General features: G+C 42.7%; 2 protein-coding genes across 3 annotated transcripts in view; both read left to right on the top strand.

Annotated features, from left to right (window-relative positions):
* Nucleotides 1-8,099, top strand: part of itgb3a (integrin beta 3a) — a 29,478-nt gene extending 21,379 nt beyond the window's left edge. Inside the window, exons 12-15 of the mRNA XM_084328242.1 lie at nt 578-681; nt 1,744-1,866; nt 3,595-3,761; nt 5,433-8,099. Of these exons, the coding sequence (XP_084184368.1) occupies nt 578-681; nt 1,744-1,866; nt 3,595-3,761; nt 5,433-5,498 (460 nt within the window). The 3' untranslated portion in view covers nt 5,499-8,099. The remainder of the gene's footprint in view (nt 1-577; nt 682-1,743; nt 1,867-3,594; nt 3,762-5,432) is intronic.
* A 4,476-nt stretch (nt 8,100-12,575) lies between these two features.
* On the top strand, nt 12,576-65,043 carry tlk2 (tousled-like kinase 2). Of its 2 annotated transcripts, XM_084328549.1 has the most exons (28): nt 12,576-12,732; nt 13,457-13,545; nt 14,276-14,529; nt 19,004-19,053; nt 19,441-19,501; nt 19,611-19,750; nt 19,871-19,977; nt 22,315-22,380; nt 26,804-26,886; nt 34,018-34,089; nt 35,854-35,923; nt 36,005-36,048; nt 36,250-36,348; nt 42,724-42,825; nt 43,056-43,148; nt 43,357-43,467; nt 45,872-46,008; nt 49,165-49,317; nt 49,420-49,486; nt 51,260-51,357; nt 52,386-52,467; nt 52,739-52,830; nt 53,339-53,428; nt 53,610-53,779; nt 55,888-56,026; nt 57,951-58,062; nt 58,604-58,711; nt 63,764-65,043. In XM_084328549.1, the coding sequence occupies exons 1-28, from the start codon at nt 12,581-12,583 to the stop codon at nt 63,935-63,937; spliced, it is 3,015 nt and encodes a 1,004-aa protein (XP_084184675.1). In that variant the 5' UTR covers nt 12,576-12,580; the 3' UTR covers nt 63,938-65,043. The 2 variants fall into 2 exon arrangements, with proteins under 2 accessions (XP_084184675.1, XP_084184674.1); XM_084328548.1 differs by lacking the exons at nt 12,576-12,732; nt 13,457-13,545; nt 14,276-14,529; ... (3 more) ...; nt 19,871-19,977; nt 22,315-22,380 and adding an exon at nt 25,107-25,626.
* The last annotated feature ends 7,046 nt before the right edge of the window (nt 65,044-72,089 follow it).

Below are 72,089 nucleotides of genomic sequence, written 5' to 3'. Positions count from 1 at the left end.
TGATGGTACACACGGTCAAAACTGTATAGTAACACACTGCACTGGAGTCCATGCAGTGTTTATTATTAACAGTGATGCGTTGCTCATGGGTGCAACCAAAGTTGTGTGAGCAGAAGCGCGTGCACACACATGCACGCGTGTGCACACAGGAATGCGCTGCACTCGACTGATGCGCCAACTCGCAGCACCCACCTGGCTACTTTGCATATCAATAGCGCCAGTCGTCAGGTATTACATTCCATTCATAGAGGCAATTAGGCACTGTCTTTAGTCTGTCCTTATGCGAGGGAACATTTATGCGCACGCAACCGGGAGCGTGCGCACGCGTGGCGTCATTAGCGTGCGTGCAACCAGTGTTGATATGAGGAACGCAACACTGATTATTAAGAGTCAGATAGTCCTAACTGTGTATAGTATGGACATCTGCATTGATGTGTTTGCTTGCTCTGATATGGGCAGCTGGATCTCCCCTGCGTCGTGTCATGTGTCATGGGGAATCGAGTAGCGCCATGGAAGAGTATCTCATGTACTGTGCAGTGGGTGTAAAGATACCGTTGTGTGTGCTTGTTGTTTGCAGGGACTGTGTGGAGTGTGGCCACTACAAGAGAGGAGTGCTCTCTGAAGATCCTGACTCTTGTGCCAGAATCTGCAGAGATGAGATTGAGCTGGTGGACGATCTGGGTCAGAGCTTTTCTGTTGTTGTTGTTGTTGTTGTTGTTGTTGTTGTTGTTGTTGTTGTTGTTGTTGTTGTTGTTGTTGTTGTTGTTGTTGTTGTAGTTTACATGCTGATACATGCTTTACATACATGCTGATAAGGGTGGGTGATATACCATACTGGCTGAAATGATACACACAATTTATGTTAACCCTTTCACTACCACACTACAGAAGGTTAACCCTTTACTATCACACTACATAGGGTTAACCCTTTGTCGTGTGGCAGTGAAAGGGTTAACCTTCTATATTGCCGCAGTGAAAGGGTTAACCATTTGGTAGTGCGGTAGTGAAAGGGTTAAGGTGTAAATTAGCCCATATACTTTCTAATTGGATGAGAACACAGAGAACTGTTGCATCAGCTTTGACTACAGACTTACATAACGTTGAGCACGTTTCACTTTGTTGTGAACATTTTGTATATGTGTTGCACAATATGAATATGATATAATTGCTCTGTTAAATGTGCTGTAAGTGGTACAGTCTTTTTCTGTTCGCTAAAATAAGTGGTCTACATTCCTACTAGTTTTAAGCAAATGTGTCCTTGAAACAAGTAAAATAATGCCTGTGCAGTAAGCACATTTGGCTTGGCAAGATTTCTTGAAATAAGTAAAAAGATCTAGGGTTCTCTCTCCTGATTGGATATAGTGGGAACAGGATACCAGAACATGTATTTTCTGTTTACTGCTGAGCAGAGGGACTGACCAAACACTATATCAGTGATGGCTGTTAGGGTTAGGGTTATATAGGGCTATTTAACACTTATTTTAATTTAAGAAAATACCACTTACAGCACCTTTAAGAAAAGGGGCATTTCTAATAGAGCTCTTGTACTCAAATATTGAACAAATACTCTGATATATATTGCTACCTTCCAAATTGCTACATATATCATCACAGGAAATTGAAGTCGTTTCACCCACTCCTACATGTTGTACTGTAGAGCTGTAAATCTAAAACACTTGTCGTCTAAACCATCTTTTTCTGTTTTTTTTGTCCTTAATTCCCTTTTCCTTCTTGTTTATACAGCCTTCCATGATAAGAATGCAGTGAACTGTACATATCAGGACGAGGATGACTGTGTGGTGCGCTTTCAGTACTACGAAGACCACGAAAGTGGCAAATCCATGCTTTACGTCATAAAGGAGCCAGGTGAGTGTGTGTGTGTGTGTGTGTGTGTGTGTGTGTGTGTGTGTGTGTGTGTGTGTGTGTGCGTGTGTGTGTGTGTGTGTGTGTGTGTGTGTGTGTGTGTGTGTGTGTGCGCATGTGTGTGTGTGTGTGCGCATGTGTGTGTGTGTGCGCGCGTGTGCACGCATGCACATCATTTTGTATATATAAGGAATTAACACTTGATCTTTCTTGGATTATATTGCCACAATGCTTCTAATCCCATATTACTTTTACTGTACTAAGTTTATTTATCCCTCTCAGAACAGAGCGATTAAACCACCATTATTTCTTTACTACACTACTTTTTTACAACCTTCAGGTCAGAACTTGTGTTGGGGTCCATTTATATTGAAATGGGGTAAAATGGTCATAATAATAATAAACATAAATAATAAGAAGAACGATAATGGTCATATTATTATTGTTATTATTATTAATAAGAATAAAAAGTATAAGAATAAACTAGAGTGCTAAAACTCAAACTTGAAACAGTCTGAAGCTGCTCCATAGACAATGAATTGGGAAGGATTTTACAGATGACACTGAGAGCACCCAGGAGAATGTTCATAGGTACATTTTCTGTTTCAGAACTGAGAACACTACTATAGAATAAAGCTAATTTGGATATAAAAAATAAAAATACAATTCTGTGGGTCCACAAAATCAGTCTCCCATTCATTGGCAATGGAGCAGCTCCAGAGAGTATCTCATGTTTACAAAATATTGATTGAACTGGAAATAAAAAATATTATTTGAGTGGTGTTCCCCTTGAGTGTTGAGTGGAGGAGCCCACGGTGGGTGGGTGAGATTTCAGGATATGGGTTATTTCCATATTGATATTAATTCCTCTGTATCAATAGAGCAACCAGTCCAGTCCACCACATAATTTGGGTGATCATTAGAGGAAGTAGAAATAGCTTATTTTTAGAAAGACATTGGTTTGTATATTTAATAGAGGGCTTGATCTCTCAGCATGTACAGTAGGGTCCCAGCGCATGACAGTGCATGCTAGCAACTAGCAAGGTATGCAGAATTAGAAAGGCTATCTGTGAGTGGTATTCTTTTGTTAGAATAAGTGGTCTACATAGGGATAGGGAGTGTTTGGGAGTCTTTCCGCTCTGCAATTAACAGAAAATACATGTTCTGCTATCCCGTTCCCACTTCATCCAATCAGGAGAGAGAGAGGGGGGGGGGGGCTACACTCATATTTTATAATCCATAGTCCTTAATGTAATACAGTAGCCCAATGATGATGCACTAAGAGGTTGTGTGACGGCATCTCTATTGTGCCTCACGCAGCATTTTAATACTAACAATTAGAGTGTGATTAACATAATGATCACAATATGCGTAGTAGCCAACAGGTTTCCCTAGTAGTTATCTTTACATTTACATTCAGTCTTTAGCTGATGCTTTTTTAGCTGACGTTTTTATTCAAAGCGACTTAGTTCTGTCAGCAGGAAGGGTACAACTCTGGCAGCTAAGTAACATTGTTCATCAAACAGTGTCGAAGTTTAGTGCTACATTCTTGAGTGCATATTAGCATAGTAGGTAATGATTATAGGCAAGGTAGATTCCTTAGTAGCAGAGTGCATAATAGTAAAAGAAGGTTAGCAGTTTAAAAAGAAAATCTCATTCCTCTCCTACTTTTCTTCTCCCCCCGTCTCTTCCTCTCGTTCTCTCCCCTTCCTCTCTGGTTCTGCTCCCCAGTCTGTCCTGCGGGAGCAGACATCCTGGTGGTTCTCGCGGCTGTGACAGGGGCCATCCTGCTGCTGGGCCTGGCCGCTCTGCTCATCTGGAAGCTCCTGGTCACCATCCACGACCGCGGAGAGTTCAGCAAGTTTGAGGAGGAGAGGGCCAAGGCCAAGTGGGACACGGTGAGACCTGAGAGTTCTAATGGAGGATCTGTCAGAGGTGTGGGGACTCAAGTCACATGACTTGGACTCGAGTCAGACTCGAGTCAAGCATTTGATGACTTCCTGGACTAGACTCGACAAAATCATTAAAAGATTTGCAACTCGACTTTGGTAAATGGACTGCATTTATATTGCGCTTTTATCCAAAGCGCTTTACAACTTCACATTCACTCATTCGCAACCATGCAAGGTGTCAACTTGCTCATCGGGAGCAGTTAGGGGTTAAGTGTCTTACTTAATTGCATTTATATAGTGCTTTTCTAGACACTCAAAGCTCTTTACAATGTAGGGTGGAAATTGCCTCCTTCACCACCACTGGCAGCACTCAACCTTGGGCTATGCAGGCTCAATGGCTACCATACAATGGCACCCGGCACACATCACACTACACAATGGCTGAACGACTCAGAAGACAGGGATTGATATCAGTCAATTAAGGGACACATGCTCAAGGCCACTTTGACACGCTGCCGGGAGGAGCCGGAATCTAACCGGGAACCTTTCGATTACCAGGCGACGGCTCTACCTCCTGAGCCATTGTCAGCCCTATTGACTTTAACACTGATGACTCGTGACTACACTCAGACTTTGGCCTAATGACTTGAAAGACTTGATACTTTCCCCAAGCCAAAATGTTAAAAGATGACATCATACTTTGTACTACTAATCCATCAACTGCCAATCAAGTTGTGCGAGCAGAGAAGGAAGTTGTGTGTCAGTACAGAATCATCTACATTTACTATACTAACTATTACTGTTGAAATGGCATTACATTTGCAGTAGGACTTGTTTAGGACTCAAAAGACCAAGGTTTCATACTTTTGACTCACTTGAGACTTGTTTGTCTTGACTCGGAACTTGAGTGTAAAGACATAAGACTTATTTTATTTTATTATTATTTTTTTTTTTTAATCCTCTTTTTCTCCACCTGATTTTTTTCTATGCTTTTCCTCCCATCCCAATTTAGTCATTATGCCAATTCCCCCCCTCCCCTACCTGGTCGTTGTGCACATGTTCCCCCTACTGGTCGGTACAAGGGAACCCTGAAGTCTACCACATGCTTCCTCCGACACATGCGGAGATAGCCAGCGGCTCTCTTTTCACCTGGCAGCGAGGACTCTCATTGGTGAAGTGTAACGCGTGGGAGGTCACGCTGCCTTCACCACTTCCTGCCTTTCGCTGAGCAGGCGCCCAGACCTGACCTGTAGGTGTCGCTGTCCACAACGCCAGATTACCATCCACGACTTCCCTCCCGCTAACTCAGCCAAACAAGTTAGTATGACGATCGGCCCAAGCCACAGGCAATGCTGACTCCGGGAGTCGAGACCGCAGCCTCTTGCATTGGTGACGAGCACAATCTCCGCTACGCCACCCGACCGCCTTAAAGACTTAAGACTTGGGACTTGGTTCCACTTCTGGTATCTATATATCTATATAATATACAGTATAGTGGACATGCAGTATATAGCGCAGAGAGACAGTGTAACATTTGGTGATAGCACAGAATAGGCTTCCATCTGATGGATCAAATCTAAATTGCACCAATGTTAAAGATGTGTTTCAATGTGACATTGATTTTGAACTTTTTTTCTTTCTTCAAATTAACGTGATTCTTTTGTTTCTTTTCTCCAGGGTAACAATCCTTTGTACAAAGGAGCCACATCCACGTTCACTAACGTGGCATACCGGGGAAACTAAGGAGGCACATTCATATCAAAGGGCAATAAGAAACTCAGGGGTAGATGAGAGAGAGACATGCGGAAAAAAAGAGAGAAGGACCCGCCACACTGTCATGTCATTGCTACTGTAGATGCAATATGATTATTGCTGTCAACAATTCTGAATGTGCTGTACTTGTACATATTGTAAAAACGATGTGTGTTAAAGGGATATTTCACTTTAGCATAACTTTTCAAAGAATTTGCAGTCAAACCTCTTAACACTATGCCGTCCGTCCACGAGTATATACGTGTTTCGGTGCCATGCGTTGTGGGCCAGAGCCACGTATATACTTGTGGCAAGTTGTTATTGTTTTATTCCATATTTATAACGCTATTAACGTCCGCTATCGAGATCCATGACCTACCCACATATTTGATTTTCGAAACATGCACTACCGGCCAGATCCGCTTAGGGGCGCCATCGCTCCACTGCAGTATCATTGAGGGGATTTAAAAAAAGAAATTCTTTTACAGTCCTGTGGGCGGATCATATGAGCCTCGATTCCAAACAAAGACCCTCCATCTTTGATCCAGTTACCGAACGTATTTTTCAGCCTGGAATAATGGGATTTATGATTAGCCAATGGACATATCGATCTACCAGAATCCGATGACTAATGAAGAAATGCTGCTGGCGATCACATGGCCTGACGGTAGGACACTATTCCCCCAAATTACAGCTGGATTGGACATTGTTTTAAAACCTAACGTGATGATCAGTGAACATGGCTGATTGAACGCACACTATATTGCTAATCAATAATACTAATCGGCGTTCCCCGCCGCCCCCATTTCATCCATAGATGCTCTGTAATAGTCCGGATGCTACGCAGTTTGTTTTATTTCATTCGTATATATACAGCAGAAATGGCGTTTGATATAACGGCACCAACGTTTAGCCTATTATCTAGCTTCCTGGAAAAAAGACTAGACGAAAAGCGCGATAAACCTTATATTCACGACGCTATAAAATGACAACCAACCGATGGATTTTTATTTTCTTTAAGCCATTATGAAGGCACGGTTTATGCACTCAAGTGACAATGAGAATGGACAGATAGCAATACTATAAATTATATATATATCTCTTAGAAAGTACAGGTTTGTAAACAAGTGCGGACGCCAAAGTGTTAAGCCCGGAGCCCTATTTTCTGAAAATCCGCCTAAAATACATACCTAAGTAAATGGAATATTGCTCCACTTCTACAAGGTCCATTTGCATATTCTTGGTATCTAGGGACATCTATGGACCTCAGTGAATGTATTCCCAGTGTCATAAATATTGTGTCTATTACTATGCTTGCTTAAATTGTGATGAAACAAAGGAGAATATGAATTATGATTTTTCTTTGCATCTTTGACAGTGAATAACACCATGCTAATAATGACCAGACATGAAGAACTGCCACTGATCTCGTTCAGTACCTTCTTGAGATCATGTGTACAAAAAAATCGAAGGAAATTAATAAAGGGAAGATGATTAAACAGAAGGTTCTGTAGATACAGTACTGAATTCTCCCATCCGGACCAATGCAATTTGAAATATTATTATAGAATATAGAATAGCAGGCTTATAAATGACCTTATTATAGCCAATTCGCACATTTATATATATACATATATTATCTTTCAAATGGCCGAGTTAAATTTGGATTTAGTATCACCAGGCGAAGAACAGATAATGAAATCTACTGTACTTTTTTATTTTGAATAGGGTGCAACCGTTTTGAAACTAATTTCAAATCTAATTGTTGCTGCATGCTAAAAAATAGGGAAGAGAAACGAACTGCGCTTCAATATATGTCAATAACGTTAAGTCTTGTGGTTTATTATCCCGAATAATAAGAGATATTAAAATAATTCATACAGAAGTATGACGCTTGAAACCCCATAGAGCCTTTTGGGAAGTGTCGTTCTGAAAAATTCCAACGCTGATCGACAGCTAGCGATGTCCTTTACAAAATGGCAGCAAAAAATTACAATTCCCATGGTTAAAAATTTCCAAAATGGTCGCCTCGCGAAATAAACCTGACCAAAACGAAAAGTAAAATCTATCTAATAACACTTTGACCTATTGTTAAACTAACGTATTGATGATAATATACATTAAATGTCAAGTTAGACCGCGCTCTCAAGATTCTACACTGGGTGCTGAAATCCCATTAAGTATTATATAAAAAAGAAGCAGTGAAGCTAGACCAGCACTCTCAGGTTCAAATATTTAATGGCAGCCTGAAACAAACATGTTTCGGAATTACATATTCCTTCGTCAGTGTTATAGCTTGTTTCAGGCTGCCATTAAATATTTGAACCTGAGAGTGCTGGTCTAGCTTCACTGATAATATACATTATAAATGCTGTTGTGACATGGTTATGATGTTTATACTTGAATAAGTTTGAAAAGAAAAAGCGATACTTTTGTCAAACAGTCTGGAGAGATTGATTTATGACATGATATCATTTTGGGACCGGTACCGGTCCCGTCGGGCTTAAGAGGAACACGCCAACTTTTTGGGAAATTAGCTTATTTGCCATCTACCTTGGAGTTAGACAAGCAGATACATACCCTTTTCTTCTCTGTGCATGCATTAGGCTTAGGGAACAGCCGCACCGTTAGCCTAGCTTAGCATCATTCACTGGAAGTAGGTGTGCCAGTGTAGCCTAGTTCCCAACAGTCACAAAATACACTCCAAATACAACTCCAAAACGTTCCTGTAAACATGTTGTGACCTGTGTATTTACCATGTGGAGAAATAATTAAAAGAATTAAGACATTTTCGTTTTCTAAGCAGATATATACTTGTAACAATTTTTTTGCTGAACCACTGCTGCCTGGGCGCAGTGATTTCATCACCTCAAAAGCCCTGTTTCTTTTTGAAAAAATGGGGCTTTAGAGGTGATGAAATCACTGCATACACTGCAGGTAAAATAGTTCAGAGTATATTTGCTTAGAAAACTAAAATGTCAAATTATTTTATTTTTTTCTGCACATGGAAAATACACAGGTCACAACGTTTTGGAGTGTATTTTGTGACTGTTGGGAACTAGGCTACACTGGCACACCTACTTCCAGTGAATGACGCTAAGCTAGGCTAACGGTGCGGCTGTTCCCTAAGCCTAATGCATGCACAGAGAAGAAATGGGTATGTATCTGCTTGTCTAACTCCAGGGTAGATGGCAAATAAGATGGCATAAAAAGTTGGCGTGTTCCTTTAAAAGGGTACTTCACAAAATGAAATGCTGACTTATTTTGCACATAATCTCCCACACTTCTAAAAACTCTGTTTTCTACACATTAATTTAGTTTGACAGTTATTGAAAGTATATGTTTGAATATGACCACCGGTCATCTTGGACATTGAATCCTTGTGTTAATTATAGCTCAATGAAATTATGTAGATGAAAAGATATATATACCTTGTCTTTTAGGGACTGCTACCTTATCGTTTCATTGAGCTGTAATTACAGTAACACAACAGTAAGATTCAATGTCCCCAATTTGTTTTTCAAAGGTAATACATCTGTAAATACGCACAAAAACAAACACTTACCTTTGACTCAGAATTGCCTGTTTTATTGAAATCTGCACAGTAGTAGTTTGTTTATACTTCAGAAGTATGATATTCAGACTTCAAAATGTCCTCAAAATTAATGGAAATGAATGAGGAGCCTGACGCCTGGGAGGAACGGTGGTGTTGACAGTGGACGACAGGGACAGCAGTGGCCACTAGCTTACTGGTAGATGCACTCAGATGGAGGTAAGACTGCTGAAACTTGACAAATTATACTAAAGTGAAATATCCCTTTACCATTTTTTATTTGGTAGTTTTTTTTATGTTTTCTTAAGAATTCTAATGTGAGATTGTACACCTGAAAGGCTTAGAGCTACAGGTATGAGGGGCTCCCTCACACAGGCCTACTCTGTCCAGAGCAGTAGAGCTACAGGTATGAGGGCCCCCCTCACACAGGCCTACTCTGTCCAGAGCAGTAGAGCTACAGGTATGAGGGGCCCCCTCACACAGGCCTACTCTGTCCAGAGCAGTAGAGCTACAGGTATGAGGGGGCCCCTCACCCAGGCCTACTCTGTCCAGAGCAGTAGAGCTACAGGTATGAGGGCCCCCCTCACCCAGGCCTAGTATGTCCAGAGAAGTAGAGCTACAGGTATGAGGGGCTCCCTAACACAGGCCTACTCTGTCCAGAGCAGTAGAGCTACAGGTATGAGGGGCTCCCTCACACAGGCCTACTCTGTCCAGAGCAGTAGAGCTACAGGTATGAGGGGCCCCCTCACCCAGGCCTACTCTGTCCAGAGCAGTAGAGCTACATGTATGAGGGGCCCCCCTCACACAGGCCTACTCTGTCCAGAGCAGTAGAGCTACAGGTATGAGGGGCTCCCTCACACAGGCCTACTCTGTCCAGAGCAGTAGAGCTACAGGTATGAGGGGCCCCCTCACCCAGGCCTACTCTGTCCAGAGCAGTAGAGCTACATGTATGAGGGGCCCCCCTCACCCAGGCCTAGTCTGTCCAGAGAAGTAGAGCTACAGGTATGAGGGGCTCCCTCACACAGGCCTACTCTGTCCAGAGCAGTAGAGCTACAGGTATGAGGGGCCCCCCTCACACAGGCCTACTCTGTCCAGAGCAGTAGGAGTTGGAAGATCTGCTCAGGTGTTGTGACAGACCAGATGTTTGATGGCTATGAATTAGAATTAGAAATACTGTATTCTTGGGAGTGGTTGACAGTACTATTGTCTGCCTGTCAGTTTGAACATGTCCAAGGAGATTCCACACAAAGTCTGACACTCCTTTGGGGTTCATCATGGGAGTTTATTATGTTGCTGCAATGCTAGCTATCCAAAATTCAACAAAATGTCCACATTTTTAGAGCACTGAAATAAATGCCGGGGCTGCTTTTTCTTCTTTCTTCTTTTTTTTAGCTAGCCTGCTTCCACACGCCACCCACTTCTTCTGTTTAGGCCTGTTATCTGTTATGTGTTCTGATGATGTCGCTGTGTGTTTGAAATGAAACTTTAAGAATTGAAATTAAAATTAAACTTGACGTGAGACTAAAAACAAACAATGTCACGAGAATCATGGGAATCATTCTTTTGTTCCGCAGCAACAATAAATAAAGTACTAATCTCGACCACGGGAAAAAAGATACACAATGTACGTCATGTTATAGCCATGATTGATTGATTGAATTGATTGAAAACTTTATTAACAGATTGTAGAATGGGTACAATACAGTACGGCTCAATACATACAATGGTTAAGGGGATGCAGACCAGAGAAATACTTTCATCTTGTTTACATCAGGGTCCCCCATTTTCAATTCATACGGACATTTATGACATACAGATAGACAGTACTGCTACATCTATACATTTATGACATACCAGATTTACAAATACAGTACTGTTTGTGATACAAAAATAGTCTAAAAAAGAGTATATACATTTGATGAAGAAACTGTACATTGGAGGAGGTTGGGTAGGTGGGGTGGAGGGGGGGGGGGGGGTAGGTGGGGGGGGGGGGAAACTGTACATTGGAGGTGGTTCGGGTGGGTGGGGTGGGGGGGTTGAGTAGGTGGGTCGGGGGTAACTGTACATTGGATTATCGACGAAACCTTACTTGGTCCCAAGAACAAGGACAATTTACAGGGGCCAGTTTCGAATTGTAGGTGCTCTTTGAGAGTAGTTTTGAAAGTGGGTAGTGATTCACATTCCTTTACAGCTTTGGGTAGGGCGTTCCACATTGATGTGGCATAATTGCAAAACGTGTTTAGTCCCTTGTTTGAGCCGAATCTGGGTTTAACATGATTTGTGGAACGCCCTGTGGTGTTGTGGTCGTGGTATTCACTGACCTTTGGGAAGTATTTCGACATGTACATGGGTACCTTAGTCGTGTAGTGTATCTTGTAGACCAGGCCCATTGCAAGTTGCTGTAATCTGTTGTCTACTCTAAGCCATCCTAGGTTGTCAAAGTGGGCATCTGTTGATTGTGCACTGATGGAGCAAAGATGGACCCACATGCAAAAAAAAATCCGGAGGATCAACCTACAATAGCGAATGTCCCTAACTAACTGACGTCTGACTCCCCATTGTTGAACCAAGCGGCATGGCCGTGTCTGGCTTAACTAGGCTTGATTAGCCTTGTTTATCTATTTCCTTTTGCACATTATTTAGGAATCCTACCTTACAACAGGGTGTGACTCTGAGACAAGACCTTATGGAGACGCTCCCCTATTATATAATCAAATACAACACATGTGCTCCCCTCCATATAGGTGACTCAGACTGCTGACAATGTAGGCACCAATAGGTTTTCATAATAGCAGGGGAAGAGGCTCTGTTTACTTTTGGAATGCAGCCTCTGCAAATGCACTGATGGCTCCCCTGGTCTGAGAAACGCAGGCACTCTCACACTGCATCCAGAGTCCGTAGGAAACCATTTAAACTCAACCACTGGACAAACACAACTCTTGCCCTACTACAATTGAAACAACAAAAACAGCAAAAACACAAGTTTACAATATTAATTTTAGATTAACTCCTGTATCACATCTTTCACATCACAGTGAAAGATAAAGCTTAATTATGAAAGAGTCATATGATATTTGTACTTGTGGAACTTGTGAAGTCTGTCTTGATAATTTACTGGATATTGTGTAAGAGCTTATGTGTCCCCATACTATATTGGGTAATTTCCCCATAAAACAATACAACGGTGGGCGTGGTTGGGTAATTAGATTGAACAGTGGATTCAACTCAGCCAAACGGCTCATGGACAACATGTGTGCGCATGCTGCCCTCTGCTGGAGGAACTACTAAACTACAACGTTAGAAACAAATCCTAATCCTTATTTAATAATCTCATCATGGGCGCACCTTTTAATATCAAACAACGTGAAACAAATGTATATAGAACATGATGACTAGTCGGGCTATGGTAGAGTACAACATATGTAGTGTATACATGCATTAAGTCATTCTATGACGTCAATTCTATGTTCTACTTTTTATGCGCATCATTCCTTCCTTCCTTCCGGCGCATCAGTCCAACATGGCAGCGCCCGACGCTGTCGGTGGGGAGAAGAGAGACAGCATGGAAACTGGGCGAATCCTGCCTGAATGTTCGTCTGAAGATGTGAAGCGACCTAAGTTCGGGACACGTTTCTTGACAGATCCTCGTCAAGTCTTTCAACACAACGCATGGTTGGTAGAACACTGTTGGACAGGAGCAGGAGAGACGTTCCTGATGTGCATTTGTGGGACAGCCAACTGTTCCCTGGCTGTTTGCTGCAGAAGTCTGTTCATTATAACCGGCTACCCACTGAAGTCAAGTCATTATGCTAGTATTTACGTTGGGTCTAGATTGAAATTATTTGGTATTGTTATATTGACTAACATCTTAAAGGTACTGTAATAAGTACGAATTAGTGGTCTACATCAATAATAACTACATTCCGACAGCCATCACTGGTATAGTGTTTGGTCAGTAACATGGATCTTCCAGGCCCTCTGCTCTGTACTAAACAGAAAATAAATGGAGACATAAAATACATAAACATCTAGGGTTCTCTCTCCTGATTTGATAAAGTGGGGAGGGATACCAGATTGCAGAGCATAGGGACTGGGAGACCCATGTTACTGACGAACACTACAACAACAGAACTTTCGTAACCTCAGTGGTGTTGATTAGGCGGTTACTGCTGGCAGTAGGTGGGTATACCACCTTGCTGTTGCTAATTAATTGAAATGGTTATTATAAAATGATTGGTGGTTACATTCTAATGAATGGCCAGAGAGAGTTGGCGGGTGTAATTCGTTTGACCACACAAATCATAGACTACTACACACCACCGATTAGCACAGTACACCACCAATATTGTTATTTGTTTTCCACCCCATTTACCTGCTGTTGTACCATTTTCAACAGGGACAATGTAGAGTGGACCGAGGAACAGGAAGCAGCAGCTAAGGAGAAGGTCCTAGAAAACAGTCAGCCGGTCCCTTCTGAGAAACAAGGTGGGCTGTCAGAACCCACGGCCCGTATTCATGAAGGATGCATGTAGGGCTGGGCGATATAACGATAACGATAATTATCGCGATATATTTTAATAATCGATATCGGGGGAAAATAAAAATCAGAAACTCGATCAGAGAATAGATTTTACGTGTACTCGCCGATACCGATACCAGCATTTTAGGCTGTATCGGAGGCATTTCCGATACTGGTAGCTACAGGTATCGGAACAACTCTAATTGTGATTTGGACTTTTTAGTTCAGTTTCCTTTAGCTTTCAGACAGTGATTGCCACCTGCAGCTTAATTAAATTAACTTTCTATTTTCAGAAATGTAAACATTTAGTTTTGTATTTTGGGGGTGAAGGCCAAACAGAATGTGTCTTTTATGTGGTCAGGTCAGAATGTAGAAAAGACATGCACAATTAGACCTCTACATTGTTGGAGAATTAGGCCACTTCTTTTTTTCTTCTTGTATTGATTGTAGATGTGACTCTTATTGCTTTTTAGTTTTCTCCTTGAATTGGCATTGACTCAAAGACTCAAATTAAAAAAGATGAAAAGAAAAGATAGTTAAATGCAGTGATTTATAGTTTCAGTCTGGATTTATTTTCCCTAGCATACATTCAGATTTTAACTTTCATTTCAGCTAAAATGTTTATCGATCACAGAGCTCGGATCCATGAAAAAGTACTCACTCAGACTTGCTTACTTTTTTGAAAATTGTTTGCAGAGGAATACGACTGCCGGGCAAACGAGTACTGGAATGACTTTTACACAATCCACGAGAATCGCTTTTTCAAAGACCGCCACTGGCTCTTCACGGAGTTCCCAGAGCTGGCCCCGCGGCGTTGTCTCAACCGAGAATCCCTCTCGGAAGACGATCACAGAGACGGTGTGGACCGAGAACAAAGCGGGGAAGTCACCTCTTCGCCCCGCGCTCCCAGTGATGACCCAGGCTCCTCTGCCACCTGCCGCATTCTAGAGGTGACGAGTTTAATTTCAAACCTTTATTTAAACTCGAAAAGGCAACTCGGGTTTCCCACATTTACAGTCACATCGAGTGTACATACAGAGTTAAGCAAAATAAAAGGCATATGAAATCACAACAATAAGACAAGTAAGAATAACAACAATACATTAACACGTACAACTTCATTGACAAAGGTTGGAGATCAATGTTTTAAACTCTGCAACAGAGGGGAGAGTCTCAAGATGTTAAATTGACCCTGTCACGAGCAAACTCTGAGGACCTTAACAGTTTGAGTGCCAGCCATTAACCCTTTCTCTGCCACACTTATGTACATCCTTATATGATGACCTGTGCCAGTGGGTCCTGGACTTCCTGACGGGCAGACCCCAGGTGGTAAGAGCCGGCAACTGCACCTCCTCATCCATCACGCTCAACATAGGGGCCCCCCAGGGCTGTGTTCTGAGCCCCCTCCTCTACTCCCTGTACACACATGACTGCGTAGCACAGCGGAACAACAACACCATCATCAAATTTGCTGATGACACAGTAGTGGTGGGCCTGATCTCTGCCAACGACGAAAGGGCCTACCTGGAAGAGGTAGAGAACCTGTCACAGTGGTGTCAGGAGAACTGCCTCTCCCTGAACGTCAGCAAAACAAAAGAGATGATTGTGGACTTCAGGAGGTCGGGGGTCAAGGACTACAGCCCCCTCAGCATCGACGGGGCACCAGTTGAGAGAGTGAACAGTTTCAAGTACCTCGGAGCCCACATATCCGAGGACTTGACATGGACCACACACATTGACAGTGTTGTGAAGAAGGCACGACAACGCCTCTACTTCCTCAGGCGCCTAAGGAAGTTCCAAGTCAGTCAGAAGATCCTTAGGAACTTCTACTCATGTACAATAGAGAGCATCCTGACCGGCAACATCACCTCCTGGTTTGGGAATAGCACTGCACAAGACCGTAGCAGACTACAAAGAGTGACACGTTCAGCCGAACGCACAATTAGAGGGGGGCTTCCCACCCTCCAGAACATTTACAACAAGCGGTGCAAGGGGAAGGCTAAGAGAATTATTAAGGACTCGAGCCACCCGAACAACTGCCTCTTTGAACTGCTGCCGTCAGGCAAGCGATACCGGAGTCTTATGGCGAGCACAGAAAGACTCAGAAGGAGCTTCTATCCCCAGGCCATCAGGCTGCTAAACGAACAATAATCGCTAAACGAACAATAATCACTATGCAACAACCATCAAATGCACACAGCACACACACCCACACGCACACACTCACTCAAACAAACAACACACTGCAGCACCCACTCTCCACACTTTAGATCACACAAACACACTTACACTTTATATTTATTGATAAAGGATTTGCACTACAACTCGTACACCTACTGTGAATTGTACCTAAACTGCACCTCGTCCATTTATGCCTTGCACTATATAGTATTGTATATTAGTACACTGCACAGTATTGTATATTGTATGGTAACTACGTCTACGAACATTGTACATATGTCTAAACTGAACACTGTGACCTCTTTTTTTACTTCTAATTTTTACTATGTCTTTATTTCATACTTATCTTGTCATGCACAGTCTCTGGAGCGCAACAGTAAGAAGCATTTTGTACAAAAGTATTCTGTACTTCTGTATGACAACTATTAAAGAAACTTGAAACTTGAAACTTGAAACTATACCATCCTCTGCCAGCTCTATTTGTCTATGGAGAAGTTCCCCTTCTTTGCAGGGCTATAACTTTTTTAATTGTATTGCTAAATTGACATTACTATGGCCCATTCAACGTCAATTATCTATCGTTTAGGATGTAGCAACGTTCTACTTTTTCATTCACATATTCATACTAAAATACGTTCTAAAGTATAAATATGTTTTTATTGTTTTCTGCAGCATTCTGCAGAACGTGATTTATAGCCCTAAATGCATTATATTGATGATCAAATACAGTTTGATAGCGATCGGCGCCAGATAAAAAATGTCAAATGTACGTGCTTCTAGAAGTTACTACTTATCATCTGATGTTGACCGGATGGGGGGGGGGGGGGGGTCGTTTATAATTCCGTGGCCAACGTTAGATGATTCATGTAGTGTGGGTGATATGATCATCAGAGCAGTTTGTATCGAACACGGTAAAAATAAACGCTGAAACGTACCCCAGTCTCCTCGGGCCGTTGGACGATGAGTGTGGAGCAAAAAGATTGCTATTATGGGATGTTGAAATATGCAATCCATCTCCAGGTTGTATAATAGTATATACGTCCAAATCATGTTGTTTATTGAGTTAGGGTGAGCGATCGATTATCCAGTGTGTCAAGATGGAGTCCCGGGAGCTATAGCGAGTGGTCGGACCGAATTTGGATGAGCACCAGTTTCCGTTTCCGGTTTGCTGTTTGGGTGATCCGCCGATCGGCCACCAGATGGCACTCTTGAACCGGTTGGAGAGTTGAGAGGGGATCAACAGTAGATCTCAAGTCTCTGCGGGAGAAATATGATTGCCATCACAGATTTTTAAAATATTGATCTCAATGACGTGTTACAGCGTCATTGGCAGATTAAACATGGCGAGCAATGACGTGTTACGGCGTCCTTGGCGATTTAAAGGGTTAACATGGGAAACATGGTTAAATGCCAGGACCCACTTCAATGATAGCGTTGTGAACGCATAATCTCTCTCTTAAATTATGGCTATGTGTCTAATCTGCCTGTCGTTTATCAATGACTTGTTTGCAGTCAACATTGTCGAAACGGATTGTTTTTTAATCTGTTCATTTTCGTCTTATAGCATTTTGAAAAGCCCTAGTTTTTCAGGAAAATATATAGATTCTGTGATAAAAGGCATTTACTGGAATATTCTAGCATACACAAAAACGTTGACATTTTTCGGCCTATTTATGAATCGTTTTCAAATAAACGCTAGATTATCGATAGTATATGTGTACTTATGCACGCTATAGAGGCGGGCTGAAAAATCGATTCTCTCATTTCCTGATCGCACACACACACAGACACACACACGCATGGGGCAAACGCTTATATCTCTGTGAAAACAGCTCTGATTATCCTAAGACTGGTAAAATAAATTCCTTACCTGAGATCGGATGTTATCCAAAAAGATTATTCCAATTCCTGATCGCCATTCCAAATATCGATCACGCTTATTGATTAGTGTTGGGTTGGGTCCTGTAAATACATAATTCACATGTTTTTCCGGGCTGGCGAGCACAATCGATCCTTCAGATGCCTCGACGGAAAAGTAAAATGAGGAAACTGGCGGCGTCTATTCTTATCCTAACGGATTTACAGTTCCGCACGATCTGATTGGCCACTGACGTTTCTGGTCATGTGACATGTGCGCCCAATCGCGTGACGCGCCCATCTCCGCCTCGAACAGCAGCAAACTACCTAACGCCTAGTTTATCACTGGTTAAGCTTAGGCGACTCTTTCGAAGTTGGTTAAGGTTAGAGTTTGGAATCAGGGCTGGTGTTCTATCGCCCTGCTCTAAGACAAACTCTAACCTTAACCAACTTCGAAAGAGTGCCTAAGCTTAACCGGCGAAAGAACTTGCCGTCACACGATTGGCGCGACCAGAAACGTCAGTGGCCAATCAGAGCGCAGAACGTGAACGTGGAACTGTAAATCCGTTAGGATAAGAATAGACGCAAACTGGCCACCCCCCTGCATCAGTGTAAAGTAATGGGGTGCAGTTACACAGGGAGAGACGATAGGGGGCGGTATCTTCCCAATTGAGCTCAGAGAGACTCTGCAGCACTAACCCGAGGCTCGATTGATGAAATATGAATTAAAATCGCCAATAAAATAAAAACGACAAACAAACGCTACAGTATATAGCGTCGGGGGCACTCAAAGGTCGGCATTAACTAACGACAAAACGTGTCCGTGGCACTCAATGTGTTAAAGACCAGCCAGTCACTAGAACGGGTTCCATGGGTACCAAAATTCCATGCCAATAATGATGTAGCTTACCAATAAGGGCCTTAAAAATGAACAAATACCAGTATGTGTTGCGCCTCCATCAGCGAGGACCAACCAACCTTCTCATAAAGGACACAGTGATGTGTGTCCTATCTATCATTAGTGATAGAGTGAGTGAACTTGGTGTTACTCGAATGATTTCCACTGCATTGATGGCAAAAAGCAACAACTCCCTTATGACTAGCTGTCTGATTATGCCGTCTGTGCTCTGCACTGATTACACAATTCCTGTCGAGATTCACTTATTTATTTATTTTACATTTATTTTGGATTTCATGGTGGGTTTTTGTTCTTGATTTATTGTGATGTTTCTTCTTGACTTGTTTAAAGAAGACTTGTCCAGCCCATGGGGACATTACCTTGTGATTTCATTTGATTCAGGCTGCAGTCTTGTCAGGATGAATTATTCTGAAACAAAGGCTACCTTTTGTGTTAATAATCTTTATGAATTGATGTTTGTCTTGTAGGTCGGCTGTGGTGTGGGCAACACTGTCTTCCCTATTCTCAAGACCAACAAGTGAGTGCCGATCGGTTGTACTATGACGATGACTAGAAGGCAGACGGGGCACGTCCTTGTTATTCTAGATATTTCAGTTCAGTTTCAAATGTACACATCCACGCCTCTGTCGAATTGTCACATTTGTCCGCGGGAAGCGACAGTTGTGATCGGAGGATCAAGGTAAAGCGGGTTTGAGATAGGTCCATTATGCTAACTTTTAAACTTTGACAATGATGCTACAGTTCGTCACTGACCATGTGTGATTGATTGATTGAAAATTGTATTAACAGATTTCAGAATGGGTACAATACAGTACGGCTCAATACACAATTGTTAAGGGGATGCAGACCAGAGAAAGACTTTCGTCCCATTTTCAATTCATAATGATTTGTTTCCCTGCTGCAGTGACCCGGGACTCTTCGTTTATTGCTGTGATTTCTCCAGAACGGCGGTGGAGCTGGTCAAGGTGAGATATATATATATATGAGATGATGGAGGCCTGACTCAGAGATTCACTCATATATTCATGAAGTGTTTGTGGCTAATTGAGCATTTACATTTACTCTCGTCACCAGACTAATCCAGAGTACGATGCTCAGCGCTGCTTTGCCTTTGTTCATGACTTGAGTGATATGGAAGCCAATTACCCTGTCCCAGATGGAAGCCTTGATGTTGTAGTACTAATCTTTGTGCTATCAGCCTTGCATCCTGATAAGTAAGATACCCTCCCCCACAAACACACGCGCACACCTCTCTTCCTCACTTGTGCTCTCTGCGTTTGTCTTTGAATGAAGTGCTGATATTATTGGCAAATGTTTCTTCTTGGCCTCCTCAGAATGCAGGCCTCCATCAGCAGATTGGCTGGGCTCCTGAAGCCTGGGGGAGTGATGCTACTCAGGGACTATGGTCGCTATGACATGGCACAGCTGCGCTTCAAGAAAGGTTAGTCATAACCAGGGCTCGATGATGTATAGGAGAGTATGGCAGGGTTTTTATCCCATTTTAAAAACGATCACTCCTCTGTTCAAAGATAGGTGGTTAATAGCCACGAGAGTGTCCCAGCTTTTCATATATCGTATAACGGATATCAAACAGTTTGCTCACAACATGCACTCGCACACCAAGCACTGCTACTTGATTGTTACTATTCCATATACAAGGTTCGCACAAGGTCCTTGAAGTGCTTAAAGTGCTTGATTTTTTACCAAAAAAAGTCGAGGCCTGGAATTCCTTGAAAACAGCAAACAAAATGTAACAAGGTGCTTAAAAAGTTATTGAAATTCAAATCAACCATTCGCATTGAAAGTTTTGTTCATCCATGATAAAATAGTTCTGAATCAAGAAATAATTTTTTTTAATCTAAAGTATAACTAATTGTCGCAAATTGTTTTTTTTTAAGCCATAAATATTGGATCCGAATTTTCTTTATATAAAGAAAACTGCATTTAAAAGTGCTTTTAAAATTTTAAATAATGCTTGGAAAAGTACATGAAAGTTAAGTTATACTTTATTACCCCAATCCTCTGCATTTGACCCATCCTAACTATTTAGGAGAAGTGGGCAGCCACACACAGTGCGGCACGCGGGGACCAACTCCAGTTGTAATGCCAGTACCTCGGTCAAGGGCGATGACAGGAAACCTAGCATGCATGTCTTTCGGTGTGTGGGAGGAAGTCGGAGTACCCAGAGGAAACCCGTGCAAACACGGGGAGAACATACAAACTCCACACAGAAAGGCCCCCTGCTTTCTTGCTGTGAGGCAACAGCACTATATATCCACTGTGCCACCGTGCCGCTCCAAAAATACACAATAAATGTTAATAAATACGAAAATGAAAACTCACACCAGGTTTGTAAGAATCCATAGCTCCTCATAGCGCCATCTGTCGTTTTTCTGATGAATTCTCATCAAATGTGTTCGCATGGAAACGGCCATCTAATTATCTGCAGCAGCTACATGAGAAGAAAAACACAGGAGTAAACATTTTAACGACAGATGGAGCTTAAAAAGTGGATTGTTACAAAGCTGGGGTGGGTTTTCCTTTTAGAGTTTATTACCAGACTATATATAATGGTATAAGAAAGCAAGTAGCTGTGCTACTTAAAAAGTATTAAATTCATAATTCTCAATTTAAGGCCTTAAAATTGATTAAAAGGTCTTCGATTTAATTTGCACAAGTATTAACTTTGTTTTGGGGGGCAGCCCAGCTGTAATATTAAATATATTAAATGTTTTTCTTTTTTTATCCACTTTTTCTCCTTATTTTTCAATTTTTCTCCCATCCCGATTTCATATTGCCAATTCTCCCCTCCCCTGTCTTGAACGTTGCTGGACTATGCCTCCCACTGGTCGGCTGTAGTGAGGATAGAAGCCTTGCATCACGTGTCCCCTCCGGTACACGAGGAGGCAGCCTGTCGATACCTGTCGATACCTGTCGATACGATAGCCCCCGATACTTCCTGTCTCTGCTGTACAGGCGTCACCCAACCGACCTGTAGGAGTCGCTGTCCACAACGTCCAATCCCCACCCATCGACTTTCCACCCGCTACCTCTGCCAATTGAGATAGTATGACGACTGGCCCAAGCCGGAGGCAACGCTGACTCGGGGAGTCGAGACCGGAGTCTCTTGCATTGGTGACAAGCGCAATCTCCGCTATGCCACCCAGCCGCCCTTATTAAATGTTTTTCTATTCAAGTCATTGTTTTTTGCGGGGCTACCGGGAGCTTGGAGTGTCTGACAAGAGCTTGTATGGAACGTGCAAGAATTTAAAGTCTCATGCAAGAGCAGCCGCCAGTTAAGTGTTGCAGTGTTTTCGTTTTTTTTCCTAGTATGGTCATGAAATTGGTATTAAATTTAGCTGTAAATGGTATTAAGTCTTAAATGTAACTTGTTGAAACCTGCAGATACCCAGGTGAGTGCATGTTGTGAGTTTGAGCAATATATATATGAAATATGAGCAAACTTGTTAGTGCAGGGAAATTATATGACATCATCTGCAGCCCAGGAATGCGATGGGTCTAGTGGTTGATTTACATGTCTGTCTACATTTTGTTATAAATGTTGATTTACATGTCGGTCTACACATTGTTATAAATGTTGATTTACATGTCTGTCTACATTTTGTTATAAATGTTGATTTACATGTCGTTCTACACATTGTGATAAATGTTGATTTACATGTCTGTCTACATTTTGTTATAAACATTTTGTTGATTTACATGTCTCCATATTGTTGTAGCCTAAATTAATGACTTATTTTTTCTTTTCTTCTTTCAGGAAGGTGTCTCTCTGAAAACTTCTACGTCCGAGGCGATGGAACACGGGTCTATTTTTTTACTCAAGGTAAAAACTAAAAGACTTTGGAGGTGGACAAGTGCTTATTGTTTTATGAATACTAAATACTAGGGATGTCCCGATACCACAGACACGAGTACAATAAATGTGGATACAGAGTACCAATACTGTAATAATACCATTACAGTTTTTACAATGGCTTTGAAAAGATGTTTTATTTCCATCAGATGTTCTTCACTTTCTGACTAACAAATTAAATATACAACATGACTCATTTAAAATTTAAATAATATAAATATAATAAGGTTTTTAACATTCAACTTTGTGTTTTCCTGAACAAACATTGCTTCTGAGTATGAGTACATGAGCACAGTATTGGTATCATGGATACTGGTACTAAATACTTAATTCTTACTAAAAGTTCAGACCGAACGCAATGAGAAATGTTGGGTTGCTCTACTTGAGGATGGCTTGAGTTAAAACAATGAACAAGCTAAATTACGTGAGGACATGCAAGTACATGATCAGTAGCACAGCTGACATATAGCTACATTCACACTGCAGGCAAAAGTGGCCCAAATCAGATTTTTCTGTGTGACTCCGATGTGGGTTGAACAGCACAAATCACATGAAATCTGATCTTTTCAATTCTGATTTGGGCCACTTTAATATGTCTGATTAGTTCATCAGCTGGCCTCTACTGCATTCAACTTGTGAATGAAACCATAAACTGTGACTTCAGTGTCCTCTGTTTACGTCCATCATCATCATTGTTCATTTGCGCATGCGGGTCAGCTCAGGAGCGTGACCAGTTCACATTGATATTGGCCACATAAATAAAACCAGCCAAACCAAAAAATTGGATCTGAGCAATAAATCTGAATTGAGCACTAAAGCTTGTGTAACGGAGGTACCACGAGTATATCCACAGTCACGATGGACTTCATGTGTTGTGAAGTGACTGTGGTGTGGCACGTAGCGGTACTGCAAGTAAACTCACTCCGGCCACTCCGCGGGCGACATCATAGACCGCTATACCAAGAGATGAATTCACCTGTTGGTATAGCGGTCTATGATGTCGCCCGCGGAGTGACCGACCCGGGTTCGACTCCCACTCAGGGCATGTCAAAATAAGACTGGCTACAGTGGTGCCGTGACCCGGATGCCTTGGGTGGTGTGAGTTTAGGGGGGTGAGTGTAACGGAGGTACCGTGAGTATATCCACAGTCACGATGGACTTCATGTGTTGTGAAGTGACTGTGGCACGTAGTGGTACTCCAAGTAAACTCACTCCCCTTAAAAGGCATCCAGACACATTACCAAGAGGTGAATTTATCTCTTGGTATAGCGGTCTGTGATGTCGCCCGTGGAGTGGCTGACCCGGGTTCGACTCCCACTCAGGGCATGTCAAAATAAGACCGGTTTCACTTGTTGTGTTGAACTTACAATGTAACTCTTGTTTTTATTTCTAGACTACAAACTATGTATAGCAGTCTATATTTCATATGAATTGTGAAGAACATGCCCAAACTTTCTTTATTATTCAAATCGAAGCTGTGTCTCTCTCATTCTGAGCCTCCCATTGATTTTGCATGCATTCGATATTTCTCATCGCTTTCCGTCTAAAACACAAGCTGCAGTTGCGATTCCCATACGGAATCAAGAGTTCCTTGAGTTAATTAGAATTCTTAATGCTTATTCTTGTCTTCTGAATATTACCCCCCCCCCCCCCCCCCCAGATGAACTCCATGACATGTTCACTGAGGCAGGGCTCGAGAAGGTGCAGAACCTCGTGGACAGGAGATTGCAAGTGAACAGGGGCAAACAACTCACCATGTACCGGGTGTGGACTCAGTGCAAGTACCGCAAGGCTCACACTCAGCCTCCTGAGACACAGGACTGACCTAATCAGCTGAGGAGGACTCTCTTAGCGGTTCACCCCTGGATGGATCGCAACTGAGACCTGGAGTGGAACTCCAGGTGGGAGCAGCCCTCTCTGTGAGGACGCATGGAAGGAAGATGCTCTGTTTGTGATTGATGCAAAGCAAATGGGAAGCAGAAGCATTTGACCTTACAGTCCATCAACAAGTGTAATGTTTGATGGACTTGTTTTAAGACCGGTGTCCTGATGGTGCCTTCTTAGAAATTGCACCTGTAGCTCGGAAGTGAAAGATGTCTCGTCGACACAGGGAAAGGCTGCTGAGTTGATTACATTGAACAAGGGCTGGTTACCTGCATACAAGTGTTTTTATTCAACCAGTATTTGAAATTTGAAATGGTCTTAATGTTTTTAAAGACACCCGTCTGACACCTACTTACCATCAAATGAATAAAAGCATTGTTACTTGACAGTTTTACTTTACTTGCTTGAATCCATTCAGCCTGTCGAGTTTGTATGAACTCTTTCCCTCTCATGAAGATTTTATCTATTTAAGGATGGAACTACCTCTTGAGATTATAATATGTCACATGACTGGGTTCTGTGATCAAGTGTTGATAATCTACATTTATTGATAATATTGACAATTTTATGGATACAGCCTAGGCATCACAGGCATGCAAACTTTCTAAGAATGTATTTTGTGGTGGGGGTGGGAGTTGTTGAATTGCAGCCCATATCAAACGACTTGTAATTGGCCCAGACAAGACATTTGGGGGGGGGGGGCAGGCGTGGACTGAATGAAGGTGAGGAGCCAAATACTTGAACAATCTCACGAGAAAAGGTGAGACTTTCTGATTATTGTTTACATTGCAAAACATGAGAACCGAACCGAATCGATCCGGATTCGACTGAAAAGATTGCAACAACAACATGTCCCCTAACAGATCTTTCCCTACGGCGAGGAAGACGACCGGACCCGAACTTTGTTTTTGATCGGACCCGTAACGTTATTCATCTCTGACCAGGAGGAGGATAGGGGAGTAGATTTAAAAATAAATCATCTATGCCAGATGAAAACTGCTAAGGGTGGCCATTGTGTGGAACATGATGATACCCGAAATAGGCATGGTGTGGCGCTCGAAGAAAGGAATGTGAACGCGAGGATCCCCATCCCCGTGTAGGGAGTGCAGAAGGCGGGTTCGGGAGGGAGGGATCCCCCCAGAGCGTCCAGGCCTAGGAGGGAATCCTCCGTAGTCTCCCGCGAGGCGCAGCGGCAACTATCAACACGCGAGGGACGTGGACTTGGACGAGGCCTCGCTTGGGAGTGTCTGCTTAGTACGGGGGGGGAAACAGCGGGGACTTTTTCGGACAATAACCGGGCCTCTGGGAGGACCGTGGAAAAGATTAATCGCAGTAAGTAGCTTGCTAGCCCATGAAAGAAAAACGCAAATCGGTCTCTAGGTAACGTTCTCCGTACTCCGTGTCCGGTGCCCCGAGTTGGAGCGCGGTGGCAGCGAGACCCGCCGCGGGTCGACGACACGGTGCGAGCAGACGCTGCTGCTTTGACAGTCGGTCGCTAACGTTAATGAAGTCGTTCCGTTTTGTGGACATTGACAATGTTAAATAGCTTTATCACGTTTACCAAATTTATTTTGATTGTCAGCGAAGTAGGTAACGCAAACGTGTCGACGTCAATCAACCTGTATCTAAATAACTTGGCGTTAGCTAACGTTACTTGACTTAACAATTGCTATCTTGCTCGTAAATCATGGTTGTAATGCTAGCTACCATTAAAGTTAGTTAGCTAACCAAGGTAACGTTAGCTGGTGTTAGTTCGTTGATCATTCACTGATGATGTTGCAGCTTGTTACGCTGGTCAGCACAGCTGAGCCAGCGAGCTCATTCCTTTGAACCTGCAACTGAGCCAGCGAGCTCATTCCTTTGAACCTGCAACTGTCTGCAAGCATGGGGAACCACGAATCTCCCTTATTTATTTAATAAAAATTTCGCAATAAAAATAATCATTAGCTGGATACTCGGGTAATGTTTTCCAAGACCGCTATATAACACACATCGCAGGGTGTGTAACGTTTGACGAATCTATTATTTTGACAGACAGTGTGTTGTCTGAAGTGGACTTTTCCATTGCTGCGACTGTTCCACCATTGGTGACCTTTTATAAAACTCAAGTGGCGAGGCCCAGTGCTTTATCACAGGATGCTGTAATTTTCCAAAACCACACTGTAAACATCTGTGCTGTGCTGCACCAAAGGTGTCGATTCATTGTATATAGACCTAGTCTTGTGTATTCTGTTTGACCTCCAGTGCACACAGTCTTTAGGCAGATGTCACTTTGCTGTCAAGTGATATAGTAAATGGTTTAGCTACAGGGATAGTTCTTATTGAAGATATAGAATAGAAGGAAGAGCAAAAACATGGACAGTGTCAGGGATATTGATGAGTCAATGGGAATGTTCCACAGGCATAGCCAACAAACAACCTCGACTCATCGCTTCCAGGACCTGGAAGTAAAGATATGTCACTCTTGCCTATCTTTATTTTTTAATCTCTCTCCTTTTTGTCTCGACAGCCATGATGGAAGAACTGCATAGCCTGGACCCGCGTCGACAGGAGCTGCTGGAGGCTCGCTTCACCGGAGTCGGCCTAGCTAAGGTCTGTGTTACTGTGTGTAGGTGGAATAGACCCTGGTGGCCAGAGATTTCCTTCATCACACGTGTTTTGTGTCTCAAGTCTTCCTCTGTGTTTTGTCACTTTATTATCAGCGTCTTTGTGCTGTTTGGTCTGAACTTGGCCCCCGCTCCTTTATTTTTTTTGTCTGCATCTGTCGAGGGTTGAGCTGTGTGTCTGTGGTTTTTGGCCGGTGCAATAATATGGCATCACCTCCTCCTGGCTTGTGAGTTAGTGCTTGCATATGCGAGTGGAGGCGTCTGCCAAAAGGGCCACAGACAGGACAGGGGAGGAGGGCTGGGCAGGAACGCAGAAATAGTCTTTGACCAGGTGTGAGGTAACGATTAGACGTTTGCCTCTTGCTTCGAGAACGGGGGTTTCATCGTAGACGAAGCTCCCTTTTGTGGAAGGTGATCTTGGAACTGTGGAGGGAGCGAGAGTCGGTGCCAGGAGTGGGCCCGGTGCCAGCCATAGGCAGATCTGAGCACAGAGCTGCTGCCGCAGAGAAAATGGCGGCTTCCCACTAAGGCATCATGCCACAGCCACCCCATATGACAAGAGATGCAGTGTTGGGAAAAACGAGGGAGTGAGGAGTGTGTCAACAACAAATGTAAAACTAAAAGCCCCAGGAAACCATTGAGCTGTTTTTCTTTTCTTTTTGTTTTTGACCTTGGAACAGCCCTGTGGCTCTGCTGCTCCCACTCAGTCATCACGTGAGTTGACATTAAAGTAGAGCGAAGAGGGGCGGGACATTGATATCCTGTAATGACAAAGGGCTACTAGCACACATCAGGTAGACTAGAGGAAACGACGGGGGCCTGTTCAAAATGCATTCCCCTTGAACAAAGTGCAATCAAAGATCCGAGATCACGGCGGGCGAACAACGCGCGGGCTGTTCCTCCTATCCGACACGGCGACACGCCATCTTTCATTAGTCTCCCCCCGGAGACAAAAGAAAAGAACAATGAGTCGAGACCGTAGCAGGAGGGAGAGAAAAATGGATGACATTATCTAAAGGTGACAGCCTGAGAGGGAGGGATACATCCCCACCAGCATGCCTGATGTTCAGCAGTTTCAGGAGAGTCGGGTGCGAGAGCCGCGGCGTGCTCTGAATCACTAAGCACGTCTCCCTGATAGGACGGCGCTGTGCAGAATTCCGATGCAAGCCGCTTGATCGACTGGCATCACCTAGCGAACCGGCATTGGAGTGAATATACAGTACATCGGACTGTTTGGAGTGTTCCATCAGTGGCCCAATATATTCTAACAAACTTCATCCCGTCTTTCTAGGCCTGTAGCCCATTTTCTTTCTCTCTTAGTCTGTGATGAATTACAAATGCATCGACACGTAATATGCAGAAATACACAGGTGTTACAAGCGAAGATACCCTTAATAAAGGAACATGAGGCATTATAAGCTGCACTAATCTAATGGGATGACAACGGATGGTTCCTGTCTCCTGAGTGGGTTGTAAGCCGCCAATGCTGTGCCTTGTTTAGCTCACATGACACATTACAGGAAGTGATTGGTTAATCATCCCAACTTGGGTTAGTCCAAGGGGCCAGTCTGGAGCTTCAGTGTAACTGAAAGGCGGACCATATTACAGCGTATTCCTTCCCACGCACGCACAAAAAAGTGAGCGTGTTCGTGCAACGCCGTTTTTTGAGATGGTGCACGAGCATTGGAAGGAAAGGCTGACCGACGGCTGAGTGGTTACAGGTAAATGGCCAGTTCAGATCAATGACTCAACGAGACTGGGTGCAGCTTGCAAAAGAATTCCAAGTCGTCTGATTGTAAACGTTCTGGACCGTTCACATCGAAGTAATGAGCACAACTAGGGTTGCCATGGTGATGCGGAACTTTCTATGACTGATAAACTCATGGTATAACACTGGTATTACCGGTGACACTGGACATTTTACAAAACAACGCTCAATATCTGTAGAGTGCTTACTTTGATCTTTAACGTTATGCGCCTAGATTGCTCTGCTGTGTATCTCCGTCTACATCTGTTTTTAATACATTTTCATAGATCCATTTGTTGGACAGACGGAGTTCACATTAGGTTCTATTTAAAAAAAGAAACCAACGAACAGTAATGCCTTCCGTCACTGTTCTATCTGTTCATTGACGGACGGATCAATGTAGTCCATTGATCACATACTGCGCAAACATAATTTTGCTGGTCTGGACTGGTCCTCTGAGCTCCTCCAGCCGAGATTTCCAAATCCTCCGCTATTATGTAATGCGTTGTGCCGTCTCTAGAGCCTTCTTTCTCTCCTTCACGCAAAGTTAAAACTAGTGAAAGTGAAATAAAAAAAATAGCTGCTGTCCGTACAGACACGATCAGTACAAATTAGCATTCTTTCTTTGAATGTGGACACTGATATACGAAAATGAACTAAATGGGTTTTTATTTCTATTCATAAAAAAAGAAATGCATACACCGGTGGGCAAGTAATGTACTCAGTGGATGCCTGAACACAGACTAACACCGGTATCACCGACTACGGCGGAAAGCCTAGCACAAACAACCATTATAAAAGTCATAGCAGGCTGTCCCCGAAGCCTGTTTTTGGGATTCGAACTTCGTCAGGGTTTTACGAACGAATGTTCGAACCTTTGTTTTTAATCAAAATTAAAAAAAAATCAAAGTTTTAATTAAAAATAAAAAATCCTCAAACTAAATCCTCAGTTTGAATAAAGTGATTAATCTGATTAAATTAGTATTTTTTATTAAATCAACTTTCTTTAATGAATATAACGTTTTTTAAATACTATAATATTAGTGTAGCCTAATCTTTATCTGCAACTGTGAAGAAAAACCACATTGGTTCAAACAGAATGAATAGACACATAAAAGAAACGTAAAAAAAAAATGTATTAAAATTTTAAATTTAGAATTTTGATTTCGAATTAGAATGTTAACATAACGAACCAACGTTCGAACATTCGGGCTCAGCCTTATAGCAGTAGTGATACAGTGGAGAAAAGGGTGGTGGTCTCCGGTCTAGACTGTATGACATGACCATAAAACACCTAAACCATACTCTCCTCCTACATAGCCATAAGGATCTCTGCTAAATGGGGTCTTTAGAAAATGATCAGAAGCTTTTGTTTGGACAATGAAAGAAGAATGCAGTATGGACAGCAGCCTCTAAATAGAGCACCATGATGCTGTCCGTGGTTCTGAAATAGGTTTGGCATGCAGGTCTTTTGTTCTTCTTCGATCCACATTTCAAAATGACAGGCAGTGATCTTGGCGACACATCTAAAAAGGACGCAGAGCTACATAAATATTTGGACATCAACATAATTCTCCTCATTTTGGCTCTGTACACCACCACAATGGATTAGAAATTCAAATGAGTCAAAGTCAAAATGGTTTAAGTGCAGACTTTCATCTTTAAAATCAGGTGAACGGTGTAGGAATTACAACAATTTCTATATGTGCCTCCTCCTTTTTAAGGGACCAAAAGTAATTGGACAATTGGCTGCTCCGCTGTTCCATGGCCAGGTGTGTGTTATTCCCTCATTATTTCATTTACAATGAGCAGATAGGTTTAGAGTTAATTTCAAGTGTGGTATTTGCATTTGGAATCTGTTGCTGTCAACTCTCAATATGAGGTCCAAAGAGCTGTCGCTATCAGTGAAGCAAGCCATCATTAGGCTGAAAAATCAAAACAAACCTATCAGAGATAGCAAAAACATTAGATGTGGCCAAATCAACTGTTTGGTACATTCTTAAAAATAATCTATCTCAGCAACACCAAAAGACCCGGAAGACCACGGAAAACAACTGTAGTGGATGACGGAGGAATTCTTACCTTGGTGAAGAAAAAACCCTTCACAACAGTTGGCCAGATCAAGAACACTCTCCGGGAGGTAGGCGTATAAGTGTCAAAGTCAACAACCAAGAGAAGACTTCACCATGTGTGAATACAGATGGTTCACCACAATAATAGTAAACCATTGGTGAGCCTCAAAAACAGGAAGACCAAATTAGAGTTTGGCCAAAAAAACATCTAAAAAAGCACTTACAGTTCTGGAACAACATCCTATGGACAGATGAGACAATGATCAACTTGTACCAGAATGATGGGAAGAGAAGAGTATGGAGAAGGAAAGGAACTGCTTTCATCAGTGAAGAGCGGTGGTGGTAGTATTATGGTGTGGGCAATGGGCATGTATGGCTGCCAATGGAACTGGTCCCCTTGTAATTATTGATGATGTGACTGCTGACAAAAGCAGCAGGATGAATTCTGAAATGTTAGGGGTAGGGGTGCACGATATAGATTTTTTGAACCCGATACAGATAACTTTCTGCTCCTCAAGGCCGATACCGATAACCGATATTTATTGTATTATAATTTTTTTTTAAATGTATATTCCTGTAGTTTTTACCTAACCAGATTTATCATGACATGAGCGTTACTACTATGAACAAAACAAAGCCAAGACAACAGTTTTGACTGATAAAGTGACCATATTTATTTTTCCAAATAAATATAATTTGAATCAGAAAATTCACAATCCGTCAACAACTTATAATACATGATCCAACCTAACAAGTCACCTGCAACATCACCACCGCTACGATGGTGTGTTAAAAGCCTACGACGACGCGCGAGCAGCTAAAGCTGCTGTGAATCCAAAGCCAGCTACAAAGTAACCCGCGGCGCTTGTACCTATTGACGAGGCGTTTGCTAAATTAAAGAAGTTTGACAGAAATGACCCAAGGGCTCAAGCCGCTAGCTTTTAAGCAGTGCTTGGTGGTGCAAATTAACCTGGCTACTACGGAGCAATAAGCTTTAGCTGCTCGCGCGTCGTTGTAGGCTTTTAACACACCATCGTAGCGGTGGTGATGTTGCAGGTGACTTGTTAGGTTGGGTGTATTATAAGTTGTTGCCCTTTTCCCTCCTCGTGGAACTTCTGCATTGCATTTGTTACAAATAGCAAGCAAACTTTTTTCCTCTGAAACAATCCCACACTACTGATGCCATCTTAGTTTACATCCGCGCTGCCTCTGAAACTTACGTGGCTACGTCACAGCCAAGAAAGGGAGTGCTGGATTTGTGTAAAACGCCCTCTTCCTAAACCACACGCTATCAGTCGTACCACTGTACTGGCAAAACGGGAGGAGCCTACAGTAAAAACAAACGCCCTTCATCCCAATTCACCCACACCGCATTTTTTTTACCAAAAAATATATTATATTATCGGAGCTATCAATAACGTTATCGGGATGACGTCATAATTGCTTATCGGCCCGATAATTATCGTGCATCGCTAGTTAGGGGCAATACTATCTGCTTATATTCAGCCAAATCACTTCTGAACTCCTTGGATGGCGTTTTTTTTTTTAAGGCAAAGAAGTGGAATGTGTTTTTCAGGCATCTGCCAGCCGCAAGCAGTACTGTCTCTTGTGTTTTCAATGTATTTCCCATGAGCCCATTTGCTCTGTTGCCCTCTGTGTGCTTTTTTCCCCTTCTTACATGCAGACTTTTTGCAGAGCAAATTCTTGGTTTTGTGGTGGTTGATGTGGCTGCATATTTGTTTTATATTAAATATACCTGCATTCTGTGCGGGAAGAAACTATGGCGTCTCGTTCGTTCAAGGCGTACTTCTGGTATTGTGAGAAGGCTGACCAGACCATTTGAGGCCAGAGCAGCGATGGTGAGGTGCCATGTTGAAACACCGGTGGTCTCTTGGCTTTGTACACACACCCCAGAACTTGATTAATTAATAGAAAAAAGGCACATTGTCACTATTGCCCATATCGGAGGTGTTCGGGTAGCTATGCGAACAATGCTACCCCCACTTTCAGCCTGTTGTGTTTAGTGCCATACAAATGTTTATAGAGTGCTCCAGTCAGTTCCCATTGACGATTGCAAATTGATTAGGAGGAGGTGGATGTGTCCACTGTCTCCCACTGCTATACAAATGCTTATTACATTATGCCCGGGCCATTGGCTCTGGTATTTCCATTAGGGATGGGTACCGTTCACATTTGTACCGATACGGTACCGGTACCTGTGAATCGATACCGGTACCCAACGGTACCTTTTTTCAGTACTTTAGTCTCTAAAAATGTAATCTACCTACCTCAGTTGTAAAAAAAAAAAAAATCCAAACTTCAAATAACCACACTTTCGACCGTTTTCGGCTTGCCATCGCCCCGACTGCTTTGTTGTTGAATCAAGTCAAATCCTAGGTAAGCGTATATTCTGTGTGTGAATGTTGACATGAAAAGAAAAAAGTTTAAAAAAAAGTAAATAAATGTAAAAAAGATTATGTAAATTTCTTTTTTACATTTCTTTTAACTGTATCTCACGTGAATCGATACTCGGTAGTAGTACCGACGTGTTTCGGTAAGTACCTTTTTAAAAGTACCGAATTCGGTTCCCATCCCAATTTTGCCACCTGTGTTTTGTTTCATTTGCAATGTTGTGAATGTACTCTGTAAACCAAGATTTTGCAGAGACTGCACTCTAGCCTACCATGATCAGTGTGAGGAAGGATGTGGGCAAAGTCATATTCATGTGCTTTTGGTGAGGGATGGTGAATAATCATGGCAAAGGCAACCTATGCTATTGAACTTATATGAAATTGAATTCTTTTTTAATACAATTATTTTTGTTCTTGCTTTATTGTGATGTTTCTTATTGACTTGTCTGAAGAAGACTTGTCCAGTCCATGGGGACATTAACTTGTGATTTCGGGCTTTACAAATACATTTGATTTGATTTTAATCAATGGACAAAATTGGGATCGCTTAGATAGATAGATAGCACTGTTAAAACTGATTTAAGACCCTTGATATTACAGATCAATGGAAGTCCCCTGTCACTGCCCTACCCTCCTCTCATAGCCTCCACAGTGTAAAAAATACAGCAAGTCACTTTGCTTTTATTTCTGGCATGTTAGACACGTTTCTTGGTATTGGGAATTATCCAATAACGTTATTCTATTTTAGCCTGCTATCAGACCAATATCCATTATCAGTATTGGCATTGGTGCATCCCTACTAGACGCATGTCGAACGTCTGTAATTCTTTACCTTGTGTATATGTGATCTGATCTGTGGATTCATGGTGTTTTTATGTTTTCAACAGGGTTCAGGTCAGAACGAGTCATCCAATCACAGTCTATGCAGCGTTGGCTCCCTGAGTGACAAAGAACTGGAGGTGAGTGTCTCCCTCCCACCTCTAGAATATGCTTTTTGGATGACAGTCTTGTTCAGCTAGAAGAGTCAGTCTCTCGTTCAGCTAGAGGAGTCAGTCTCTCATTAGAGGAGTCAGTCTCTCGTTCAGCTAGAAGAGTCAGTCTCTCGTTCAGCTAGAAGAGTCAGTCTCTCGTTCAGCTAGAAGAGTCAGTCTCTCGTTCAGCTAGAAGAGTCAGTCTCTCATTCAGCTAGAAGAGTCAGTCTCATTCAGCTAGAAGAGTCAGTCTCTAGAGGAGTCAGTCTCTCGTTCAGCTAGAGGAGTCAGTCTCTCATTCAGCTAGAAGAGTCAGTCTCTCATTCAGCTAGAAGAGTCAGTCTCTCATTCAGCTAGAAGAGTCAGTCTCTCGTTCAGCTAGAAGAGTCAGTCTCTCGTTCAGCTAGAAGAGTCAGTCTCTCATTCAGCTAGAAGAGTCAGTCTCTAGAGGAGTCAGTCTCTCGTTCAGCTAGAAGAGTCAGTCTCTCATTCAGCTAGAAGAGTCAGTCTCTCGTTCAGCTAGAAGAGTCAGTCTCTCATTCAGCTAGAGGAGTCAGTCTCTCATTCAGCTAGAGGAGTCAGTCTCTCATTCAGCTAGAAGAGTCAGTCTCTCGTTCAGCTAGAAGAGTCAGTCTCTCATTCAGCTAGAAGAGTCAGTCTCTCATTCAGCTAGAAGAGTCAGTCTCTCGTTCAGCTAGAAGAGTCAGTCTCTCGTTCAGCTAGAAGAGTCAGTCTCTCGTTCAGCTAGAAGAGTCAGTCTCTCGTTCAGCTAGAAGAGTCAGTCTCGTTCAGCTAGAAGAGTCGGTCTCTCGTTCAGCTAGAAGAGTCAGTCTCTCGTTCAGCTCGAAGAGTCAGTCTCATTCAGCTAGAAGAGTCAGTCTCTAGAGGAGTCAGTCTCTCGTTCAGCTAGAAGAGTCAGTCTCTCATTCAGCTAGAGTAGTCAGTCTCTCATTCAGCTAGAAGAGTCAGTCTCTCATTCAGCTAGAAGAGTCAGTCTCTCATTCAGCTAGAAGAGTCAGTCTCTCGTTCAGCTAGAGGAGTCAGTCTCTCATTAGAGGAGTCAGTCTCTCGTTCAGCTAGAAGAGTCAGTCTCTTGTTCAGCTAGAAGAGTCAGTCTCTTGTTCAGCTAGAAGAGTCAGTCTCTCGTTCAGCTAGAAGAGTCAGTCTCTCATTCAGCTAGAAGAGTCAGTCTCTTGTTCAGCTAGAAGAGTCAGTCTCTTGTTCAGCTAGAAGAGTCAGTCTCTTGTTCAGCTAGAAGAGTCAGTCTCTCGTTCAGCTAGAAGAGTCAGTCTCTCGTTCAGCTAGAAGAGTCGGTCTCTCGTTCAGCTAGAAGAGTCAGTCTCTCGTTCAGCTCGAAGAGTCAGTCTCATTCAGCTAGAAGAGTCAGTCTCTAGAGGAGTCAGTCTCTCGTTCAGCTAGAAGAGTCAGTCTCTCATTCAGCTAGAGTAGTCAGTCTCTCATTCAGCTAGAAGAGTCAGTCTCTCATTCAGCTAGAAGAGTCAGTCTCTCATTCAGCTAGAAGAGTCAGTCTCTTGTTCAGCTAGAAGAGTCAGTCTCTCGTTCAGCTAGAAGAGTCAGTCTCTCGTTCAGCTAGAAGAGTCAGTCTCTCATTCAGCTAGAAGAGTCAGTCTCTCATTCAGCTAGAAGAGTCAGTCTCTCGTTCAGCTAGAAGAGTCAGTCTCTCATTCAGCTAGAAGAGTCAGTCTCTCATTCAGCTAGAAGAGTCAGTCTCTCCACGTTGTGTTTCCACAGACTCCGGAGAAGAAGCCGAGCGAGCAGCGAGCCAGGAAGCGGAAAGCCGACCCGTTCGATGGCGGCCAAGGTGAGGTCCTCGCGGTCCTGTCGTCACGTAGCCGACCCGTCCGCCTGTCTTCTCATCTCACGCCTCTTTTATCCATTCCAGGCAAAGCGGGAGCCAGGGGACACAAGATTAGTGATTATTTTGAGGTGAGTGGCAGCGGAATTGTATTTGGTGTCCGTGCGGAAGGTGTCCTTCCATCGGTCTGAGTTGATGTCGTTTGAAACCTGCTTCAGTGTGTCTCTTGTATAACCTTCCGTCCTCTTGCTCACTAACACAAAGACTGTGTTCTTTTTGAAGTGAGGTTTGGTCGGTCCGTTGACTTGCTTTCCATCCCTCCTGTCTGTCAGTTTGCGGGAGGTAGCGGTCCTGGGACCAGTCCTGCTAGGGGGATCCCTCCAGTGATCCGCTCTTCCCCGCAGCATTCCCACTCCAACCCCCCTGTTACGGTGAGCGAGCCAGCCCTGTCATCTTATCTATCCAATAGGGGTGTAACGGTATACGTATCCGTACTGAACCATTTCAGTACTGGACCTTGGGTTCAGTACGCTCTGTGTGTACCGAACGAATGCAACGGTATGTTAACCACCAATGGAACGCGCATGCAGAACTTTTTTTTTTTCATGCTGAATTTTGTTCAAAACCCCAAGTTCACCCCTTCCCAAAATATAACTTGCGCAAAGGGTCGGATGTTCGTTCAGCCCATGCACAACACTGAGGAGATTACCTGTAATTTAGCATAGCCTCATAGTGTGGCGAACGCACATACACACACATACACGATACACACACCCTCTCTCTCTCTGTGTGTGAGGAGGATTGGTGCTAGATTGAGAAGGGGCTGTCTCTCGGAGATAAAATTAATGATTTTTTTTAACAAGTCTATTATTAATTTGAATATAGAATATTCATTGACAGCCCTACTTAACACTTTCCGTGCCAGCAGGGAGTGCTGTAGTCAATGGAGGGCGATCATATTTGTGAACGCATAAACTATATCTTAAATTATGGCTATTTGTCTAATACGCCCGTCGCTTATCAATGACTTGTTTGCAGTCAACATTGATGAAACTGATTGTTTTTTAATCGGTTCATTTCCGTTTTATACCATTTTGAAAAAACGCTCGTTTTTTTAAAACTTTCAGAAAAAATAAAGATTCTGCAGGAATCGCGCTTTAAAGTTTACTGTAATACACAAAACACGTTGTAATTTTTCGGCCTATTTATGAATCGTTTTCAAATAAATGCTAGATTATCAATAGTATATGTGTACTTATGCACGCTATAGAAGCGGGCTGAAAAATCTATTATCTTATTTCCTGATCAGCACACACACACAGCCCCACACACACATATGGGACACGTTGATATATAGGTGAAAACAGCTCTGATTATCCCAAGACTGGTAAAATAGATTCCTTACCTCAGATCAGATGTTCTCCAAAAAGATTATTCCAATTCCTGATCGCCATTCCAAATATCGATCGTGTTTATTCATCCAACACTGGGTGGTCGAAAGACATATTCCACGCTGTTCTGATCGACCACAATGACTGCAATCGGCTCGGGTTACATGCCCGAGAAGTAAAATGTGGAATTCGGACTCTTTTATTCCCATCCATTTCATTCAGTCCAATCCAATGGGGTGCAATACCATCCGGAGAGACGATAGGGGGCGGTATTTTCCCTGTTCGAGCTCAGACAGATCCCCACTGGTAACGTGAGGCTAGATTGATGAAAAATGAATGGAAATCGATAATAAAAAAAATAACGACTAAAAACGAGATTTCTCATCGGTTGGCACTCAACGCATGGCATGAACTAACGAGATTTCTCGTCGTTGGCACTCAAAGTGTTAACAGTTACTGCATCACCCCTGAGTGGAACATGGAAAGCCAAATAAATAAACGTAAACTTTCCCCCACTGTACCGTAAACCCGTACTGAACCGTGACTTCAAAACAGAGGTACGTACCGAACCGTGGTTTTTGTGTACCGTTACACCCCTCCTATCCAACATAATCTAATCTGCTTTAACAACTAATCATGATGGAACTCTGAGCTTAAGTTTCATCATTTTATGATTAACCCAAAAATTGCAGCCTGCAATTAATTACAATGAATCATAGGAAGCATATCAAGTTTCAAGTTTCAAGTTTCTTTAATAGTTGTCATACAGAAGTACAGAATACTTTTGTACAAAATGCTTCTTACTGTTGCGCTCCAGAGACTGTGCATGACAAGATAAGTATGAAATAAAAACATAGTAAAAATTAGAAGAAAAAAAGAGGTCACAGTGTTCAGTTTAGACATATGTACAATGTTCGTAGACGTAGTTACCATACAATATACAATACTGTGCAGTGTACTAATATACAATACTATATAGTGCAAGGCATAAATGGACGAGGTGCAGTTTAGGTACAATTCACAGTAGGTGTACGAGTTGTAGTGCAAATCCTTTATCAATAAATATAAAGTGTAAGTGTGTTTGTGTGATCTAAAGTGTGGAGAGTGGGTGCTGCAGTGTGTTGTTTGTTTGAGTGAGTGTGTGTGTGCGTGTGGGTGTGTGTGCTGTGTGCATTTGATGGTTGTTGCATAGTGATTATTGTTCGTTTAGCGATTATTGTTCGTTTAGCAGCCTGATGGCCTGGGGATAGAAGCTCCTTCTGAGTCTTTCTGTGCTCGCCATAAGACTCCGGTATCGCTTGCCTGACGGCAGCAGTTCAAAGAGGCAGTTGTTCGGGTGGCTCGAGTCCTTAATAATTCTCTTAGCCTTCCCCTTGCACCGCTTGTTGTAAATGTTCTGGAGGGTGGGAAGCCCCCCTCTAATTGTGCGTTCGGCTGAACGTGTCACTCTTTGTAGTCTGCTACGGTCTTGTGCAGTGCTATTCCCAAACCAGGAGGTGATGTTGCCGGTCAGGATGCTCTCTATTGTACATGAGTAGAAGTTCCTAAGGATCTTCTGACTGACTTGGAACTTCCTTAGGCGCCTGAGGAAGTAGAGGCGTTGTCGTGCCTTCTTCACAACACTGTCAATGTGTGTGGTCCATGTCAAGTCCTCGGATATGTGGGCTCCGAGGTACTTGAAACTGTTCACTCTCTCAACTGGTGCCCCGTCGATGCTGAGGGGGCTGTAGTCCTTGACCCCCGACCTCCTGAAGTCCACAATCATCTCTTTTGTTTTGCTGACGTTCAGGGAGAGGCAGTTCTCCTGACACCACTGTGACAGGTTCTCTACCTCTTCCAGGTAGGCCCTTTCGTCGTTGGCAGAGATCATCACTACAGTACACGTCACGCTAATGGTTGATGGTGTGCAGTAAAGTTATAATATCTCTCTCTCCTCTCTCTTTCTCCTCCCCTTCTTTTTTTTTTTTATTTATTTTTATTTTGTATTTAATTTGTTTATTATTTTTTAAACAAACACATAAACAAACATGACAACACACGATAAGATATACAAGCATTAGTTGACAGTGCACATCCAATGAAATCACCATTTAGTTAATTGTCTTATACAGGATATACCCCTAATACCTGTTATCTAAAAACCTATACACATATGCTCTAGCTCGTACCCCCCCCCCTCCCGGACCCCCCATTGGATAATCCAACCATTATAACTTGTTCCTAACCATACACTACCATTATATGCTAGCTTTTATTCTCTCCACCACTTCTACCCACATTGTCATTTTGGATTCATTGAGACCCAAAATTCTTGCTGTAGATATTTCTTGATAAATCACATCGAGATATGTAAGAATCCAGACCTTCCGGCAAATTTTTTCCGGTTGAAACCATCGTGATGCTATCAGCTTTGTAGCCACTGTGATACCAGATAAAACCAATCTCTTTCGCTGTGGATGTTCTGCATATTCAAAAACATCATTCAGCAGTAATACAGAGGGGTGTACAGGTATATTCAGAATTAAGAGATTTGATAATTGCTGGGTCACTTCTTTCCAGAATATCTTAACTGGTGGGCAGTCCCAGTACATGTGCATAAATGTCCCCTCGTCCCCATTTGTACATAAGGAGCATTTGGAGTCTTGTTTAAGACCCATTCTGTTCAGTCTTATAGGAGTCAAGTATGTCCTATGGATATAGTTAAGATTGATTTGTTGATGGTCCGGGTTCCTTGATGCAAGTCGAACATTTGCCCAGGCTTCTTGCCACTCAAAGTCTATTTCCAGGTCTGGTATATCCCTCCTCCAAATAGAGTCTAGGTGGAGGGTTTCATACGAGGCCGTTAGTAATTGATGATAAAAATCTGATACAAAACCTCTCGATGTCTCTCTTTCATAGACAAATTTGTGGTATCTCCTCCCCTTCTCTCTCTTTCCCCCTCTCTATCTCTCCGCCTCTCTCTCCCCTCCTCTTCTCCCCCCCCCTCTCTCTCTCTCACTTCCACACTGTTTATTAACACACTGGTGGTAGATAATGTGTTTGTGGGGATTGAGTAGATGTTGTCTGGACATGGTCTCTAAGGCTGGGGTCACAAGGCTGTGGAACAAGTGTGATGAGGCAGGACCAGATCTCGCATGTGAAAAGACACCACAGGGATCCCTGGCACAGCCTCAAACCACACCTACCGTTACATCACGTTAGCACAAGACAGTCAACAAGGCGCTTGATAACCAATAATCATTTAGTTAATAGTTGGGACAATCAGAAATAGTCATACGATCACGTAAATCTGTTCACTAGACATTTCTGCCAAAACTGACTTTGTTTGGCCAACCATTAAATGTATTAGAATGAAGATCTGTTCCCTTGTGTTTGTGCATCTCCACGGATGGGGAAGATGGAGGGTTCAAGCTGGGTTTCCACTGGGCCACTTTGGTGGGCGGCCGCCGGCCAGTGGGTCTGGTGGGATTTCACTTTGGCAAATGGGGGGAAAGCTGGTCTTATGTTATGCCAATATTGAACTTAAAAAAGTTATGATACTGTGACATTCTGGAGGCATCATTTAGCCCGTCACTTTAACAGGTGTGAAAACGGATAAGCCTGTTTGGTGGCCAAAGAGGGCTCTAGACCAGGGCCTGACATTTTGGTCGGGCTTCCCATTTGTCTCATCCGAAACACAGCCCTTTAATAAAAAAAAAAATATATATATATATATACCGCTAGGTGATAAGAGATTTCTTCATCTACATAATTTAATTGAGCTGTAATTAACACAACACAAGAATTCAGTATGACTCGATCACGGCCGGGAGGAGATATTCAAACCCATTACTCTGTCAAACTAAATGAATGTGTGCAAAACAGTTTAGAGCCTTTGGATATGTGAGATTATGTGCAAAATAAATCAGTGTTGTTTTTTGGTAAAGTGCCCCCCCTTTTTTTATGAAGCAAATGCATATCATGGAATATCTGTCTTTAAGTTTACCTTGAACATTAAAATGTATACATTCAATTCTAAATATTAGGCTATTATAATGAGCATTTCTCAATAATGTGTTTAGAAAGCACCCACAGAAATGAGATGCAGACGCACACTTGCATGGATGTGTTCAACCATGCATAGACAAACACTTTCTTTGCTGTCACCATCTATCATAAATGAGGGCAGAGGTTGTCTGATATCACTCCTATATACTTATTGGGCACAGGCCACTTCTTGGGAGGCGACAGTGGCTCAGGAGGTAGATAGGTCGTCTGGTAATCGGAAAGTTCGATTCCCGCTCCTCCCGGCAGTGTGTCGAAGTGTCCAAGACACTTAATCGAAGTGTGCTTGAGCAAGTTGGCACCTTGCATGGTTGCATCTGCCGTTGGTGTGTGAGTGAATGGGTGAATGTGAGGAACAAAATTGTAAAGCGCTTTGGATAAAAGCACTATATAAATGCAGGTTGGAATTGGATTCACATCCAGTGTTCACAGTGTTTTCCGGGATCAGACTACACAGTGGTTTTGTCTTGCACGCCGGTCACCATGTCTGATTAGGTTATCATCATAGCGTCATGGATTCTTGCTGTGTCTTGGGAGACATGGTGCGCTATGGGAAGTTCGCCAGGGATCGGGGACGAGGGCTTTGCTTTGGATTTCTTATTTAAAAAAAATATACTATTATTCCAGCACATCAAACCGTTGAGGCTTCATTGGATGTGCAGCTTCCCCAAACAAAGTGTATTTTTGTGCCGTCACTGGTAATAAATAATTGCACACATCATTTCGTTTATTCTATAATTTCCTGCTGTGCATCGACATGGTGCATTGCAACTATTCTAGGAGATGGAAGAAGGGTAGTAGAAGTGGATAAGAAGGCAATGTTAATATCGTTCGCCAATGACATTCAAAAATATCATTATGGATCCTTCTGCATCTAAAAAAAATATATCATCCTTTTTAAATTTTTTATGCTCACGTCTCTCCTACTTCAAATATTCCAAAATGTGTTATTATCTAACAAATCCCTCATACATGAGACATTTAGCTGTCGGCATAGAAATGGAAAATGAATGGGCTACAGGTTGTCATGGCAGCAGTGTCCAAATTACCCAGAAGGTTTTTTGAGTGCAATTCCCCGGGGGTAACTGATCTCCGTTTTCATTCAGGCAACAGTCATTTTTGAGAAGCATGGGGGAGAGAGAGCAAACACACAGATTGTTTCAGTTCGTAAGGTTTTGTGTGCTTGACTTGAGAACGTGGTATTGTACGCACCCAATGCGCTCGCACAAATGCCATCACGTGAAATATGAACTTGCACACTCTGAAAAACTGCCAGATGGCTTCTTTGGTCCTGTGGATTGTCCCCAGCCTAAGTAATTGGGTTTATTTGTTTGTTGTTTGATTGATTGATTGTATGTATTTGCCTCTCAGGTGCAGCAGGGAAGCCCCTCCTCTATAAGCTCAGTCAACACAGAACACTCGACATGTTCCCTGAAGCCTTTGTCTCTTCACATGCTCCACAAAGCCACACAGGTACCGGCCATTTATCTGCTATTGTTACTAAATCACACCCGCTTGGAAAAATGGGTTGAACTGGAAAAAGAGTATAGATGATCTCTTATTGTTATACCAACAGTGTTCTAATTCTCACCCTGTTATCTCTCATAAATGATGCAAATCCCCTCGAGATCTGTTCAGTTCACATCTCTTGTTCTTCGTGATGATCTTCAATTTGAATCCTTGTCCCCTACCATGTCCTCCAGTCCGACCTGACCATAGAGAAGCTGACCGCCATGGAACACAACAAGAACTCCGACCTGGAGAAGAAGGAGGGCCGAATAGACGATTTACTGCGGGTACAAATTACGTTACAGCTTTATTTCTGCCAATTCCCTTTGTCATTCTTTATTATTTGACAGCATCATGCTCACCGCCTTGTTTAAATGCAGGGTTTAACGGCATTTCATTTGGGTTCATATCTACATGTCTAAATGAGGCGTATTGTTGTGTTAACGTTGTTTCCCTGATATGTTTTGTGTGTGTACAATCATGTTTTTGCTTCAGGCAAACTGTGATCTACGGAGACAGATTGATGAGCAGCAGAGGATGCTGGAGCGGTACAAAGAACGCCTGAACAAGTGCGTGACCATGTCCAAGAAGCTGCTGATTGAGAAGGTACGTTCTGCCAGTGGCATCATTGGATTAGATTAAAATGTATTGTCATTATACAGCACAAATACAGTACAATGAAAAGAGGTTTGGCATCCAACCAGAGTGCAAATATAACAGTAAAGCCCAAAGCAGACGGGAGGCGAGCGACGTCGCCTGGCGTTGCGATCAGCTGTCGCTCAACCATGCACAATCGCTTAGCACCCCACGTCACAAATGAAATCACTGTCATTTGCAGTGTTTGTGTAGTGCTTTTATAAATGTTTGGACATCACTGTGACTATACATGTAAAACGTAATTGTTAATGATACAAATATTGTTGTATTTATTATCATTATAATTATTTAATTCCGAGGATGTCTGTAAAATCGACGTTATTATAGCAATCGCCATGATTTCTCCCAAAAGAACACCGGCGCACACCAATCAGTCCGATGACTGCCTTTCAGAGTTCGTAAATCCAAATCCAAGGTCGGAAAGTCAATAAGCATCATGAATATTCATGCTGCGTAATCATCAGTGGGTGCCATGCACGTAGCACGGTCGAAAGCCTACAAGGTTTTGATCTCCCCATCCCCCTCTGGAATGTTGAATTTAAATGCAAATACAAGCAATTGCGTTATGCAAACATCACACAAAAGCGTGATGCCGACAGACTGCTGTAAATGTGCGGTGACGTGGGGCTGCCGTCTGAATTTTTAGAGGTTAAAACATGAATGTAAGATGAATAGATCTGTTAGGCCTGGGCTAAAAAAAAATAAGCATTTTCAATTCAACCTGCTTTATTGTAATATACAACGTGAGAAAACTGACTTGCAGCTCGATAACCATTTATAGGCAGTTTGTGTTTTTAATAAAATCATGGAACATAATTGTTTGACCATGTACTGTTATTCAGCAGTAGGCTATTATGAGCAAACGAAATTTGTTAGATTGGACATTTTGATTAATTATATCAAGCGGAGAACTGAGAAATTCAGCACTACTGATGTATGAAGTTATTTCAGAACACTGCCTATTGAGTAACAGACAAATGACAAAAGCAATGAGTGCTTGAGAGGTTAATTACCCAACAAAAAATGCTTCAAATATTCGCATGAATGGAACAATTATATTGCACATTTTATTATGTATCATCATGCAGCACAAGCACAATACAACGAAAATAAGTTTGGCATCTAACCCATTATTATTTATTTCTCCCAAATTAACATTCTGACGGCCCGTCTGCGGGCAGTCGGCCCGTGCATGTTGCAATACATTAACAGCCGTATAATCACATTTAACATTTTAAGCATTTTATGAGCAAACAAAATTCGTTAGATTGGACATTTGAAAACGGTCTCGATTGTTCTTTATCGACTGTACTGGCGCTTATGGCCAAAACATGTCTGGAGATTATAGCTTGCTAACGTTACCAATAAATCTTTTTATTTTTAAATCACCAGTTAACCTGAAAGGCAGATCAGCAGTAATGCAACGTCATGATTGTCGATTGATGAGAGTATCGATAAATAGACTAATTTGTTTATGTAGGCTATATTAAGCAGCACATATAAATGAATAACTAACTTAGTTGATGAATAACTAACATAAATAGCATGGTAATAATATGTAGGTTATAATAAGTCTACTGCACTAGACGTCACTAGAGCACACTGACCAGCCATGAAAACACACACACACACACGCACACGCACACACACACACGCACGCAAGTTGGATCACAATGAACAAATAGGACAATAATTTTGTTAAATGATCTACACACAGCAGTAGTAGTAATAATAATAATGAACAATCATCCTCAATCTTGAATTTACCTCTGAATGACAATAAACCGAACAAATTCTGTACCATTGGAACGTTCATGGTCAGCCCTGTGGTGAATTAAAAACCCTTCTAGAATAGCGAGGTACGGTTGCAGTGGAGAGGTCTGGCAGTGCAGTGGAAATCCACTATAGATTGAGGTGAATATGGTGCCTTCGACCTCCGGGGGGGAGGAGGGATTCTCAGCGGGTTTTTTCTTTTCTTTTTTCTACTTGTGTAGTCTTTGTTTTAATTTTTTTTTTTTTTTTTATAATTATTTTCTAAAAAGTTAATGTTATTGTTTTTGTGTGGTTATTAAAAAAAACGTCCACAAAAAATAATGCACGCCTCCAGAAGAAGAAATATGCAAGTCTGTTTTAGAATTGTATTTATTTATATCGTCAGTCCAAATAAATTCCAGTGTGAATACTGTACATCAGCAGAAAGTATGCAGCTTCTGCTGTCTTTAACTATAAATGCACTTGGGTATTTTTTACAGTCTTTTCGATTACCTAAAAACTTTAAAGGAACTTGTACGATTCTTCACCAAAAAGATTTGTTTGCAGTAGATTTGATCTTTTTTCTGTGCTTCTGCTTCAGTCCAAGCAGGAGAAGATGGCCTGCAGGGATAAGAGCATGCAAGACCGCCTTCGACTGGGTCACTTCACTACAGTGCGACATGGAGCCTCCTTCACAGAACAGTGGACCGATGGATATGCCTTCCAGAACCTCATCAAGTAATGCTCTTTGTATTCTCACTTCAAACTTCTCTCCCCCTCTGAATGAATTAATGAATGAAAACTTTATTTAACAGATTGAAGAATGGGTACAATACAGTACGGCTCAATACACACGATTGTTAACACTTTAAGGACCAGCCACGAGTTTATACGTGTTACAGTGCCATGCGTTGTGGACCAGAGCCACGAGTTAACTCGTGGCAAGTTGTTATTGTTTTATTCCATATTAATAACCGTATTAACGTCCCCGATCAACTCTGGGGACCTACCCGCATATTTGATTTCGGCAACATGCAATACCGGCCAGATCCTCTTAGGGGCGCCATCGCTCCACTGCAGTATCATTGAGGCCGATTGGGGGGAAAAAAATGTTTACTGTCTGTGGGCGTTTCATTTGAGCCTGGATCCCAAACGAACATCATCCATCTTTGATCACGTTTGGAAGCGCAGATTTCAGCCTGGAATAATGGGATTTATGATCAGCCAATGGACATATCGATCTACCAGATGCCGATGTATTATGAGGAAATGCTGCCGGCGATCACATGGGCTGACGGTAGGATACTATTCACCCAAATTACAGCCGGATTGGAGCTTGTTTTAAAACGCAACGTGATCGATCAGTGAAAATGGCTACTTGAACGCACACTGTATTGCTAATCAATAATAGTAGTCGGCGTCCCCCGCCGCCCCCATTTCATCCATAGATGCTCTGTAATAGTCCGGATGCTACGCAGTTTGTTTTATTTCATTCATATATACCGTACTTTTCGCACTATAAGCCGCACCTGACTATAAGCCGCAGCAGCTAAATTGAATGATGTGTACATATATAAGCCGCACTGGACTATAAGCCGCAGGTGTTTTAATGTTTAATTACCATATGTAATTAGTATTGGGACACAATACTGTCGGACAAATAACAAGAATTAACTAATTTACAAGTTGTATTAAGTTTAGCAAATAAGGGAACAGATAAATAACATTTCAATGCAGTCAAAAAAGCAATATTTTGATTTTTACATTTTCGGGTTTGGTCACGTCGAGTCACATATAAGCCGCACCGTTATATAAGCCGCAGGGTCGAAAAATCTGGGAAAAAGCCGCGGCTTATAGTCCGAAAAGTACGGTATACAACAGAAATGGCGTTTGATATAACGTGACTAGACTTTAGCCTCATATCTAGCTCCCCAGAAAAAAGACGAGGCGAAAACTGCGATAAACCTTATATTCACGGCACTATAAAATGACAACCAACCGATGGATTTTTATTTTCTTTACGCCATTATGAAGGCACGGTTTATGCACTCAAGTGACAATGAGAATGGACAGATAGCAATACTATAAAGTATATATATAGCTGTTAGAAAGTACATCGGTTTGTTGACAAAGCTCGGTCCTCTGGACTATAAATCGCCGCGGGACTTTGGTTGCCAAAGTGTTAAGGGGTTGCGGACCAGAGAAAGTCGTTTGTCTTGTTTACATCAGGGTCCCCCATTTTCAATTCATAGTGACATTTATGACATACACAACATACATGACATGATGACATTTATGGCATAGGGACATACATGACATACCGGTATACAGTACTGTTACATTTGTGACATATACGATATGCAAATATACAGTACTGTTACCCATAGATCCTAACAGAGAATATATACATATGATCGGGAGGAGACTGTCTATTAGGAGGGGGTGGGGGGGGTTGGACATTTACGGTGGCCAGTTTCGAATTGCAGCCTCCCGTAGGTGCTCTTCTAAGAGTGGTTTTGAATGTGGGTAGAGATTCACATCTTTTTACGGCTGTGGGTAGGGCGTTCGTAGGGATGCACAGAAATTTCGGCACCGAAAGTTTTCGGCCGAAAATGGCAAAAAATTGCCTTTCGGCTTTCGGCCGAAAAGAGTTTTTTCACAGAAAATATATCACCGAAACAGAAACGACCTAACAACCTCGCGTGTTGTTGTGATGATGTCGCGCTGTCAGGAGTCGCGCTGTTTCTATGTAAACTGCGCGCAACGTGTCCAATAAATGCGTCTTTAACATGCTTTATATCCTTATTTACTATATGCCGCAGTTAATCACGGAGTGATCTAATATGCATATTATTCGCATGTTGTGATGATGTCGCGCTGTCGGGAGTCACGCTGTTTCTATGTAAACTGCGCGCAACGCGTCCAATAAATGCGTCTTTAACATGCTTTATATCCTTATTTACTATATGCCGCGGTTAATCACTGAGTGATCTAATATGCATATTATTCAGAGCGAGAGGGGGGGGATTGTGTTTCTCACATTGACGCTGTCTGTCGCGCGTCTACTGTGCCGAGTCAAGCGAGCACATTCAGTTGGGGACTAGAAAGGTGCGCTCAGTAGAGCACAGATGTCCGCTGCGCAGCCAGAGAAAAGATGGAATTAATGTACTGTATGCATTCAGAAGTGCTGAATAAATGTTTTATGGACCCATAATAGTGATTATTTATTATTTAAGTTAAGTTTTGCCATAATCATATATTTTTCCATAATCATAATGTTCCACAACATTGGTAAAAAAAATCTATTCTATGAATAATTTTCGGCTTTCGGTTTTCGGCCAACTGTTTTCTATTTTCGGTATCGGTTTCGGCCAAGAATTTCCCATTCGGTGCATCCTTAGTTGTGATAATTGCGAAGTGTGTTTAGTCCCTTGTTTGTGCCGAATCTGGGTTGCACATGATTTGTGGAACTCCCTCTGGTGTTGTGGGCGTGGTATTCACTGACCTTTGGGAAGTATTTCGACATGTACATGGGTATCTGTGTGGTGTAGTGTATCTTGTATGTAGACCAGGCCCATTGCAAGTTGCTGTACTCTGTCGTCTACTCTAAGCCATCCTAGGTAGTCAAAGTGGGCAGGGGTGAGGTGGGTTCTAGGAGTAAGGTCAAGTAGTAGTCTGACCAGTTTGTTTTGTGATGTTTGTAATCTTGTTTTTAGCGCCTTTGAGGTGCTTTCATCTCCCCTGGTACTCTCTTTGCTTCTATCCTTCGCCTGTTCCGTCAGGAGTGGGTTTTTTTCTTCTTCCTTTTCTTACATAAACGGAGTGAAAGGGATGGAGGAACCCGACTGAACCAGCTCCCTCATCATCACCTGTCTGTCTGTCTTGTGTTTCCAGGCAACAGGAGAGGATCAACACTCAGCGAGAGGACATAGAGAGACAGAGGAAAGCACTGGGCAAGCGCAAGCCGCCCTCCATGGTCCAGACTCCGCCCCCTAGCCTGGAGCAGAACAAACGCAAGAGCAAGACCAACGGAGCGGAAAGTGAAGTGTATGTGTTCATTTATCTTTTCTTTTTGTTGTTTTTTATTGCTTTTATCGCATCCATTTTCTCAGGTGATCCCAGCTCCTAATGTTGGTTTTGTGTCCTCAGTTTAACCCAAGCAGAGTACCACGAGCAGGAGGAAATCTTCAAGCTGAGGCTAGGTCACCTTAAGAAGGTATAGTGTTTGCCATCCATATTTGTATTTACATTTGACCATTTGTGAAAGTCCTGCCTCCCTACTCTTGCTATGTCTGTCAAACATTCAAGGGGAATCTCTAAAATACGTCTCAAGTGAATTTCCACAACAACATGACCTTCTCCCTATATTTTACTTAAAGGTGACATGTACTATAAATGTCATTTTTCAGTCTCTAGCATTGTATTATAGTAATAGGAGTTCGTATCAATGTGTTTTAGTGTCTAAATACCATATTGGCGGATTGCTCTGATTCAGCTCAGCCCCTTTCCTCCTCCAGTAAATCAGGCCATTTTGATTTGAACGGCTGATATACGTCATACGGCCGCTGGGTAGCGCACAGTGATGCGATTGGCTCTGTGGTTGGAGCTAATGCCCGCCCCCATTCTACCTAGACTAGACAGCGAGTGGAAACCACTTCCTCATGCAGCGAGGCGGAGTGGGGCCGGCCGCCTCTGCGTGCGCTCTGGAGGGAGAGAGAGATGGAGAGAGAGGGAGCACTTTGGGGGGGGGGGGGGTCGGAGACCTGCTGCGCTGCACATGGGAGAGGGGAGGAAGGGAGGCCCACAAGCTGCCGCGGTCCCCCCCCCCTCCCTCTCTCTCTCTCTGTCTCTGTCTCTGTCTCTCTCTCTCTCCCTCCCTCCGGAGTGTGCAGAGGTGTCGGGTTTCGCTCTGGAAGAATCTCTCTCTCTCACCCTCCCTCTGGAGTGTGTGCAGAGGTGTCTGGTTTCGCTCTGGAAGAAGCTCTCTCTCTCTCTCTCCCACCCCCCCCTCTCTCTCTCTCTCTCTCTCCCACCCCCCCTCTCTCTCTCTCTCTCTCTCTCTCTCTCTCTCTATCTCTCATTGTCTACCAGTCGCTGTGTGGGCTGTCTGTCACTCAAAGTGCTTATGGGCGGAGCCAGGCCATAACAGCCTAAAATCTTGAGGCAGAAAAATGCTGGTTTTGAGTACTTGATTAGAAATATAAAACAATGATTATTTTTGGAATAAACCTTACAGATGTGTTACATAGACTCACAGGAATTGTGTAAAGTTGCCCAAATAGTGCTAGGAATAGCAGTACATAGCCCCTTTAATCTTTAAGCACTGTAATATTCAGTCGCTGCTCTCCATTACTTTGTTGTTGGGTAGAACATCTTTCAATGTGGTGCCGGGGTTGGATCAATACCAGTAACTCACTATACCATACTGATATTTGTCCCTCCATAACAATAATATCTGCCATAATTGATATATTGCAAGAAATGGCATCTACGATATCTGTGTAAATGAATAAGAGAAAATACCCATAAAAAGGCAAAAAGCAGGAATTATGTGTTTATTCACAGAATTGACATGAAAGCTTATCAGATTCTTTACTGTGCATCACAAACTGGCCAATTGCACATGAAACAATGTACCGAAACTTGATTAACTTTATTAACTATTGATCATGTCCCCAACGGAAAACTTTGTTACCATCTGCAATAAAAATATATGTATCTGTATATATATATATATATACATATATGTTTTATCTAATAAGATAAAGTTTTCAGTCTGTTTATCTCATTCCAATAATTTTTATTGCAATAAAATGGGATTGTCAAGCCACATTTATTTTGGTACTTGACATCACTGTATCTATATAATATCGGCACGCAAAATCTCGTGATATATATATCGATTTTTTCCCCCCACCCCTAGTCAGGGCACTAATGACAGGAAGTAGTAGATTACGATAATTGGACTAACGCACCAGTCTGTCTGCAGGAGGAGGCTGAGATCCAGGCGGAGCTGGAGAGATTGGAGAGAGTGCGAAACCTGCACATCCGCGAGCTGAAGAGGATCCACAACGAGGACAACTCCCAGTGAGTACCTCCACCACCGCTGCTCTCAAGTTCAAGTTTCAAGTTTCTTTAATAGTTGTCATACAGAAGTACAGAATACTTTTGTACAAAATGCTTCTTACTGTTGCGCTCCAGAGACTGTGCATGACAAGATAAGTATGAAATAAAGACATAGTAAAAATTAGAAGTAAAAAAAAGAGGTGTTCAGTTTAGACATATGTACATATGTACTCCCTCCATGTTGTCTCTGCTCTGTGTAGTGTGTACCTCCACCACCGCTGCTCTCCCTCCATGTTGTCTCTGCTCTGCGCTTCTCCACCACCGCTGCTCTCCCTCCATGTTGTCTCTGCTCTGTGTACCTCCACCACCGCTGCTCTCCCTCCATGTTGTCTCTGCTCTGCGTACCTCCACCACCGCTGCTCTCCCTCCATGTTGTCTCTGCTCTGTGTACCTCCACCACCGCTGCTCTCCCTCCATGTTGTCTCTGCTCTGTGTACCTCCACCACCGCTGCTCTCCCTCCATGTTGTCTCTGCTCTGTGTACCTCCACCACCGCTGCTCTCCCTCCATGTTGTCTCTGCTCTGTGTACCTCCACCACCGCTGCTCTCCCTCCATGTTGTCTCTGCTCTGTGTACCTCCACCACCGCTGCTCTCCCTCCATGTTGTCTCTGCTCTGTGTACCTCCACCACCGCTGCTCTCCCTCCATGTTGTCTCTGCTCTGTGTAGTGTGTACCTCCACCACTGCTGCTCTCCCTCCATGTTGTCTCTGCTCTGAGTACCTCCACCACCGCTGCTCTCCCTCCATGTTGTCTCTGCTCTGTGTACCACCACCACCGCTGCTCTCCCTCCATGTTGTCTCTGCTCTGTGTACCTCCACCACCGCTGCTCTCCCTCCATGTTGTCTCTGCTCTGCGTAACTCCACCACCGCTGCTCTCCCTCCATGTTGTCTCTGCTCTGTGTACCTCCACCACCGCTGCTCTCCCTCCATGTTGTCTCTGCTCTGCGCTTCTCCATCTAAACGAACACTATGTTCCTTTCCCCGCACAGATTCAAAGACCACCCTACACTTAACGACCGGTACCTGCTACTCTATTTACTTGGACGAGGAGGCTTCAGTGAAGTTTACAAGGTGTGTGTGTGTGATCACCTTCCACCTTCTAACACATTTTATGTTCAAGAAACCAGTACGTTTGGCATCTGTTGCTTTTTTTTTTATAACAAAATGTTTACAGTATTTAATGAGGCGTAGCTTTGAGATGATTATCACACATTCCTATATCTACTACAGTTGTTGCTGTGTGAAAATATAACTGGGCATCAAAGTCAAAAGTGCAGCAGAGTCTCCTTTTGGATTTATATAATTGGATTTCCTGACTAATTAAAGATGTTTTCTTTTCCAGGCCTTTGACCTAACGGAGCAGAGGTACGTTGCAGTCAAAATCCACCAGTTAAACAAGAACTGGAGAGACGAGAAGAAGGAAAACTATCACAAGTGAGCGCACTACATTTTCTGTAATATTCGGAAATTTCTCTTTTATATCAGGGTATCTGCGTGGTATTATAACGTTTAAAATTCATAATTCTTAATTTAAGGCCTTAAAGGGTATTAAAACGTCTTAAATTCCATTTGCACAGGTATAACATTTTTGGGGAGGCATGAAAGAGGAGATGATATAATATTAAATATCTGAAAGGTTTTTGTATTCAAGTCATTGTTTTTTGCGAGGCTACCGGGAACTTGGTGCATTTAAATTGCCACGCAAGTGCAGCCGCCAGTTCAGTGTCGGCTGTGTTATTTATTTTTTTTGCTAGTATGGTCGTAAAATTGGTATAACATTTTTGCTCGAAATGGTATTAAAAAGTCTTACATTTAACTTGCTTAAACTGAAAGTTAATTTAAAATAAAAAAATTTAACATTGATTTTAATTCTTTGCCTCAACTGCATTGATTTGGTTTCCTTTTTAACTCATGTGAAACATTTTCTTTCTCTGTGTTGCAGACATGCATGCCGGGAATATAGAATTCATAAAGAGCTGGACCACCCGCGGATAGTCAAACTCTACGACTACTTTTCACTCGATACCGACTCGTAAGTCCTTCCTTTACTAACACATGCCTGCCTTTTTTACAGTTCAAGCTGAAATCTAGAAAATGGTTTCCTTGACGACAGCCAGCACAGACATCCTCATTCATTAATAGAATCTGACGCTTGTTCTGATTTAGCTTGCTTGACTATAATGCTGCCTTTTTCCACTGTTGTCTCGGAGCAGGTTCTGCACGGTTCTAGAGTACTGTGAGGGCAACGACCTGGACTTCTACCTGAAGCAGCACAAGCTGATGTCTGAGAAGGAGGGCCGCTCCATCATCATGCAGATTGTCAACGCCCTCAAGTACCTCAACGAGATCCGACCGCCCATCATCCACTACGACCTCAAACCTGGTGGGTCTCCACACCAACTGCCACAACACACACACGTGCACACGCACACACACACTCTCACTCACTCAAACCTTTGTTTCAACCCTCATTTACAAGCTTACAAAACAAGACAGTTTATCATCAATCGCATACATATAGGGCAGGCACAATAAATTAGAATAACAATATAAAATCAGCTAAGACAGTTTGTTAGTTAGACACACAGTGGTCTGCGATCAAACTTTTAAATGCACCAACAACAAACAAAAAAGGAAGAACCTTCAGAGTCAGTTGGAGGGCATTCCAGGTGTTGGAAGCATCAAAGGAAAAATAAGTTTTTCCTAGTTCAGAGCAAACTCAAAGAACCAGACAGTCATTTGAATGTTTAGAATGGGTTCCAAGATGGCGGCTGGGTGGCGCAGCGGTCTAAGCGCTCGTCACCAACGCGTGAGACACCGGTATCGAATCCGGCTGTCAGCGTTGCCTCCGACTCGGGCCGGCCGTCATACTAACTCAATTGGCAGAGTCAGCGGGAGGGGAGTCGATGGGTGGTAATCTGGTCGTTGTAAACAGCGACTCCTACAGGTCGGTCAGGGCGCCTGCACAGCAAGGACAGGAGACGTCGAGGGTAGTGTGAGCCTCCCACACGTTACACCTCGCCAATGAGAGTCCGCGCTGGCAGGTGAAAAGAAGTGGCTGGCTGACTCCGCATTTATCGGAGGGGACATGTGATAGATTCTTCAACCCCCCCCTACGACCGACCAGTGGGGGGCACATGCGAGCAACGATCAAGACAGGGGAGGGGGGAATTGGCACGACTAAATTGGGATGGGAGAAAAAACAGAAAAAGGAGAAAAAGTGGATACAAAAAAAATAATGGGTTCCAAGATTCCATTCCAACAGTGGGTGACGTAAGAGGGAAGTTTACCAATAAGGGCTTTACAAATATACAAATACCAATTATGGTTACGCCTCGAAAGAGCCATCCAACCTTTTCATAAAGGACACTGTGGTGGTTTTCATATCTGTCACCAGTAATAAATCTGGGGGCAGAATGATAGACCAAGTCTAGCGGTTTAAGAGTTGAAGCCACAGCATGCCTATAAATCACATCACCATAGTCTAAAATTGATAAGAGAACTGTTTCAACAATCCTCTTTCTACTAATCACAGGACAGTTTGATCTATTTCTGTACAGGAAGACAATTTTCTGTTGCAGCTTGGAAGCAAGAATATCCACATGGAACTTAAATGAAGATTTCTCTTCGAGCCACAAGCCAAGATATTTATAGTCAGTGACTCTCTGAATGTTAGAACCGCTATAGATATATGTACTTCATCATATATGGCTCTGGAGAACAGCATACATTTTGTTTTACTAGCATTGAGGACTAATTTAACATGATAAAAGCTTCCTGAAGAACATTAAAAGAAAGCTGCAAGTTCTCAGTGCCCAACTGAACAGTGTCAGCGATACAGTACATTTAGTCATTTAGCTGACGCTTTTATCCAAAGCGACTTACAAGTTCTGTACAACAAGTCATCAGGAAGGGCACAAATATATCAGCTGAGTAACAATGTTCACAATAGTGAACACAATAGTATAATCCACATAGAGATGGACATGACATGACAAGAAAAAACTATCATTAATATGAATAGTAAAAATGACAGGATCCAACACTGAGCATTGTGGCACACGATTATTTATGGGCAAGAATTCAGATTGAGCCTGATCATTAGGTGGTGGCTGAAATTGTGCTGTGATTGGCTCTGAATCCAGATTGATGTGAACTTAGTATTGAGTGATTTGAGAGAAAAATACATGAGTTGGATTATTTACCAAGCTCAAGAACTTTTGCCAAGCACGGTAGCCTGGAAGTATGATGTAGTTGTCAAAACACACACACATACAAAGAACAATAGCCATTACAATATCATATAGTCTATGTGCAGACATTGTTTTATTTACTTTGGCACAGAGTAATACCAGCTACACTATTAGTACCATCTATCAGTGACACTGTCGCATTTCAATTGTTTCAATGCAGTAATATCTGAATATTAATCAGGACTAAGATAACTTACTTGTGTTTCCCTTTCATAATGTTTGATGTCATCCTCATCAGGTAACATCCTCCTGGTGAACGGAACAGCCTGCGGAGAGATCAAGATCACAGACTTCGGCCTGTCAAAGATCATGGACGACGACAGCTATAACCCTGTGGACGGGATGGAGCTGACGTCACAGGGAGCGGGGACATACTGGTGCGGGTCACACACAGGGTTTCCCAACACAAGAGATTAATTTAGCTGAGGATAATAATACATTCAACGTATATATAGCTTTTCTAAGTACCCAAAGTCGCTTTACACACACACACACACACACACACACACACACACACACACACACACACACACACACACATTCAAGGGTACTACGACTATGCTTGCACCTCATGGTACCAAAGCACCTCAAAGGCGCTAAAAACAAAATGACAAACATCACAAAACAAACTGGTCAGACTACTGCTTGACCTTACTCCTAGAACCCACCTCACCCCTGCCCACTTTGACAACCTAGGATGGCTTAGAGTAGACGACAGAGTACAGCAACTTGCAATGGGCCTGGTCTACAAGATACACTGCACCACTAAGGTACCCATGTACATGTCAAAATACTTCCCAAAGGTCAGTGAATACCACGACCACAACACCAGAGGGAGCTCCACAAATCATGTTAAACCCAGATTTGGCTCAAACAAGGGACTAAACACGTTTTTATTTGCCACATCAAATGTGGAACGTCCTACCCACAACTGCAAAGGAATGTGAATCACTACCCACTTTCAAAAGCACTCTCAAAGAGCACCTATGGGAGACTGCAATTCGGAACTGGCCCCTGTAAATGTCCAAACCAACCCCTCCAATGTAGTTTCCCCCACCCCGCCTACCCAATACCCCCCCCCCCCACTCCACCCACCCAACCACCTCCAATGTACAGTTTCCCACCCCACCTACCCAACCTCCTCAAATGTACAGTTTCTTCCCCCTCAAATGTATATACTTTCTTTTTAGACTCCTTTTGTACACATAAACAGTACTGTATATTTGTAGATCTGGTATGTCATAAATGTCTAGATGCAACAGTACTGTCTACCTGTATGTCATGTATGTTATGATGAATTGAAAATGGGGGACCCTGATGTAAACAAGACAAAAGTCTTTCTCTGGTCTGCATCCCCTTAACAATTGTGTGTATTGAGCTGTACTGTATTGTACCCATTCTGCAATCTGTTAATACAATTTTCAATCAAACACACATAAAAATAATCTATAGATTTAGAATAAAGTGAAATATCAACAATAAAACGTAAATGATTTAAATGTAAAGCTTGAGATGGAGGGAAGATGATCAGGTGTGAGAGAGAGAGAGAGAGCAATCGTTTTGTATGAGAGATTCAACAGCAACACTACTTTCTTTGAGAATCAGTAGTTGGCTAAACGTTAGCAGTGCCTGCGCTAGCTAACTTAAGCCACTGTTATCTTACTGATGGCTACATAGGCTAATTCTTCAACAAAGGTCTTACTAAACCAGATTATTTGAATAGCATTACCCACATGGAATATAAAATGGCTACAATGTGTGGCTGACAATCCAACTATGATGACTGTTAATTTAGATAAGTTAGACGGGCAACTTACTAAGCTTTAACGAGGTAACATTAGCTGGATACAGTTGTCCAATAGATTTAGAACACTTTCTTAACACTTTCTACACTGTGGGTTTAGATGTCATGTCACTATCGTAGTATTCCTTCCTCACTGACACATTGGTAGGCAAACAATAGGTGATTGTAAATAAAGATGATTATCATTAAATCACAACCATAGCCAATAAGCTGCATTGAGCCATATTTATAGGAAATGCACAACACCATGTATTGAGACGCATACGGAATGGACTGAGAGGGACAGATACCCATCCCTACAAATTTGTCCTTCACTTGGATAAAGATGTTGAGACCTAAATAATTTTTTCCCCATACTCAACTCATAGTTACAAAATTGCTTATATAGATTATTGTCGTTGTCTTGTGCTTGAAAGTAGTCCAGTCAAGAGTCACTTTATTGTCCCATCAGCTGGGAAATTTGTCCATTCTAACTTGACTCCATCGTGTCTTTTCAGGTACCTGCCCCCGGAGTGCTTTGTGGTGGGGAAGGAGCCTCCCAAAATCTCCAATAAGGTGGACGTGTGGTCGGTGGGAGTCATTTTCTACCAGTGTTTATACGGCCGCAAGGTACAGTAAGGGTTGCACGCAAGCATGTAGGTTAACTTGGGCCAAAATAGGAGACAATACATTGATTTAATTTACCCTAACCTTAATGGAACACGTTCACACTATGGGAATGAGAGGGGGATTAGAGTCAGGCGAGAAGATGGATGCCAATTTCCTCTCTGTGCATTCAGTAAAAACGTCATCCGGCTGCAAGATAGCCTAGCTTAGCACAAATGAATGGAAGCGGATACGGACCAACTAGCCTTACGGTTAGCCACAAACGCCTCTCCCGGATTTTTAAGCTAGTTCTAGTGGTCCGTATCCGCTTCCATTCATATGTGCTAGGCTAGTTTGCAGCCGGATAGCACATTCCCTATAATGTTGTTGTGTTCCTTTTAATTAACCTGACCCTTTTTAGTCTGTCATGTGTCCCCATTTATCAAGTTAGGTCCGGGACACACACACACACACACACACAGATTTAACGGTTAATATCTTACTACACTTCTCAGAATTGACAGTAGTTTTATGATATTTGATGTCTCTTTCTCTCCCTTTCCAGCCCTTTGGTCATAACCAGTCTCAGCAGGACATCCTGCAGGAGAACACCATACTGAAAGCAACAGAGGTCCAGTTTCCCCCAAAACCAGTAGTCACAACTGAAGCCAAGGTACTGTATTCTTTCTCCCTATGGCCTTTTTTAAGTTCTATCCCCCTTTTGGCTACAGTATGCTCAAATGTCTCGACTGTCCTTAACAGCCAGTACCAGTTCTGAGTATGGAGTTCCGATCCAATTGGTTTTACAGTATAGACTTAGAATAAAACTACTCTGAGGGAAATTCAGCACTACAGATCGCTCACAATAAACATTTAGGTAGTCAAAAATCCAAAATAAAAATACAGTCAAGGATATACATTCTAAAAAATACAGCCAAAGATATACAGTAAAATGTACAGTAAACATTTTAAATGTTGATGTAAAATGTCCAGGAAGATATGCAAGAGTTTATACTGTCTTGGTCACGAGGCTGCTCTTAAATAAAAGCCGGGTCTAAATGAATTATGTTTTGCGGCTACCTCAGGTGCAGTTTTGTTTTTCTGTTAATCATCATTTGGGATCATAAGTCAGTGCTGAGCAAAACTCGGGTAACTCGTATCTCAATTATCTCTCTCTCTCCGTCTCTCCCCAGCTGATTTGCCTTGGTGCGCAATTTAGTAGCTCCACTTGCGTAGCTCTCTCTCTCTCTCTCAACATAATCAGGGTATCTGCGGGGTATTAAAGTCTTAAAAAGTATTAAATTCATAATTCTCAACTTAAGGCCTTAACCTCTTAAGCCCGACGGGCACGGTACAGGGCCGAGATTCATATCATGCCATAAATCACCCCAGCAGGGGGCCTTTCTGTGTGGAGTTTGCATGTTCTTCCTGTGTTTGCGTGGGTTTCCTCCAGGTACTCTAGTTTCCTCCCACACCATAAAGACATGCGTGGTATGATGGTAGGCAGGGACTACAGATGAAAACTAGCTCATTAGCTAATTCTGGCACATTTACATTGATGTGGCAACTTAAGATGTTGTTTTATGTGCACTGTCCCTGTGTAAAAAATAAATACATAACTTAATCGATCAAGAGCATATGAATTCATGTTTTAATTTTTTTCTCAAATGTAGCCAAGAGTAAAGACCATAACCCTGTCAAAACGGCAGTCAAAGTGTATATTTTCAGCACTACATTTGTTTACCAAGGATTTTAAGTGTTATTAGTGAAATATGAGTTCATAGAAATCTCAGCACATAGTCTGAAAAAGGCGCATATTGACGCGAGGATGCGGTGCAACCTAACTTAAGAGTGTAGTCTTTTGAGAGAAGAGACCCAGGGCTTTCGATGGGCTTTCGAATTTCGAAAAACTACACTACCCAGCTCACGCCAGCCCCTGTCAATCATCTGACTTCCAACATGAAGCTTTTTTTTCTCTATTTTCGGGATCATCATGGATGTGATTTTTCCGTTTTTTTAACTGGATTTCCGGTTTTTCTGACCTAAAATCTAAACAATTTATGAAAAAAAAAAAATCATAAAAATAAAGAAATTGTAATTAATGATCGCCGGGAACGAGTTTTCACGTCATTCCGAGCCATGCTCATTCTGCCGAAGATGCCGTAACTCGTCTTTGATGTCAATATTTCAAAAATCTGTCATCGAAATCATATTTCCTTTCCCGAGCCCTGAGACACAGTGCAAAGCTCCACTCAACTCTCTAGCGGTTCAAGAGCGCCATCTGGTGGCCGATCGGCAGATCGCCAACCGAATATTAACCTTTGAACCGGTAGTGCTCATCCATATGTGGTCCGGCCACTCGCTATCGTTAGAGAGACTCCGTCTTGATACAGTGAACATCGATCGGTGCAAATAACACGAAAAAACAACATGATTTGGACGTATATACTATTATACAACCTGGAAATGGATCGGGCATTTCTACATCCCATAATAGAAAAAATTCTGTTCCACGCTCATCTGCCAGCGGCGCGAGGAACAGATAACAGGAACAGCATAACAGATTTTCATTGGCTATCGATATAGTTAGCAGTTTTGTTGAGTGGCGCGAGGTGCTGTAAAGACTTCAACACACTAGGAAACACTAACACTGGATTGCTTTTGTAAAACTGACCAACCAGGGAAGGTTACTTGCAAGCAATGCAGCAGTCTGCCACTCAACAGTACTCAAGGGAGAGCAAGCATTGTCCAGTTAATGTGAAGCTCTGTAGAAACATCAAACTCTCAAGCATGAGGTACAGAAGCCAACCTAGACATAACCAAGAAGCTGAGATGGAGAAATGTCACCACCTTCATTTTCAAAATCGACCTGAGAGCAAAAGAAAAGCAAAAGAGTCCATTAGTCCAACTGCAGCCCTTTGCAGTAGCCAAGACTTCGAGAGGAGGTGGTTACAGGTGTTGCACAATCTGGTTGCAAAGAAGAAAAGATAAGGTCCTAACGTTAGTGTTTGAGCCAGGATGACGGGAGGGGTCAAGATGACCCCCTTTAAATTTTTTAGGGGGACACTGATATATTTGATTCATTTTCTTTGTCCCTTTCCTCTCCCACCTTCCTCTTCCCTGTGAACAGTTCAATATATACAAATAAAATGTGTTCATTCATTCAAATGGAGTGTTTATAAAAATAAAAATAAATATCGTTTTTTAGATCATTTTCAGGTTTCTTTCATAAAGCGCAATCACATCCCTGATCATATCACGGGTGGAACCAACCTGAATGTTATTGCCATAGAATATAATGTTAGTTAGTTTCTCTACCTTTCTGTGAACGTCTAGCAAAAAAGCGCGTTGCAATCTGATGAATAATGGCAGAGCAATTTACATTATAAAAAGGTAACTGTACTTACAGTAGATTTCATTCACGGTTTTTGCTGCCCTGTCAGGGGCGACTGGTGGTACTAAATCCAGATTGAACTCTGCCATTGGAAAGAAGATTTGGCCCGATCCATAGATGTGTGACTTGGCCATAATAAGGTCATTTATAGGCCTGATATTCTATATTCATATTTCAGATTCCATGTGTCCGGATGGCAAAATCCAGTACTGTATCTACAGAACTCACTGTAAATCATCAGCCCTTTCATGGCCACCCCACCACGCGGACATGCAAAAAACTGGATAGGGTCGAGGGTGTAGTGGCTGAGTGAATGAGAACGAGCCTTAGATACTTGATGTAGCAACAACAAAGTCTAGTGTGGTAGACAGAGCACTGACCGGATCCGCACAGCGGACAAGGTAGGAACAGGATGGAAAGGAACCCAACCCGAGTATGACATGGGAGCAAAATGGCCGCTGTGTGAATATGGAGGTTGATCCTCTACTCACGTCTCCTCCTGAGGAGGCCACAGCACAGACCTCAACGCTGTAAAATCAAGCCCGACTTATCCGGCAGCATTGGCTCCCTCTCTGACACACTACCCCCGCTTGCCTGTAGGGGGACCACTGAGCTACTAGGCTTGGGCGATAGGACGGTACTATTGTTTACGTATCGTGCACGTGGCCCACGATAATGGCACTCATGTGTCTCAATAACGGAACAATATTCAATTATCCAACACCTGTTATGAACCTTGTGCTGTAGTCAATCTTTCTCTTTCCCTTTTCTCTCTTGCTAAAAAAAACGGAACAAATAACGGTTTACTCGTTGTTGGCGCTCAACCGCTGGCGGCCAATAACAAGTAAACTCGTTGTTGGCGCAGAAAGTGTTAAGAGGTTAAAGGGTATTAAAAAGTCTTAAATTTGATGATGAAATAATATTAAATATATTAAATGTTTTTGTATTCAAGTCATTGTATGGAATGTGTGAGAATTTAAATTGGCGCGCAAATTCAACCGTCAGTTCAGTGTCGCTACGTGTTTTTAGTTTTCTTGCTAGAATGGTCTTGAAATTGGTATTACATTTTGTTCTGTGGTATTAAAAGGGTGTTAAAAAGTTGTACATTTAACTTGTTGAAACCTGCAGAACTACACACGCCGATCATCCATGATTTAACACTGTTCCTCATCATTACAACAATACTTATAATACTTATATAATAATTTGAGCCAACTACAAAAAATCAGTACACCTGCATGACAACTGTGATTTACTCACCATTAGTAGCAACACAGTAGCACATTTTCTTTAGAACAACGTGGCTCTATTCCTCCCAACTGCTCTGTGCGTGAGGCTGGTGCCAGCAGAGCCACTGACACTCTGGATGTCTTTTTGAAACCTCACTGTCCAAACTCTGGTAAAAAAAAGTGCTAGAGTGAGAATGCGCTGTCTCTCGGAGCTCTGAAATCTAATGATTCGTAATTGATGTGTTATTTAATAGCCTCATTCTTATTATGACTGGGGTGACAGTGGCTGGGGAGGTTAAGCAGTCGTCTGGTAATCTTACTGGTTCCCGGTTGGATTCCCGCTCCTCCCAGGCAGCACGTCGAAGTGTCCTTGAGCACTTAACCCCTAATTGCACCTTGCATGGTTGCCTCCACTGTCGGTGTGTGAATGTGTGAGTGAATGGGTCAAATGTGAGGAACAAATTGTAAAGCGCTTTGGATAAAAGCACGATATAAATGCAGCAATTTACCATTTATACAGGTCATATTCATACTTACTGCTTTAAATAAACCATTTGATAGCGTTCCCCATCTTTGCTGAGCAAGAGTTTTGGACAAAAGCAGTTAAAGGCCGGTCCCTTCAAGTCAAGTTTCAAGTTTTGTTTTATTTGTCACATATATAAGGTACATGTACATTACAGTGAAATGCTTGGTTCTGTATGAGCCTCCTGAAATTGTGCTTCATACAGTAAAAAAATGTAAAATGAATAAAGACCAAACACTATACAAAATACAAAACTAAAGTACAAAATGCTAAAATTAGGTAGAGATTTTTTATTTATTTTTTGTAAGAGAAGCTTGTCCCATAGACGCCGGTCTCAAATCGAGGCCAGTTGTATTCAATGATTAACCCTTTCACTGCCACACTACCAAATGGTTAACCGTTTCACTGCGACAACACAGACGGTTAACCCTTTCACTGCCACGTGACAAAGGGTTAACCATCTGTAGTGTGCTAGTAAGGGGTTAACCTTCTGTAGTGTGGTAGTGAAAGGGTTAAAGCAAATACAAGGCTGGGCTATTCATTGAAGTAAAAGTCTCTTTCCCTGTCATTCCTCTCCAGGCCTTCGCCAGGCGCTGTCTGGTCTACCGCAAGGAGGACCGTATCGATGTGCACCAGCTGGCCAACGACCCGTTCCTCATGCCGCACATCCGCAAGTCGGTGGCCTCCTCCGGGGCCTCGGGCATGGCCGTGGCCTCCACCTCCAGCTCCTCCAACAGCAGCGCCTCAAACTGAGCCTACGCCCCCTTTTTAATGACTCATTTAACTGACCTGAATAAGCGGACGGTCGGGTGGGGCTGATTAAGTCCCGCCCCCGCCTTCCCCACAGCATCCCACCTTGCCATGTAGACACACCGAGAGATACCGCCGGGACACCGGCAGGGGGGTGGGCGAGGAGGGGTCATGGGTCGGGTGAAGGGGAGCGCCCCGTAACCCTCCTTCCCCAATGTCCACCCGCTCTCTGACTTTCCCTCCCAAGAAGGGTGGCGTTGGTTCTGGGGGTCAAAGCCCCAGGCTGGCCACATGACGAGGAGGGAGGGAGGCCTGGCACTGCCATGTGGGGTTCAACTTCAGTGCTGGGGGGTATTTCTCTTGCAACAACAAAAAAAAAGAACTGCTTCAGCTTGGCCAGATGGAATGAACTGTTGAAGGCCCTATACAACCATACACACACATGCACGCATCGTTCTGGTCCTAGGTACTCTGTCTGTACCGCTCTCCTCCCCAGATCAAAGCTTTGTTTTTTAGTTTTTACTCTGCACCCCCTTAACCTGACTGACATCGCTAGACTAGCCTATCATTGTATGGAAAGATACGTGTGTTGTATGGCACTAGTCCTGTCATCCAAGCCACGTGTTCTTGGGTCTCCTCCTGTAGGGTCTCCTCCTGTAGCCCCCTACTTAAAATTCCAGACCCAGAGTGTTTTTGTGTGATGATTGAGGAGGGCGAGAAGCTCTCCTCACATCGCCTTGTCAAAAAAAAAACTCCTGTGACCAAAGCTTAGAACTTCCAGTAGGTGGCAGTGTTCCACCTCCTTTTTTTGTTATAACCAATGGTTTTAGAGTCGTGTTACTTGATATGAAGTGGATGATGATGGATGATCCCTTTTACACTTTTCTTTTTTTACTTTTGAATTTAACCAATTTTATGGAAAAAAATATGTTTGTTTTTAAAGTTGCCTTTAATTAGAACTGCTATTTTTTGATTGCCCCCCCTTATCATAAACACATATTTATTTAGGTATGTTTGAATTTATTTTTGGCCAATAAAATGCAAGGGACTGGTTTACCTAATAGAAATGTTGGGGCAAAGATTGGGCCTTGGCAGAGAGTTGCATAAACCATTAAATACTATTGGTTAAAACTTGTGTTGATTACCTTGGTTTCTATTCATGTGATTTAACCATCACTTTCTCTGAAGCAAAATCCTATGATTCTTTATATATCACACATGTCTGCATATGAGATTTTTCTCTGATAAGATATTCCTTTATTGATCCCCTTGGGGAAATTCGGGTGTCGTGGCAGGGGAGGTACGGGTATGGGCAGGGTAATAGCAGAAAGACATGTATATAGGCAATACAATTTTATCTGAATATGAAGATACGAGAAAAATAAACAGTGTAAAGTATAAACAAAGATGCAGATGAGGACACACAAAATGAGCACAAAGTGCAGATATAAAATCAGTTTTTCACATTAGGATCTAACATCCCAATAGGCCACCTTGTTTATAGTTTGATTCTATGGCAGTTTTGAAATGGACAATAATAAAAAGAGTAAAATAGTGCAGTGCAATAAAATAGAATAGACTAAAATGATGCAATAGTGCAGTGCAATAAAATAGTTCTGGATTACTGGTTAACAGTTTAAAACTGTTTGATATCCACAGTTTAAAACCTGACAGTCGTCCTTCCTGTTTGATACCCACTTTGACCATTCAAACCTCCCTCTCCCAGGGCGCAGTTCTAGGCCTGGGTCCCCCACACAGTTTTAAAACCTGACTGTCTTTCTTCCTGCCTGATCAATATCTGACCGTTTAGAACCTGTAATAGAAGTGTAAAATAGGTAATAGCCTGACTGAGATGGTACTGAATACTACCCACTTCAGAGAATGATTATGTTAACTTCTGGTCAATGGATAGAAATACTGACTGGAATCATAGTGTTTATGCTTTTTTTAGGCTATATGATCCAGGTGAGCTCCATAGTGTCACCAAACTCTTCTGTTGTTTCTGGTTGTGAAAAAGACTACTCAATTGCCCTTGGGCACGAGAATATCACTTAATTAGTTGAAATTTATTGCTATTGTATTGGCCTTAATTAAATTCCTCCCAGGCTCACAGTTGCATGTCCGATTGACATGGTTTCATCACCCTACCTGGAGTGCTAGTGTGAAACTATGCATACATATAATCGTTTAGAATTCAACAGACCTCAAACATGTATTTGGGTCATTGACGGATAAGACTTTTAAATAGGCCAATTTTAAAATACAGAAAAGAAGGATATATTTGACCATTGTTCAAACATTTGGAATGTAGTGTACACGTGCATTTATGCAAAAAACCCAAATTAAGATATTTGAGTGTTTTTAAAGTTGAATTAATAGGACACAGCCTTAAAAAAGTAATTTGGGGCGACTGTCATTTATCTAAAAATGTATATTTCCTTAACATTACTAATATTTTAACAAGTATCAGTAATTAAATATACAGCTTAAGAAAGACAGGCTTGTGTGCCCTTTCATTTTTTGTAAACCATGATTTTACAAGTTTATTCTATAATGGCAGTGTCTCCCTCGTAATGCAGTTACAATACCCATTTTTGCTCTAAAACCCATAAAACTGATTTAAAATGTGTACAGATAGTATCCACTTAAGCATAGTATACCAGTGATTAATATTTGAGCCAAAACTGATTGATATTCAATTTTGAATTTAGTACAGTTATTGAAAATCATTGGTTACAACGTTTTTATTACAATCTTTTCAAGTGGTCAAGTCAAAAATATTCTTCAATTCATTCAAATAACACAAAAGTAAAAGATGTTAAACCGTGAAATGCACGGTAGGTTACAAGCTTCATCAGGAACATTCAAATATCCCAAATGTTAAAAACATTAAACATTAAAAAAGATAAAGTGCAATACACATTACTTCAGGAATTTCACTTCATTTCACAAATGTCCATTTTCATGTCCTTGTCATGTCATCATTGGTTTTGTCAATGTATGAGAGAGAGAAGGAGGGTTAGGTAGCATCACTTTTGTGGACCCTGGTAGACTCATTGGACAGGGATTAACAATTTCAGTCAATAATAGAAAGTAAACAGAGTTGCATGTCTGGAATAAAAACGAAACACCAACACAGTTCTATAGAGTCAATACACTATAACCACCAACATAGTTGCATGGATGAAACAATCCAACAATAAACAACTACAACACAGTTGTATCAGTTCCAGGGATGGCACGATACCGGTATCTGCCAATACCGATACCCATCCGATACTGCCCCCCCCCCCCCCCCCCCCCCACCTTAAAAAACTAAAACCTGTCCATCTATAAAACATCAAAAACTCTCCTAAAGGAAGAAATACATAGCACACATGACTCAGTTATGCAATAGTGCTGCTGCTTTTTATTTTGTTCAAATGATTTAGTTAATACGTTAATACGACTACAGTGATTTCATGGCGGCTTCCTGTCCTCGCGTCTAAAACATCCGTTTACTGGTACAATGCGTGAAGATTTTAAAATCCATTGGTAAACAAACAGTGCTGAAAATATACACTTTGACTGCTGTTTTGATAGGGTTAGGGCAGGGTGTCAAACTATATTTCACAGAGGGCCACATCAGCATGGTAGCCCTCAAAGGGCCAAAGTATAAATGTAAATATAATGTAATGTAAAATAAATGCAACTACTCCTTTACATATTGTTAAATAACTTTCTGTATTCATTACTTCTATTCTATTACTTCAAGTTACAAATATTACATATTGTGATAGGAAATCTTTGCTCTTTAACCCTGCTCAGAAAATGTCTACAATGCACTTCTGTGGAAATTGCCTAAGTTTTTCTGCTCTATATTTCTTCGTAAAGATGCAAGGAGATACACAGGTGTTACTTCCAGTCCCCTACACATCCTGCTACGTCAAATATAATGATAAAACTGCCCATTGCCAGGGCAACACAAGAAGCTTGTTTCCAGTTAGAAATGGCAGGTTTGCATTTTTGCCCCCCACGGCCCCACCCCTGGTTGACTTTTTTTATTACATTGGATGCCATTTTGTCACAGAAAAGATTAGCCTCTAGGATGGAACCCAGGTAGGTAATTTCATCTTTCCTTGTGACAATATTGTCACCCACTGTAACTGAGAAGCCGTCGGTCTTGCTGAGTTTGTTATTTGAACCGAAGAGAATGGACTCTCTCCATATGCAGATTTTGCGTTCCGAGCTGAGGGTTTTTTCAACCTGTAACTTGTTCTTGTCAGAGACCAGCAGGGCTGAGTCGTCCGCAAACAGGAACAAGTTGCAGTCACAAGCTGACGACATGTCATTTGCATAAATTAGGAACAGTAGCGGTCCTAGTATGCTTCCTTGTGGAACACCACAGCTCACTGGGAGGGGGGGGATAGGGTACCGTTTACCTCCACCATATGTTCTCTCCCCTCCAGGTAGGATTGCATCTAGCTCACTGATAGACTATCTAGGGCTGACGTTCGATTTTTATTTTTTTTTGGAATTCAAAGCTTAAATTAATAAATAATTTTTTATATATAATCTATATATATATATATATATATATATATATATATTTTTTTTTTATGTTGTGGGACTTGTACAGCACTTTGTTCAACTTTGTCAGTGCTGTAAAGTTTAAACCTTTTTAAATCTTAGACAAACTAAACACTTTGCTTCCATGAAATATTGTAAGCCGTCATTTGAGGCTTTATAAAAGCAGCACAATGAACACAAATCTGTCAGTGCCGAGTCCGACCTCATCTTAAATAACAAACAGCATTGCTTGTTGTAATTAACAAAGAGAGGCAGAGTTGATGTTGAGATCAGAGACTCTGTATAGGATTGTTAGTAACTGTCTAACTGTATATATGACTGTTTACACTAGTAACTGTTTACCTGCATATACAATTGTCTCCACCAGTGATTGCCTAGTTGCATATATATCTGTTCCCACTGGAGGGCGCTCTAGGCGGAGTCACCCAGGTATTCTACCTTATGGCCGTTCTCTCCTCCAACGTCTCTCAGAGAGAGAAGAGTTGTACTACTGCTGCTTACATGTGAATAAAAGAAGCCTCGCCAGTTCAGGCACAAGATAGAAACCATGCCTCTTGACCACATTATTGTCGCACTAAGTTGAGTTCTGTTAACAGGTTATGGGCCCAGATAACGCCAGGGCGAAATAGTGGAGGTACTGTAGCAAGCTTAGCTGAAGTTATAGGCTAGGATAGCACCGGGAGCACCGCGTGGCTAGTCGCTAGGCCAACAAGAGCAAAAGCTAAGCATACCATTAACGGAGAGGATGGAAAACAAGAGAAGAGACAAGTGGCCGATATTCAACGGAAAAGCAGAGAACTGTGAGCTCTGGGGAGAGCGCATGCTGTGCTGCATGCATGGGGCGGGGCTGACGGAGACGGTCCTGGCGACCCCCACGGGAGGCGTGATTGTGAAACCTAGCCGCATTTCTCGGAGACGCTCTCTGATTGGCACTGACTGACTCTCTCTGATTGGCCACTGACGCGTTTGCCCAATCGTGTGACGAGCTGTGTCTTTGCCCATTTCCATGTCAAACAGCCTGCAAGCTACCTGGCGTTCTATCGCCATGCTCTAGGACAAACTCTAACCATAACCAACTTCGAAAGAGTGCCTAAGCTTAACCGTCGAAAGAACTTGCCGTCACGCTCTAAGACAAACTCTAACCTTAACCAACTTCGAACGAGTGCCTAAGCTTAACCAGTGTAGAAACAGGCGTCGGCCAATCAGAGAGCGTCTCCGAGAAATGCGGCTAGGTTTCGAAATCACGCCCACGGGAGAGCTGACGGCGGAGGGGCAAGCCCTGGACGACCAGCGGAATGCTAGCGCGTACTGTGAGTTAACGCCGATACTCGACGACACCAGCCTGGCTGGGGCTGATATTCCGCGACGCTAAAGACAGAGGCAGAGAAAGCCTGGCATTACTGAGGGAGCAAATCACGATGCCACTGAGGAGTGCCGGAGAAGCACCAAGCGATGGGCTAATGATGGCGATGATAATGAGAGGACTACCGGAGTAACACTCCTGGTAACACACGGTTCAACGGACATGACGTTGGGGCGGTTCAAGGCTGAGTTAAGGAACTTCAAGGCCTCGGAAGACACCCACCCAGCCGCCACGGAGGAGGGGGAGAGGGTGCTGAGGGCCCGAGCGACGCCAAGAGAGAGAACCAGGACCACGACGGAACTGGCGTGTTGGCGATGCGGAGATAGGAGCCATTGGAGAAGCGAATGCACAGAGACTGTCTGGTGTGGCTTCTGCAAATCCACAGGGCACACAGACAGAGCGCGCATGAAGAAACACGACCAGAGCGTGCGATACACGCATGGACAAAATGGCGGCTACAGACGAGTCGGAGACCACGGACAAAATGGCGACTACGGACAAGATAACGGCTGTGGACAGGATGACAACAGCGGACAAGATAACGGCTGTGGACAGGATGACGACAGCGGACACGATGGCGGCGATTATCGACGTGAGATGAATCGAGACGACGCCCGGAGAATCGATGGCGGCGATGATCGACGTGAGGCGAGTCGAGATGACGCCCGGAGGATAACGGGACATGAAGACTGCGCTTTTGGGGCGCGGGCGGCGGGCATCACCGGACCGGCCCAGCCGCAGCGGACCCAGAGAAGGGATCGTGGGCTGGACACAGGTGCGTCGTCCCATGCCATCAACGACAGGAGTCGGTTCAAGAACATTGACAACACTTTCCACCCAGAGAGGCACTGCGTGGAGCTAGCGGGAGGGAGACGCACAGGTATGCCCACGGACAGCAAGGGGCGCCGGCGTGCGGTGACGCTAAAGAACGCTCTATACGGACCATCGTTCTTACAAGGACTATTCTCTGTAATAGCTGCTACTGCAAGCGGCGCCAAGGTATTGTTCGATAAAGGTAAACATTTGACATAGAGATGTATCAGAGAATATATTATCTGAAAACGGAGTGTAATGACAACGACCAGTGTGATGATAATAACGATGTGTGTAGCGAGATGGCCAGTCGCCAGTCACGATATTCAGTCATGGCACGAGATTATGGGTCATTGTAATTACAAGGGTTTATTGAAATTGCAAATAATGTCAGAGGGTATGTACATTGAAGGGGAAAAAGCGTAGGCCTGACAAAAATTGTGCAACGTGCAAAACGGGGAAGTTTACCCAACCGAGAGACAGAAATCCCACAGACAGAGTAAGGGTAACACTTGCACTAGTTGACATGGACCTAGCAGGCCCAGTAAGCAACGAGTCCATAGGAGGTTTTAGATATGTACAGTCTTTTACAGACGTGTGTACAGGGGCAGTGTTTGTTTACTTTATCAAATAAAAGAGTGACACACTCCAGGCCACAGAAAATTCCTGGCAGACGTAGCCCCTTATGGTACAGTAAGATGTTTGAGATCCGACCACGAAACCGAGTTAGCAAAATAGAGAGTTCCAATCACTATTGGGAAGGTATAAGATAAAATATGAGACGTCGCGTCCATATCCCCCACAACAGAGCGGGGCGGCAGAGAGGGAATGGCACACCCTTTTCGAAATGGCTAGGTGTAAGCTAGCAGATAGTAACCTACCTAAGAGCCTGTAACAGCGCTGACAGGAAAGAAGTGTAATCTAGCCAGAATGCACCGATTTGGATCAGTGTGTTATGCGCACCTGCAGGACAGGGGAAAACCAAAGTCCAAGGATGTAAAAGGATTTTTCATAGGACACGACAGAGGAAGTCCTGCTCTCCTAGTTTATCATCTCGGTAAAGGGATAGTGCAGAAACACATGCTAGTCAAGTTTGTCACGAAGGCAACCTGTGAGAGCGAGGACACAGACAGAGGAGCCAGAGCTGGACTCCAGAGCAAGGTGTGTAGAAATAGAAACACATCACCCCAGTGTACTTAGTACAGTTGTGCAGACAGACAGTCAGCAACCCCCAGAGGGCGAGGACGAGAAGCACCTGAGGGTGACGTCAAGTGCCTCAAGCAGTGGGAGGTATTCCACAAGGGAACACAAACCCCCAGAATGTCTGACAGGCTATGCCAGGAAAGGGAGTGACGAGGAGGACAATACACCTACCCCCGTTGAGTACTACTACAGGGTAGTCAGTGGGGT

This window comes from Notolepis coatsorum, assembly GCF_963971535.1.
Source record: "Notolepis coatsorum genome assembly, chromosome: 14".
Lineage (NCBI taxonomy): Eukaryota > Metazoa > Chordata > Actinopteri > Aulopiformes > Paralepididae > Notolepis > Notolepis coatsorum.
This window is presented reverse-complemented; position numbering and strand designations above follow the sequence as displayed.

Coding starts and splice junctions, on each gene's coding strand:
- tlk2 (XM_084328549.1), top strand. CDS start 12,581: ATGGCAGCGCCCGACGCTGTCGGTGGGGAGAAGAGAGACAGCATGGAA. Junction 52,468..52,738: donor GCTTCAGTGAAGTTTACAAG/GTGTGTGTGTGT, acceptor TTTCTTTTCCAG/GCCTTTGACCTAACGGAGCA. Junction 58,712..63,763: donor TAGTCACAACTGAAGCCAAG/GTACTGTATTCT, acceptor ATTCCTCTCCAG/GCCTTCGCCAGGCGCTGTCT.